General features: G+C 40.1%; 1 protein-coding gene across 2 annotated transcripts; it reads right to left on the bottom strand.

Annotated features, from left to right (window-relative positions):
* Positions 1-5,443: 5,443 nt before the first annotated feature.
* STOM (stomatin) lies at positions 5,444-38,076 on the bottom strand. 2 transcript variants are annotated; one of them, XM_023586114.3, is made up of 7 exons: positions 37,936-38,076; positions 21,052-21,158; positions 19,340-19,412; positions 18,170-18,252; positions 14,750-14,953; positions 13,610-13,744; positions 5,444-7,489 (listed from the first exon to the last, which is right to left on the bottom strand). In XM_023586114.3, exons 1-7 carry the CDS (start codon positions 37,994-37,996, stop codon positions 7,295-7,297), a joined length of 858 nt encoding a protein of 285 aa, XP_023441882.1. In that variant the 5' UTR covers positions 37,997-38,076; the 3' UTR covers positions 5,444-7,294. The 2 variants fall into 2 exon arrangements, with proteins under 2 accessions (XP_023441882.1, XP_004483629.1); XM_004483572.5 differs by having other exon boundaries at positions 21,052-21,155; positions 37,936-38,071.
* Between the last annotated feature and the right edge of the window lie 25,340 nt (positions 38,077-63,416).

The raw sequence follows: 63,416 nt of genomic DNA, 5'->3' as shown, positions 1-63,416 counted from the left end.
CTGTGTCCCACATGGTAACTTGGGCCCCGAATCTCTGCCCACTCTCAGGATGGCATGAAGTCCCTCAGACATTTCCATTAACTTCTTCCTAAACCTTTTCTCCATAGAGGGTCCAAATTTATATGAGGCACCTGCTGGCGGATAGACCCTGCTACCTCCCCTCCATCCTGGTTTTTCCTTGCCACGTGTTCCCTCCATCTTGTTCTGTGCCATCCACTCTGTACCACCTCCCCCTCAAATATAAGGGTGAATTGAAAGTGCCGAGGAATCTGTCTGTAGAAGAAGTACAGAAAGAAGGGTGTGTGTGTGTTTACATTGTTTCCAAAGCTGACTGATCACCTGAATTGCCCAGGGAGCTTTTTAAAAGTATAGAGTCCTTAAGGGCCCTACCTCGGGAGATTCTGACTCATTGCAGAAGTGACGGAGGATAGTGGGGAAGGAATTTTCCAGGTGAACGGAGGCAAAGAGTCATCTTAGGCAGAGGGCGCAGTGAGCAGAGAGGCAGGAAGTTAGGACTGAGAGTGTTGTGCTCTGGGAACAAATACTCTGTGCTGGAGTAGAAGTGTGTTGGGGTTTTTGAGGCCTCCACCCTGAGAGGCGCAGGGAGAGGCTGAGAGGAGGCCTAGGGTTTGGACTTGATCCTGTAAAGGCCTTGCCTACTCCAAAGCGTTGCCTTCATGGTCAAAGCAGTCAGTCTGACAAAAGCAATGTCCTGAAACAAAAGCAGTGTTTACCACCTGGAGCCTCTAGGGCTTTAGCCAGGAGGTCAAACTGCAGGTGGACCTGCCCTGAATTCTTCCTTTCACTTGCATTCAAGGTCGTGTCTGTGGCCTCAGAAAGACCCCTGAAATGAAAAAGGAAATTGCACAGAGCAACTGAAGTACTCTGGTTTCATATTTACCTCAAAAATGGCAAAACAGCTTATCAGGAACAGTATCGTTTCCACCACATTTTCTTTTCCTAACAATTTTTGCAAGACCTTGGACTTCATCGGCCCCTGGAACAAAGTCATTGTGAAATGCCAGGACAGGTGCCAAAGGAGCATCACTTGGAAAGAGACTGGCCTGGGGCATGTGCTCCCATGTTCCATCTTGGGCTATTCCATTCAGTTCAACAGATACTGTGGCAGGCAGTGTGCAAGGAAATTAGAGACATAACAGTTAAAAAATTCTCTCAGCTGAAGTTTCCCTACTTGCAAAACGGTAATGTATTTTTAAAAAAAGATTTATTTTATTTATCCCCCCCTCCAACCGTTGTTTGCTCTCTGTGTCTATTTGCTGTGGGTTCTTCAGTGTCCGCTTGTATTCTAGTCAGCGGCACTGGGAAACTGAGTCTCTTTTTTGTTTTGTCATCTTGCTGCGTCAGCTCTCCGTGTGTGTGCCACCACTCCTGGGCAGGCTGTACTTTTTTTGCACAGGGCAGCTATCCTTACAGGGCACACTCCTTGTGTGTGGGGCTCCCCTATGCGGGGGACACCCCTGCGTGGCAGGGCACTCCTTGCGCGCATCAGCACTGTGCATGGGCCAGCTCCACACGGGTCAGGAGGCCCGGGGTTTGAACCGCGGACCTCCCATGTGGTAGGCAGACGCCCTAGTAGGTAAGCCATATCTGCTTCCTGGTACTATTGTATTAATATAATACCTAGCAGAAGTTGGGCATAAGATAGTGGTTAAAAGCTGGACTTTAGAGTCAGGTCTGGGTTCAAATTCGATCTCCACCACTTATCAATTTCCTTAGTTGCAAAATGGGAATAAGAGCATTGTCTATCCACTTAGAATTCTCATGAGGCTTGAGGGAGATAATGTGTTTGTAAAATGCTTAGCGCAATGTTTGTTCCATAGTTAAGAGTTTAAAAACGGTAAAAAAAATTTTTTTTTGCCTATTTGAGAGCCTAGCAAACAGCAGGAGCTATTATCCCTCTGTGGAGATAAAGACCCACTGCACTGTGTATCAGATAAGAGTACTTTTGACTGTAAGCAATGGAAAACCAATGCAAATTAAATTAAACCACAAATACTTTTTATCTCATAAACGGTAGTACAGAGAATAGTGTGACTTCCTGGTTGGCTAAACCCAACGGCTTCGGGTTTCCTGATACTCTCTCCAGTCTGGTGGTAAGAGTAGGTGTTCTGGCTCTCACATCCATGCATGGCAATACCCAGAGGAAAAAAGAAAATATTGTTTCTAGAAGTTTCCAGAGAAGAGGTAGGAAGAGCAGTTCCCAAGCCCACAGATAGCCTCTCCTCGGGTCTCAAAAGCTCATATGAAATCCTTTGACCATTCCTGATATGAATCGTGGACTTGAGGGATAGAATTATCCATAGGCAAAAGGCTCATACTAGGAACTGGGCTTGAATTCCTCTTCACCTCAGGTGAGAGCCTAAGGGGCAGATACCTAACAAAGCCTAGGAAGGAAGAAGGGGGCGAATGAATGCTGGACTGGCAGCCATTTTGTTTGAGACTTTTGGGGCCAGATGCTGAAAATGATATTTAACAGTAATGGTTATTTCAGTCTTGTGGCATTTAATTATTTTCAGAGAGTTTAATTTCCAGATAATTCTCCCCAGAATCTTATAGGGAAGATTCCCAACCTTCATTATAGTTGGTACATTTTTAGATTTTTCTAAAACCTCTGTTTTGCCATTGGTTTCAATTTCCTTTTTCACCAAACTTCTGGCTACAGTGTGGATTGGAAAGGGCTGCTTTCTATGAGCAAGTGTATCTCCTTCAGGCAAATCCCATCTGACCTGATCTGACCACAGCTGCTGCAGTAGTCCTGATATCAGCATCACAGTAAGAGACCAGCATTAATTAGCCCCAAAGAATCCAGGGATTTTACCATGGCATGGTCAGAACAACCAAATAGGTTTATGCATGGAAGTGAGAGGTATGTAAAGTGCCATGCCGGTACTTGGCACTCAATAAATTGTGGTTCCCTTGGCCTTCCCCTTAGTTCCTACAAAGCAAAAACCCTCAGGTAACTGTATGGCTTTGAAGTTAAAAAGGATTTTAGAGACCAGTCCAACAGTTCTTAAGTCTTGGCTAGGCTTGGTGGTGGGGTCAGTTAACTGCCTAACATTGTATTAACTGCCTAACATTGTATACAAATTTGTGTGCATGCATCTGTGCAATTTTCAAAGACAAAGCTTTATAGCTTCCAACACATTCTCAAAAGATCTGAGACCCGAACAGGTGGAGTTCAGCTTTCTCATTTTACAGGTGAGGAAAATGAGGCTCAGAGAGGGGATATGACTTACTTAAGATCACATTACAAGCTTGATGGTATAGTAAGAAAAGCACTCATAACCAGTGATTTTCAAATTGTGATCTGCAGAATTCTGAGATGCTTCAGTAATTTTTATTTTAATTATTTTAATATTTATTTGTTATTTCTCTTCCCTTCCACTCTGCCCCCCCCCCCCAGTTGTCTGCTCTCTGTGTCCATTCGATGCATGTTCTTCTGTGTCTGCTTGCATTCTTGTTAGCGGCACCCGGAATCTGTCTCTTTTTTTGTCGCGTCATCTTGCTGTGTCAGTTCTCCATGTGTGCGGCGCCATTCCTGGGCAGGCTGCACTTTATTTTTTTGCACTGGGTGGCTCTCCTTATGGGGTGCACTCCTTGCGCTCGGGGCTCCCCTACGTGGGGGACACCCCTGTGTGGCACGGCACTCCTTGTGCACATCAGCACTGCGCGTGGTCCAGCTCATTACATGGGTCAGGAGGCCCAGGGTTTGAAACTTGGACCTCCCATGTGGTAGGCAGATCCGTTGGGCCAAATCAGTTTCCCTTCAGTAATTTTTAAAGCATTAATAAAATGCACAATTAGAAACAAAATGGGCCAATTAATTGAGTGCAAAATTTGGTTTAAGACTACAAAGTTATTTCACACATGATTAATATTTTTTCATAATACAGTCTCATTGTTCTCATTGATTAACTTTATATTAAGTAAATGTTAAACATTTGGACTTAAGAACTTATATTTGTAAAAGACATCTTTAATCTTTTACCAGTGTAGTTTCCTTTAAAAAAGAAAGCTGCTTTTTGGCCTGCTGCTAAAAAGCTTGAAAACACTGAAAATAGCAAGGGTATTGGGTTCACTATTTACCAGCTGAGTGACCTAGCAAAACCTGTTGTTAGGTTCGCAAGAGATTACATATATATATATATATATTTAGATTTAATTATTTCTCACCCCCCCACACACCCCTTGTTGTTTGCACTTGTGTCTGTTCATCTTCCTTGTTTCTTTTTAGGAGGCATGGGGAGCCAAACCCAGGACCTCCTATGTAGGCAGGAGGTGCCTAATTGCTTGAACCACCTTTGCTCCCTGCTTTGTTCTCTCATTGCTTTTCCTCCCCACATCTCGTTGTGTCATCTTGTCGCATCAGCTCGTTATGCCTGTCCATCATATCAGCTTGCTGTCTTCTTTTAGGAGGCACCAGAACCTCTGCTCCCCACTTTGTTGTCTCTCATTATGTTTCCTCTTCTTGTATGTCTTGTGTCAGCTTGCAGTGCCTGCCCACCATGCCAGCCTGCTGTCTTCTTTACGAGGCACCAGGATCTAAACCAGTGACCTCCTATTTGGTAGCCTGAGCCACATCTGCTTCCTGAGATATTTTAGAGAGCTATATAAGCTCAAAGAAATATGGAACACTGGTTTCCTCCTGCCCAGGCCAATATGTTATAATAGTTATGGTTATAAACAATGTATTCCCCTCATTTGTACTGAATTTTGGCCTAGATCTGATTGTTCAAAATTAAAGTTTAACTTTTAAGACTTGCTTGAGCATGAATACAGTTTCACTAATCAAATGAACTTTGACAATGTTTAAAAGTTGTGACCTACTTGAGAATTATGTGATGGTAGTGTGTACTGGGGCAGGTAGGACAGGCAGTGTACACACAAAAATTGTACATACAGACACCTTAGGAATCTTTGACATCAGATAGATTTGGGTTTGAGTCCCAGCTCTGCTCCTTACCAACCAGGTGACACTGGACAAGTTTTAACCTTTGAAACTTGGTGTTCTCCATCAGTAAAATGGGGTTAATGAAAGTATGTATTTCATCAAGCTGTTTTAAGGATAAAATGATAGCATGTATGTACAAATGTTTGAGCATAGGGCAGAGGGTATGACTGTGATCAGCTGAGTGACAGCAAAAAATGGGTTACTATCCGGTTTGGAGGAAGGCAGAAGGAAGTGAAAGCTCCAGGGGAGTGTGTGGATCTCAAACTCCCCAGGGAAAATGCGTAGAAGGTGCACTGGAGGAAGCCTGGACATGGAAGATGCAGTTGGGCTATTCCAGCCTCTCCCTTTCCTCTGGCCACATGAAGGTGCCAAGGCAGCCAGACCAGGACTGGGAGATTTCATGTGCTACTTCCAAAAAGTGAAACTCCAACATGTTAAATGCAGGCAGGAACAGACTCTCACCCAAAGAAAATCAGTAAAAGTACACTTTATTATGTATATTGTTGGAAAGGGAGGCCTCCTGGAAAAAACTCTTGCACTAACACTCATCCTAGAGCTCTTTCTGTATTTCCTTCCTTCCAAGCAATTTCTTCCCACTCTTTTGGGCTATGAATTCACAAGGCAAAAAAGCAAAGGTTCGTTGGAAGTTGGAGATAGAGAAACTCAAGGAACCAAAAATCATTGTTATTTTAAGTCTGAGAGGAGATTTTCAACCAGGATTTGAGGTTATTTCTTGATTCTCAGTGGTCAAAGTTGAAGCATCTCCCAAAACAAAAAAAGCCATCATTTTAAAATTCAAAATATCAATGCAACTTGAGTTCTAGGTCAAAATGCTCCATATGCTTCTAATAAACTCCACTAGGAACCTGGATACATGGAGAGTGTGGTTCAAGGTTTTCTAAAATAAGCTTGGGGGAGGGTTTTAGGAGAGGGGACAATTATAGGCTGGATTGGCAGAGAGTGATCCAGCTAAAGACAGTGTGAAGGGAGGCTCTGGGTAAGGAAGCCACTATGCTTACACTTCTCTAGGTAAACTCAGAGCCTCGAAGAGGAAGTATTTCAAATGTCACCAAACAGTCCCCAGACCAGTAGGAAAGAATGCCAGGTTGCTCAAATTCACAGGTATTTGCAAAATGGAAGGTGCTTGCTCATATTACAGACTTAAGAAACTAATCCAAAGGTTGACCACTTCCTCTTTCAGCATCATCATATATTATATGACTAGGCAAACAGGGATTTGAAAAAACCTATAATCTGTATAGATAGCCTAAGTCTGACAGCATCTGCCCAAGCTAATTGGACATTATATGTCCAATATATTGTGAATTTCTTATATTTAATGAGTCAGATTGACAGCCAAGGTTTTTCAGTGTTCAATAGTTACTAGCATGCAGACAGTAAAAGATAATAGTTTTCTGAAGATAAAAAAGCATATTAATCCTCAAGCTATTCAAAATGGGTATACAAACAGTTGTTTATAGAAATTAGAGAAAACTTTATTAAAAAATCAAAACTATTTAAAACCTAATATGTGAAAATAGGCAAAAGTGAGAAAAAGCACTTTTGGGACAAGTATTTAGTTGGTTTGAAAGAACACAGAAAAGAATCACTCATAAAGGAGGCTCAAAAAAGTTAAAAAAAAACCCCACACACGTTATATAAAAATGGACCTACATAACAGATTTAAAAGTCTTTGAAGGGATGGGGTAATCTTTTTCATTAGTTTTGACCACTTCCTCTAGCACTGATAGGCACAGGCAAAAAATGCCTGCTCTCAAGTGAGGAATTATTTTGAAACTCGGAAAGTAAAGAGGCTAAGAAAATTTCCTTTAGTTAAGGTTCTCTGGAAGTAAGGCACATATGGCCCAGAGAAGCTGGTTGTAGCACAAGGAGCTCACTTTCTGCAAAGCATTTATCCAGCCAGGGGTATCGGTGGTAGTTATAGGCAATGTTCCTGCCTTTGCCTGACTGCAGATACAGGGAACAGAATGGCTCAATGAAAGCCCATAGAAGAGGGATTTAGCCTACCACATCCATAAAAATATGAACTTTGAAATATTTTAAAGGGTAGGAGACTATTCTATATAAACCACCAGTCTATTGCTCTTAGTATTTACAAGCTAACAATTCTTTCATCTGTTTTTATGATCATCACTATACACTCTAAGAACATCAAACTCAACATAAGGAAAAGGAAAATGTAGAATAGTCACATAGTCACGTTTCCCTGTCCTACTCTCTCCTTATGAGTTAAAGGCTAATTTGGTCCCCCACTTCTTCTTGGAAGGGGAGAGCTCATTTCTCTGCCTTGGCCTATGTGGCTCAGCGTTTTGCCCCTATGATGCCCTGCAACATATCTATGGGCAGAGGGAAGACAATTGTTGAGTTTTTCTCAGCAGCAATGGTGGTCAGTGTCTGAAGGTACCGGAGCTGAAGGGCCGCAGGGGATTCAGTGATGACTATGGATGCTTCTTTCAGAGCCCTGGATGCATTCATTTCTCCTTCAGCTGCAATGACCTATGCAACATGGGAAAGGAGAGGTAAAATTGAAGAAAAGAGCATGGTATAGTACACCAATCTTCAAACTGGGTTCCCTCAAACTTTGTATACCTCAGGTGGTACACAACACTTTCAAGGAGTATGCCAAAGTAGTTTTTAAAAAAACTATTTTTTTTATCCCCCCCTCCCCCCCCCCACACACTGTCTACGCTTGCTGTCTGCTCTCTCTGTCCATTTGCTGTGTGTTCTTCTATGTCTGCTTGTCTTCTCTTCTCGTCTTCTCTTTAGGAGGCATTGGGAACTGATCCTGAGACCTCCGACATGGGAGAGAGGCACCCAATTGCCAGAGCCACCTTAGATCTCTGCTTTGATGTGTCTCTCATTGTCTTTCCTCTGTGTCTCTTTTTTTGTGTCATCTTGTTGCATCAGCTCGTTGCACAGGTTAGCTCTCTGTGTGGGTCAGCTCTCTGCGCTGGCCAGCTTTCCTTCACCAGGAGGTCCTGGGAACCAACCCTGGGACCCCCCATATGGTAGACGGGAGCCCAATCACTTGAGCCACATCTGCTTCCCCCCAGAGTAGTTTTTAAGAAACCCATTTCCAGGTGCTAATTTCTAAATGTACATTCTCCTAAAACTGATTTGCCTGAGGTCAAGACATCCTGCTTTACTCTTGCCCTTCCCCTACTTTCCAGGGTACCAAAGGGACAATTCAAAATAGTTGAGAAAGTGACTAACTCTAATGACTAGATACAAATCCTTTTGCAAGTCATGTTTAATTCTTTGATTTCAAAGAAAGGAAAAAGTATTTAGTCAAACTGAAAGCTAACAGATCGTTAAAAATATGTTTTAATAAAAGATGGAGGTATGATTTTTCAGCATATAAATTCAGTGTGCTAAGAACTAGATGGCATAACTTTAACCAAAACTTCCATTTCCATCTTCTTACTTATGTAAACAAAGTTTCTTAGTCTTTATGTCTATAAAAATGAAAAATATGAATAGGATTGGATGCTGAATTGTCTCATTCTAGCAATAAATAGTAGCCATCCAAAAATACATGAGTTATTGCCTCATTCAACTAAAGAAACATTTCTAGTAAAAATTTATTTCTTATTTAGAAGTAATTCTGAAACATTTAGACTTTGTAGTTACAGGAAGTAAAAAAAAATGAATTTATGTGCTAAATTCATTCCAGTTGATTAAACAAACAAAATAACTTATAACAAGATTTATGATATTATCTTAGGAAAATAGTCCATGGGAGGGGTGGAAAGGAAATATATGTTCAAGGAAAAAAAGAAACAATGAAAATTTTCTGACCATTAAAAAGAGCTTATTCACATGGTTTAAAATTGATGATTAAATCATTGTTATTTAGATTTCACTGGATATGTTTAAAAGAACATCAATAGTTTTATTTTAAAATGTTGATATTTGCAACATGCCAGGAATTACATACTTTGCAAGTACATAAATTGTCAATTTAAGATGTGTGATGAGATACGTTTTTTTTCCAAATTCTTTTAGGGGTTTCAATGGGCAAAAACTTTGAAGATCACTGGATGGTGGAGAGAGCAGGGGCTTTGGAGTTTTTGGTCTTGAGCTCAAATCCCAAATCTAACATTTACTAGCTGTGTGCTCAGAGAGGTTTTTTAAAAAAAATATCTCTGAGCTTCAGTGTCTTATTCTTAAAATGGGATAATACTTACCTAATTGGATCGTTGTGAGGAGGATAGAAAAGGTATATTAAATGTCATATGTGTAAGTGGAGGCTAATATAGAGGAATGGCAAATACAAGACAAGATCTGATACATGGACCCAGCAATGCCTTAATGGATAAAAGATACAGAAGCTACTTTGATTTTACAATCTTAGGAGAAGAAAAGGTATAAAGTTACCATAACCAGATTGCCCTCACATGGATCTCAAAATATTAATGGTTTCTAATACTCCTGCAAACATCAGAGTTAGAAGCAATGGTCTTATGACCAATGAAATTTCATTCACTTTGCAAACTTTGGGACCTTCTAGGTATTAAGTCTGTTGTAGGTGCTAGGACTAGAGAGTGGAATCCTTAGTCTGAAGGAGCCCCTAGTCAAGTAGGGGAGCCAAACATGGAAACAAATAATTTCATTCTGGTGTGATAACTAAATGTCAGAGATTTGTATACAGTACAATGCTAACACAAAGTAGAAAGCAATTTTTTCGCAGAGGGAATAGTGGGGAGATAATTTAAGTTCGATATTAAAGGATAAAAAGTTTGCTATTTGGACAAAAATGAGGAATATTTCAGACAGAACACATGAAAAGGTACTGAGGTATAAAAAGCTGGTGTATTCCAGAAAACTGTAGGGTTCAATACTGCATATGGAAGAGGAGAAAGGTGGAGGATGAACAGGGGCTAGGGTCTGAAGGGCTGCAAAGCCAGGGTGTTTGGTCTCCACTCTACAGGCAGGGAAGCCACTGGTAAGTCATCTCCTCAGACCTAGCTTGAGAAAACACTCTGATAAGATATCTGAGGATAGATTCCAAGAGAAGAGATTGAGAGCAGATAGCAGAAAGGGTTCAGGGCCATTGGTAAGAGTCACTGGTGGCAGAGATGGAGGAGGAAATGGATTTGGGAGATATTCTGGAGGAAGAATCAACAGAATTTGGAGGAGAGGGGAACAGAGGCTGAGTTCCAGGTTTCTAGGTTTGGGTCACGTGGGTAGTGAACTGAGATAAAGGATAAAGATATGGCACTTCCTGAGGGATTACAAACCTTAATTTATCAAGGAAAACCACCAAGGTCTGCAAGAAGGGGAAAGGGCCAGAGATGTGCAAAGACAACTATGGAACTGTACTCCAAGACAAGCTCGGCAGAGAATGCACTTAAAAACCCTGCCACAAGAACAGCAGGCTCTGATTTTCACCCCCATGTCATCTCAGATGTCCGATTAGGCACTATTTTTGTCTGGACATGGACCAATTGCAAAGATATCTCATTTCCCACTACTAATCAATACACGATCTCTCAGCTGGAAAGCTGCTTTGAATGAGCTGCCAAAGATGTGAAAACACCACCACTGGCTTTGTCTAATATAGGCCGAGTATGCCCTGTTGATAGGATATTAGAGAGCAGAGCAAGCTACTTATGGGCATATAGGGCTATTGCCAAGTCAATCAATACCATTTATATTTACAAACCACCATTTTAAAATCTGGCATTTTCATGTATGTGAGATTGGTACTGCTTCTCCTTTTTGGCAGATAATGTGGGCTGATTGCAAAAGGTGATCTTTGCATTTTCATGTCCCACCCTCTCAATTTAATAGAATACTGGACTTACACATATGAGTCTCAAAGCACGTGCCAGGCATTTTTCTGACAGTTATGAAAAAGAAATAAGGGAGAATGCGAGCACAAAAGACATTACATTTCAAGCCGCTAAGAGTTTTTTTGAGAGTTGTTTTAATAGATACTACCAGATAGTTTTCCCAAGTGGTTATATCAATTTATACCTCCACCAGGAGAATATGTGTTATAATTCTTCCCTTACTTATACCTGGTTATTCTGTTTGTTTTTGTTTGCTTGTTTAAATTTTAGCCATTCTGGTGGATGTAGAGTGTGGCATCCCTTTGTGATCTGAATTTGCATTTCCCTAATGGCTAATGAACTTGAGTTTTTCTCTGAAATCTTTTAATTTATAGATAGTCCCACCTTATCTTTATTTTCCTTTGCAATTTATCTGCTGAAAACACTATGACCCTGTATTTTCTTTGAGAACTTGAATATAAGCCTTATGTCATTGCAGGATTATGGTATTTTACAGAAGGGGCTGGGCTTCTTGTGAGTCTATGTGTTACTCTAATCCTAAAGACGATCTTGGGCCAGGTCAATGACACTGCTTCTATACTAATTCTACAGCCCTATCAAAGAGGGAGCATGATAATTCAGAATTTTAACAGGCTGCCTTTATCATTTCTTAACGTTATCAAAAAAAATAGGTATTCTCTTTTTAAACCTATTGAGAATGCTTGTGGAAGAGGCTCAGCCCATCCTGGGAAGTCCCAGAGAAGGCAGTGAAGAACAGAAGGGAGTTCTAATTTCCACTGCCACTAATCAACTCTGTGATCTTGAGGAAATCAATTAACTTTTCAGGGCTTCAATTTTTCATCTGAATAGTGGGACAGCAAATAAGTTTCATTTTTAGGGCCAACTCCAAGCAGTTGATGGTTGCTCCCTGGAATGCTGTAGAAGGGTTCTCAAGCCAACTCTACACTCAGTGGAAAACAGTGCTGTAGTTAATTATTGGCATGGGAATAGGAGGGTGGAGTGGCAGCATCTGGGCCAGGTATTTGGCACCTTAGAAAAGTAATCTCCAAGGACCCTTCTGGCTCTGATATTCTATGTAGTTTAAGTATGATAAATTCTATTATTCAGTTTGGTTTGGAATTGGGGCTTTTGGTTAATTACATATTCTAGGTAAAAAATTCCCAATTTTCAAAATAATTATAGTACAGAATATTTCATAACATTATCATAAATATGAATTAGCCCTCTAAATGTGATGGTTTTGAGAGAAGGCACTTGAGGGTTTTGCAGTATCACCAGGTCATCAGCACAAACATCAATTAACACATCAGGAAAACCTAAAAATTCTGATGGTAGTATGTCAAATGAGTTACTATTCTATTTGGTACTAAGAAATTATAGTGAGTAATCTCTGCCTTAAAGGGCATTCTAGCATAACCTAACATTCTGTGATTAGCCAATTATCACCAGTTACTGTCATTTTCTAAGAATGATAATAGCAGTAACAACAACAAATTGGTTTGCTCCTCATGTTGTGGTAGATCTGCAATCTCCATAGATCTTTCCTCCTATGAAAACTTGCCCTCTTTTCCCATCCATTCATAGGTGTGGTGGTTTGGAGCTGCAGGTACTCCAGAAAAAAACAGGTTCTTAAACTTAATCATTCCTCAGGGTGTGAACCTATTCTAAGTAGGACCTTTTGGTGAGGTTACTTCAGTTAAGGTATGGCCCACCTCAATCAGGATGGGTTTTAACCCTATTTCTGGAGTCCTTCGTAAGAGAATGAAATTCAGAAAGAGGGAGAGAAAGCCAGAGAGAGAGCAGCCAGAAGCTTAACATCAACAGAACCTGAAGAGAAGGGAGAGACCAGGAGACCACGGGCCTTGTCATGTGACAAGCTAAGGACCAAGGCTTGCCAGCAGCCAGCCCCAGAACACCAATCTTTGGGGAGAAAGCATTGCCTTGATGACATCTTGATTTGGACTTTCTTTTAGCCTCAAAACCATGAGCTAATAAACTCCCATTGTTTAAGCCAACCCACTGCATGGTATTTGCCAGAGCAGCCAAGGAAGCTAAAACAATAGGTATAGGGGCTGTGGGACCTTATTATTAACTGACTCTCCCCTTTGACCAAAGCTGGACCAAAGAGAAACTCCCCTCTATGAATTTGGAATTGGGCCAGTATGTTTCCTTTAGTGTTCAACTGAGAAGACATGTTAAGCCTGGGAGTGACATTTTCCACCATGAGCTATCTACAGGGAGCTGTGGCCCAGGAAGTGAAAGGACTAGCTCCCTTGAGTCTTGACTGCTCTCTGCTTCCTGGTTCCAGTCCTGGTGCTTGGGTTTGATAAGATAACGCTTGTCCTTATGCATTATCATCTCAATAGATTCTCTCAGCACCTACCACAGGAATCATATCACCAGTGTAGGGTTAAGGCATAAGCAGGGATGACGATGAAAAAGAGGGAAAAAGAGCAAGTGTCAAAGAAAGAGAAGTAAAAAGAGGAAAGGGGAAAGAAAGGAAGAGGAAGAGGGAAGAGGAAGAAAGAAGAGCCAGAGAAAAAAGAGAGGATGAAAGAGCAGATAAAAATAAGTAAGGAATGTATGGTAGCAAAATGATATTACCCATTTGCTCTTAAGTTGGAACAGTTCTAGATGTATATGCATCAAACTGTTAAGAAGAGTGGTGCCTCTGAGGGATAGGATCTGAGGTGATGGGGCTTCATATTTACTTTTACCTTTACTAAATACTTCCAAATTATTTCAATTTTTTACAACGAGCATGTTTTACTTTTTTTGTAAAAAAAGAAAACTCAGTAAGTAAAAGTAAAGAAATGATTACCTTGGCTCGGGCCTCTCGGGATGCTTCTGCTTCTGCAGCCATAGCCCTCTGAAGCTGTACAGGTAGTTTCACGTCCTTAATTTCCACACGCTCCACCTTTATTCCCCAGTCATCGGTAGCATCATCCAGAGTACTCTGGGAGAGAGAAGGTAGGCTAAAATTGCTCAGCCTGAGCCCAGATGCTACGACAGCTATGTTCATTGGGATTATGGAGCAGATAAGGGGTTGGGGTTGTTGCAGAGATATTACTTAGCCTATGGTGGAAGAAATGCTCAAGTATGGGCTGGGAGACTGGGCTGGTGATCCTTATTCTATTAGTAACAAGTTAAAGCAGTAGTTGGCAAAATTTTTCTAAAAGGACCAGGTGGTAATGGTATATTTGTGGTCTCTGTTGTAACTATTCAACTCTACTGTTGTAGACTTGTAGTTTGAAAGCAGCCACAGATATACATAAATGAATGGGTGTGGCTGTATTCTTTATTTACAAAAACAGATGGCTGGTGAATGGGTCATAGTTTGCCAACCTGTGATCTAATATGATGCTGTGTAAGCCATATTATGTCTTTCTGCTTCAACTTCCTCCCTTTAGAATAGCAAGAATGAAACCAAGCTATCTATTTCATAAGGCTATTGTGGGAATCAAATAAGATCATAGATTTTTACTCACAATGAAGACTAAACAAGAGTAGAAATACTTGAGTTCATATTTATTGCACTTTGTCTTTTTTGATCAAGCTAGATTTAACTCAACATCTGTTACTCAGGCAAGACTGGAAAGCTGAGAGTCACAAGGGAATTTATAGGTCTCATACACAAAATAAAGCTTCAATAATACCTGCACAACTTTATGTAACAGCCTCTGAACTATCACATTAAAGAAAAAAGTTAATACTAATGCTGGGAAAAAAATACACTCAGGAGGGAATTTTTAAAAAATAAATACATGTATCTGAAGGATATTAATCCATGAGCTGTTAAGAGTGAAAATGTCCCCTTCCATCAAGTTTTGGAAAACCTTTCTTCATAAAGAAAAGACCAGAGATTCCTCAACTTGAATTAATAAAAGGTTCTCAAACAGCCATTAACTCTTTGCTTCATTTTTCTACTTCTGGTGAGCAACAGTAGTGGTGTGCTCCTTACCTGCATGTTGTGTGCAATTTCTTCTCTGTCAGAGAGGATCTGAGAAAGGTTCTTGGTGCCCAGAACATTCCTCAGAGTAGTCTGAGCCAAAAGACGAGTTGCTGAGTCAGCATTGGTGATATTTGCCACAGCCAGGGTTGCATTCTGCACACGGTAATAGACTACGCCATCCACACTAATTGTCACTGAGTCCTTGGTGAGGATCTACAGGATGAAGGAAGCATCTGTCAACCAACTGTTTCTTTAAGATAACTATAAGGAATGTTATTTCATAGAGCATCTTAAAACACTGACTTTGTTTAATAAAGTATCAGAAAGTTAGTTATATCTTTAAAATTCTAATATATTCACTGATACATCAATTCATTCAGTCATTCAACAAATATTAGGTAAGGCCAGTTTGTAGCAGACACTGAACTAGGTCCCAGGGATAAAGTTATGAAAACATTTTGTTCCTACTTTTAAGGAGCTTGAAGAGTTACGGGAGGTTTTAAAGGACAGGGTGTGGATAGTTGTGGGTGGCAGAGGTGATACCTGAACAGAGGCATGAAGGAAATAAAAATTTTCTGAATGTAGAGCGTGGAGCAGAAGAATATTTCAGCAGAGAAAAGACTGCCAAAAGACAGAGAAATATGGAAGAGTCCAAGTTTGATGAACTGTAAGTATTACAGTAATAGTGGAATGAAAAGTGCATGGGGAATGTTTTTATAGGGTGAGATGAGGGTAAAAAAATATTTATAGCATGCTACATAAAAATGTTTAACATGACATAATTTTGTCTTGAATACAAAAGTTATCTTCTTAACCTCTCTGGGATTTAATTTCCTCATGTGTGAAATGGAGATTAATAGTAGTGTATAACTCACAAGACTGTTGTGAGAATTAATGAGTTAATATATTTAAGTGCTTATGATAAGTGCTGAGTAAGGGTTTATTATTTCTTCACCTTGAATAACGGTGTTAACTTTATCAAGCAAAAACACAGATTTTGTTAAGTGTAATAAGTTAATTCAGACAATAAAAAAGAAACTATTTTCCTTTATTTCCAATATATCTTCTAAACTTAGGCCACAGTGATCTTTTAGTACATCATTCCCAATTATAGTAATCTGTAGTTAAAATGTGTCATTAGCTTCTTACCATCTTCAGGTTTGGCACACAAGTTCTTTGACACCGGGCCCTGCAATATCTCTCTGGCCTCATTTCTCCCACTTCCTCATGAATGCACTGTACACCAGATCATTTGTAGGTCTGTGCATGTACCAGGCTTCATGACTCCAGGTCTTTTACATTAGAATCCTTTTGGCCTGGAAGTCCTCTCCTCTCTCTCTACCCAACATCAGACTTGCACATTCTCACTCATCATTCAAGACACAGCTCAAGTGTCTCTTTCTCTGTGCAACTTTCCTGACACACTTGGCAGAATTAAGCACTCTTCCCTTTGCATATCCACTGTGCCTTCCTGTAGTGACATTAATTAGTTACATACTGACTTCTCTACTAGACTATGAATTTTTTCAGGACAGGGACAGTGTCTGTTTTTATAACCGGCAGAGGGCTTGACACATAGGAGGTGGTCAAGAAACGAGAGAAGAATTGCACTGAAACATTATCCTAGGAATGAATATACTGGCAGGTGAAGAGCACTGGAATAGGAGTCTGGAGACCTAACTGTAGTTCCAGCCCTGCCTGTCCCTCTCCAACTTTTGTACTGTTTGATGTAGAGTTTCATCATTTGTGAGATAGGGCTAAAAAATACTTGCCCAGTTCTACCCAAATTTTTGTGAAGATCAAATAAGAAAATGTTTGTGAAAGTATAAAGAGCTATTTAAATGGAAAGCAATAAAAACAACTTTCCATTGTTCAGCCCTGCCAGGCCCCAAAGTAGCAATCCTTCTTTTTTTAAAAAAATAATCTAAAAATACTTCTAACTTGGGAGATAAGTGGGAGAATTGTAAGTAAGTGTATAGTACATGGCCATCTTGTGTGAAAATTAATCATTTCCCACGACTTGATGGGAAAATGTGTATGTCTTAAACACAAGCTTGCCACTGTGACTTTGCACAGCCAGAGCTTTCAAAAGCTCAGCCTCTCGGCCTACTGTTTATCACAGGCAGAAGTGTTTATCTCTCTTCACAGTAGGCTCACAAGGGATAGGAAAAAGGACAGTTTGCCAAATTCCAAACTGCTCGGCATTTAACAGCTTGCCAGGAGAGGCAAGAGCAGCTGGAAGGCTGAAGCTGAAAGCAACCCTAACAGATGCCTGCAATGTTTATAGAGGAAAGTGCTAGAAGACTTCCCAGCTAACCCAAGAGGGGCTCCTTCTGAGAGTTTGATCTTCCCTGAAAGTTGGGAAAACATGCAGAAAATAGAGCAATGTTCTTAGTCTTGTTCTTCTGCTGTGGATAAAAATAATTTCTGGTTTCACTAAGTATGTGTGGAATATAAACTCTGACCTCACCAATAACTTGGATCAGTACCAGGACCAGCAAAGAAGTTCCTGAGCTGGTTTCTGCATTTTGCGACAAGAGAAAGCAACATGATCAGGCTCCAAAACGCTGCTAAGGACCTTGGCCTCTGGCCAGGAAACACTGACATTACTCATTGGTCCCTCCCTTCATCATGTTTTTTAGGTTTTCTGTCTGCAATGGTTTTTTTGCCTCCTAAAATGTGGGAACGGGTGGTCATTACTTTGACAAAGTCATTATGGGAGCTAATCTAGAGTTTAGCATGAAGCTGTGGGAAAAGTAGTAAGAGATATCCTGAAAAGCTAGATTTTAGTCCTGGCTCTACATTGTAGTCTGGAAGAATTCCTTTTTCTCATTATAATAATATACTTTCCAGAGATTCTGTTATGAGTTTCAACAGTGATAATATCTGTTTTGAAGCAGTCTGAAAAAGCACAAAATAATTCCTCACAGAAAACATTAAGAGTATATGCTTTATCTAAAATACTGGGAGAACAGTTTTTTAATTCTTTGGTTTCTAACCATTTTATCTAGAATAAAATCAAGAACCTTAAGAAGAAAGAATATTATACCAAATAGGATTTTCTATCAGAAATGCAAAGGGGAGAAACGGGGTAGGAAAAATGATGATGTCGAAAAGTGATGATGCAAACATTACACTTTATGCTTTGTAATAATAATAGTAATAATTGCAAGCACTTACTATTTTTCAGGCACTATTCTAAACATTTTATAAATAATACCTCATTCAATCCTCAAAACAATCCTATTACTAGATGAGAAAACTGAGGCATAGAGAAGTTAGAGAACTTGCTCAAGGTTACACAGCTAGAAAACGGTGAAGGCGTCAGGCTCCAAAGCCTGTGTTCTAACAGCTCTGCTACGCTGCCTCTTAGAATAAAGCTCTTTCACACATGATATCTCAGTTACTCATAGCAAAAGACAACCTTACCTCCTGAGGAGGAATATCAAATGAAATAGTTCTCATGTCCACTTTGATGAAGTTGTCAGTGCATGGCAGAATAAAAAACAAACCTACAACATATGAAGATCACAGAGAGACACCAGCATCAAATCAGTCCACATCACCATTCAATTCTAATATAATCAACCAAATCATCCAAAAGTCATCAGTTCATCTCCTGAATGGCACTACCATGAGCAAGAAGCCAGAAATGTTATTCTTGACTCTTTTTGCTCATTTCCCACATCTAACTATTACGACACCAAGGCCTGTGGATTTTATTTCATTTCCTTATTAACTCTCCACTCTTACTGTAACTCATAAATTTTTACTTGGACCAATGGAATGACTTGCTAAGCCATCATTCTATTTCTTTTAGTTTCTCTCCTACAGTCCATTTTCTAAGCTGCAGACAAAACATTCTTCCCTAAAATACAAACCCCTGAACAAGTCACACAAGGTCCTAGATGATCTGCCCCAGCTTACCCCGTCAGCCACTTCCCCTCCTCTCAGACCCTGCACTGTATTTGGACTGAACTACTTGTAGTTCCTTAAACCTTTTCTACTTTACTTTGTACACGTTGCTCTTTCTGCCAGAAATCCTCCTCTCTTAACACCTTCTCATGCCTCAAAACTCAGCCAAGATGTCACCTCCAAGAAAGCTTTGTCTCATCCCACTAGTTGAGGTTAGTCTTTTGTTCCTGTAGCTCTCTGTGATTATTTAATAATACTATTATCACATGGGACTGTAACTTGGTCTCCCACCACTAAATGGTAACTTCCTTGAGAGCAGGGATTGTGTTTTAGTATCATGTGGATTTCCAGGGCCTGGAACACAGTAGGAGTTTAGTCAAAGTTTGTCAAATGAACGACTGAAAGCCTTTCTTCGGCAACGATTCTTCTGCTCAGATATTTATTGCTATAGCTATTCATGGCCTAAAATAATCTTATGTCCTCAAAAGGGAAAGGGAAGGGAAGGGAGTGGGAGGGAGTGGAGGAAAAGCAGACTAAAGACTGGCTAGCGTGCCTGCTATTGTTATATACCCTTCACTACACATACTCTTTCCCAAGTCAGCAGAGACCCTCAAAAGGGAAACGACATCAATAACAGGAAGAATTTTAGTCTCTAGACAAACAATCCAGAATTCTAGTACTGACCAGGTCCTTTGGCTCCTCCTTGTAAAATGCGACCCAATCTAAAGATGATGGCTCTTTCATATTCTTTGATGATCTAGAATTAAAAAAAAAAAAAAAAAGTTTAATATGTACAAATATTTACATGTCTAACTTCTTAAATACACATTTCTGTTCTAAACAGGATACATGTCTGTTTTTTACCCCAATAATCCAGATGCCTATAAATAACATGTCCAATGCCGAATTACTCCCTCTATAAGCATGATATTTATTTACTGTTTTTCTTTACTGATTTAATTAAATTAATTTAAGATTTATTTTATTTATTTTTCTCCCCTTCCCCCCTGTTGTCTGCTCTCTGTGCCCATTCGCTGTGTGTTCTTTTTGTGTCCGCTTACATTCTTATCACGCAGCACTGAGAAACTGTCACTTTTTTGTTGTTGTTGTGTCATCTTGCTGTGTCAGCTCTCCACGTGTGTGGCACCACTCCTAGGCGGGCTATGCTTTTTACGCAAGGGGCGGCTCTCCTTGCAGGGTGCACTCCTTGCACATGGGGCACACCCCTCTGTGATATGGCACTCCTTGTGTGCAGCAACACTGCGCGTGGGTCAGCTCACCACACGGGTCAGGAGGCTCTGGGTTTGAACCCTGGACCTCCCATATGGTAGGCGGATGTTCTATCAGTTGAGCCACAACCACTTCCTTCTTTACTGGTTTTATTTTTTTTTAAAGATTTATTTATTTCTCTCCCCTTCCCCGCCCCACCCACCCCCAATTATCTGCTCTCTGTGTCCATTCACTGTGTGTTCTTCTGTGAATACGTGTATTCCAGGCAGCGGCACCTGGAATCTGCATCTCGTTTCTGTTGCGTCATCTTGCTGCATCAGCTCTCCATGTGTGCAGCACCACTCCTGGGCAGGCTATGCTCTTCTTGCGCTGGGCAGCTCTCCTCATGGGGCACACTCCCCGCACGTGGGGCATCCCATGTGGGGGACACCCCTGCGTGGCACGGCACTCCTTGCACACATCAGCGCTGCGTGTGGGCCAGCTCACCACACAGGTCAGGAGGCCCTGGGTCTGAACTGTGGACCTCCCATGTGTCAGGTGGACGCCCCATTCATTTGGGCCAAATCCGCTTCCCTCTTTACTGATTTTAAATGCAACAGATATTTCATTGCATAAAACTGGAAAATATGGAAAAGTATACAGAAACAGGGCATAATCTCACTCCTTAGCTCTTAACATTATTATTCAATTACTAATGCATTGTAGAATTCAGAAAAAACAAAGTACTTGTAGTTTCTCTTGATTCCTTCAATTATAACAACAAATTTATTTGAAAATGCTTGAAGAATATTTATCTTTTTAGCAATATGTAAATGACAGCCATTTATCAAAGTATTAAAACTTCATAGAAAAAATAACCAGCATTGTGGGGCACTGACTATGTGCCAGGCATTGTGGTAAGTTAAACATATTCATTCACTTAATCTTCACAATAACCCTGTGAAGTAGAGACTGCTATTTCCTTCCATTTTACAGGTGAGAAAACATGTCAAGGATCACACAATAAATGGAGCCAGCAATCAAACTTTGACATTCTGATTCCAGAAAACTTGTTCTCAAAGGACCATCTCACAAAGATTCCTATCCTAGAATACTTTAGATGGTGATCCTTACTTTAACCCATGGAGAATGATCATGTAGGTAGATGTGAATGAAATGTTCTTTACCTTTATGCACATCCATATCGATATGGGGAAAGTTATAACCGTGAATAAGAATGAGACAGCCACCAAAATCCATCCACAAGGTCCAAGGCCTGTATTGGGGCTATCTACTGGAAAAAAAAAAAAAAATATATATATATATATATATATATATAGCTGTTATCATTGTCATTACCATATCAACATCTTCGTCCTTTCCATGAACACCTATGTGTTAGGCATTATGTTATTAGCTACTTTACACTCATTTTCACAACTAATCTTAATAATAATCCTGAAGTGTAGGAATACTATTTTGCCTAACCTACTTAATGTGGTAACACAAGTATTTTTCCATGTTACTCATTACTTTATCTAGCAAATATTTATAAAGCACCAAATATTCATATGCCTTGTACTTTGCACTGAAATGATAAAAATGAATAAAATCCAACCCCAGCTCCCAAGAAGGTTAAAGTTCAGTGGGAAAGATATACAAACAAATAATTATAATACTAAGTGGTAGGTGCAGACACAGAGTATCTGTTCAGAATATCTGAAGAACACAGAATAGGGGTAACTTGCATGGTTGGGATGGAAGTGAGATTGGAGTGGGGTGGGTGGGTGGTGATAGTGGTTGTCAGAGGGGCTTCTTGAAGGATGTAATGGTTAATTAAGTAAACATGAAAGAAAAGGAAGGGAAAGGAAGGAAAAGGACATTGTAAGCCAAGGGTACCGCATAAGCAAAGGTAAAAACATACTTTATGTATTCAGGTATGATACATAAGTATAAAATCTTTTAGAGGTACTTTTAAAAAAATGACATTTGTAAAATATTTCACTGGCTATATGTACCATAATTTATTATACATCTCCTGATTATGTTGTTTCTGATTTTTTTTACTATTATGAACAATGCTGTAATGAACATCTTAGTACAGTTCTCCTCCGGCATTTCTAAGTATATCCCTTTCCTATAATATGAAATAGCCTTCATATGATTACAAAGGTAATACATGCCCATGGCAAAAATTTCAGAAAAATATAAAAAGGAGGGAAATATTACTTTTCATCCACAGATAAGTATTTTGTTATATTCTTCTAAACTTTTCCCATGTAATTACATAGAACACATATTTTTAAAAGGTGGGGTTGTGGAGACAAAGCTCAGTGGTTGAGCGCCTGCTTCCCATGTACAATGAGTGGGGTTCAATCCCAGGTACCTCCTAAACAAAAACAAAACAAAACAAAAAAAAGCACCTCAGCAGAGTTGCAATACCTACTCTCCAGTTCAATGGGTTTACCCAGGTCAGTTACTAAGGAAGTGAGGATGGTCAACCATCATACCAAGGAATTGGGAAAGTTTACAACTGCAAGCAGGAGAATCCCATCCATTATGTGCGATCTAAGCCCCCTTTCAATTTGGAAGTGAAGTGGGCATCACTACCCCAGAATCCTCAGGATGGAGGAATAAAACATGGATTAGAGTGGACTTACTGGTATTCTACTATAGAATTACTATTAACTCTAGCAATGGAAGAAATTACATCATTGATGTGGAGACAGTGGCCATGGGAGTTGCTGAGAGCAGCGAGAGGGAAGAAGAGTGTGATATGGGGGCATTTTCGGGACTTGGAGTTGTCCTGAATGATATTGCAGCAACAGATGGAGGACATTATATATCCTACCATAACCCACTGAATGAAATGGATATGTAAATTATAATCCATGCAACGTAGCAGTGCTCTAAAAGGTATTCATCAAATGCAATGAATGTACCACACTAATGAAAGAAGTTGTTGATGAGGGAGGAATGGGGGGTGTGGGGAATGGGGTATATGGGAACCTCTTATATTTTTTTGTGTAACATTTTGTGTGATCTATGTATCTTTTTAAAAAAAGATAGTAAAAAAATTTTTTTTCACACACACAAAAAACAAAAAACCCAAAAGAGGAACTGAACTATGCATAAAATTTTGTGATCTGTTTTTCTCCCTTCTAGCTACTGCTCTTTCACGTCTTTTGGTCTTTGTTGCTATGCATTTGTGCTTTTTCATTTTAGTTTTACTTTTTTTAGTTGTACTTGCTGAAAGATTAGAGTCAAATAGTTTCACAAGATTCATTACAAAAAAATGAGGTCTGCTTACTTTTTCCAATTTCCCTCTCCTTAAAGGCAACTGCTCTTTTGGTTGATTTTGGTATTTACCTCCATGTTTCTAAATAATATGCTTGTTTTATTGTATCTTGATTTTTCAGTTTTGGGCATTATCTATTGGCTTTCCACTACAGAAAAAGATTTAGTTCTCTTTCCTCCCCCTACCCCACCATATGCATAAACCTATCATTTCTAATATAATTATATCATAATTTTTGTTAGATCAATATTAAGTTTTATATTATCATGAATAAATGCTATCCAAAGCTAAGCCGTGTAGTCAACTATCATTAGTTTTCTTTTCCTGTACAACTTTTTGTTTTCTTGAGTTAATATCTTTTCCCTTTGCTTAAATTTCAATGTACTTCACTGATTCAACTTCACACTCTTCATCAATTGTCTAAATGGCCTCTCAAAAGGATCAGGTGTTCTATCAATTTCATCTTGCTAAAGAAGTTTCTCTCAGAACCTTTTAATCTACTCCTATATGAACCTGATCTCTCTTCTGGCACATACAGCTATTATTCTGTGATTGCCTTTCACTATCATCCTGGGGAAATCACTTCACTTCCTGTGTTATATTTCCTATTTTCTGAATCCAGTTTCTTCCTCCTTTTTGGTTTATTTTTCCTTTCTCCAGAGGACAAAAGGACTGAGTAGAGACACTATCATTTTTCTTATCAAATATGGAAGACTTCTGCTGTATTTTCAGAAGCTGTTTTATTAACAGCACGGAGTCTGGCAAGAGGGGAAGAAGTATACCAGGCATGTGTTACTGCTCAGAAGAAAGGACAAAGATGGCAGTGAGAAAGGACTTTGAATATATAGAAGGCGAAGAAATAAAACATTCAGCAGGGAACCCAGGAGGAAATAGAGACACATGTTAGCATCCAGGTCCAGCAGTCTAAAAAACACAGGATGAAAAACCAGAAACACAGCGAGAACCTCGGTTATATTTGACTTCGTGTTTTATAGTATGAGATAAATGTCCCCATGCATACCTCAATAAAATCCTATCTAAATTAATCCTAGAGGTTTCTAAGTTGTAGGTTTTGCGGTACAGACATACTCACTGAAAGAGTATTCAAACCAGGGCCACAGTGGTACTTGGGGAGAAGGCTCTACAGGTCTTGCCACTATCACAACTGATAATAACAAGATGTTCTGGTGTGTGGATTACTTTCAAAAGATAGCACCTAAACTGGGAAAGCATGGTAAGAGTTCTGAGAAAGAAATATGATATTCTTATAGAAGAAGCCCTCTTAGTTCCAGCTGTACTTACTTACAGAAAAGACAGTCTCAAGGTTTCCTTCCAGGCTTAGGTCTAGGTTTCCAGAGTGAAGGGGATTCCAAAGAAGACAAAGATTGGCCACAAATACTTACCTGACAGCATTTGGTACTTGATGAAATATTTTCCAATCTCCCATATGCCAGGCAAAGTACACTACTCTGTGTTCTGAACATACTAAACTAAATGTGCTAAGATCAGGGATGTTCCTTATTCATTATCTAATACTTTTTTTGTTCATTTGTCTCCCTTATTAGACTGTAATTTCCTTGAGAATAGGACGTATCTGGGTTGAATTTCATTTCTTCTATTTCTTAGTTTTATGATCTTTGAACCATAGTTTCCTCATCTATAAAATAAAGATAATTAGACTGGCCTTGCAGGATTGAGATAGTGCTCAATAGATAATAGATGATAGTTTTCTGTAATCCTTTTATTTTATGCAACAGTAATCTCAAATGTTCAAATCTTCATGATAAAAAATGAGAAAATAGGTAGCATTTATACCTTTTGATAAAAGTCTTTTAAACTCCTTAATTTGCCCATCTTTTCATGTCTCCCTCCGGCTAGAGTAAGCCAAGACATTCAAAGGTCTTCAAAGAGTTCATTTATGAGATATACATGAGTCCAGCCTGATTATTAAAATTGTGACGATATATATAACATAAAATTTGCCATTTTAACCATTTTCAAGTGTATAATTCAGTGGTATGATTATTTACAATGTTGTCCTACCATCACTACCTTCCATTACTAAAACTTTATCACCCAAAACATACTCTTTACTAAGTGATAACCACCAATTCCCCATCCCTCCAGCTTCTGGCAACTTCTAATCTACTTTCTGTTTCTATTAATTTGCTTCTTATAGATATTTTGTATAAGCGGAATCATACAATATTTGTTCTTTTGTGTCTGGTTTATTTCCTTTAGCATACTGTTCTCAAGGTTCATCCGTGTTGCAGCATGTATCAAAACTTCATTCCTTTTATACTACATTTTGTTATCCATTCATCTGCTGATGGGCACTTGGGCGTTTCCACCCTTTGGCTATTGTGAATACTGCTGCTATGAGCAATGGTGTACAAGTAGTATCTGTTTAAGCCCCCAGGTCCAGTTTTTTTATGCTCACATCCCTTTGTCACATTGTTTTGGAAAACTCCAGATGAGTATATGGGATTAAAAATCAAGAGAAACAAGAAATTTAGTAGATTTTCTAAATTCTGGGGTTGGTCTTCCATATATCAAATTTTGGCTAGGAATAATCAGAGGGAAATGGCACACTGGGGAAACCGCACAACTTTTCAAGTTCTTGTAATACCTTTAAAAACAAACTATCCTATCCCAAACTTTTGAAATTCTTCCCTACCTGGGAAGCTCAAGAAATTGAATAAATCATATTCCTCAGACAGGTAAGGCTTAAGTTCTACTAGACTTGTCAGTGAACTCTTAGTCAACTACAGGCAAAAGAAGAAAAGAAATTCCCACTTACCCAAGGCTCCCTGCCTCTCAGTTTCATGACATTGTCTTCAAGTTTCCCAATCACTACTTAGAGCACCAAATCCTTCCTATCAGTTTTATGAGGTAATGACAAATACAGTAACAGGCAACTGGTATTCCTGAGAAACAACTGGTTAATATTTTGCTGGTTGGGAAAACTCCTCAAGATTAGGGATCCCATGATACCTAGTTGTAAATACAACTTTGTCATGGTTTAGAACATTTAAAAAATTTTCCTACCAAACTTTCCTGAAAATTGCTTACATTTTAAATTAACCAAAGCCAAGTTCTGAGAATGGATATAAACCTATACAATTAAATTTTTGTATTGGACATTTAAATTGGGTTTATCTTCAGGAAACTAACCTAAATTTTTTTTTTCTTGTTTTAAAAGCAAAACGTTGATATTATAAATATTTCAAAATATAGCTCAACAAAGAGAAAAAGAAAAATTACCTGTACTTTAATTGTCTCTGGCTGGTGATTATTTTTTGCCTTATTATATGTCCTTTAGACCTTTTCTATGCTATTTTTTTTCCAAAATGAAATAATCGTGTATATACAATGATTTAAAAGCTGCTTTTCTCCTACATTGTGAATGTCTTTTCATGTCAATAAATGTTCTTCTTCATCATTATTTATGGATGTATAACAGCCTCCTGTTCCATATAATGTACTTTTAGGCTATGTTCAATTTTCTCAATGATAAACTTTAGTGCAGTGAATATATTCTTAGCAAAGTCTCCACACATCTTTATTGATGAAATAAACTAAAATTTTGCTGGAAAATGAAATTATGTAATTTTTAAATTTACCTATTTTGGGAGGTATCTTTTATTACTATTATTAATAATAACCATTTATTGAATGCCTATTATGTCACTACAAGCTGGCTCCTCTTATACTTTATTTCTGGAGTCCCAAAGTAATAAAGCAAAGATCTGGAGGGAAAAAAATAACAAAACAAAATCAGGAAACAAATAAAAATGACGTTGAGCAGTAATTTTTGTTGAATCAAATTCCAAAAAGCCGTAAAATTTTATTTCCAGGATCAGACAGGTATAAAGTTCATTGCACTGTCAATATGTCATTACTGAGCCCTTACCAGTTCATTTACTTCAAGGTTATTGAACTTGGCAATCCTGGAAATCATGTGGAATAAAAATTCCACTGACACTGAGACATAATTATTCAAAAGAAACTGGATTTCCTCTTCAGAGAAAGGCCAGAAACATGTCTTATGCAATATATGAAAACCTGATTCAGAATCATATGCTTTACTGCACTCAAAAAGAAAAGGAAGGGCTAAAAATTTATTTAAATACCTAAGGACAATCTTTTCCTTCACCTTTCACAGAACACAGGTGAAACACTTCATCATGTTGTAAACTGCCAAGACCAGTATTGTTTGAATGCAGAAAAAGGACAGCTGGAAGTTTAGATTAAAAAGCATATGTTATTTAGTTCTAACAGCACTTTTTAGAGGTGATAGCAGGTCAGAACGAAAAGTGTTGGTAATTTTTGAATTTCCTTTCTAAAAGCATATAATTTCAGGATATGTGTTCTTTTTGGCTACTATTATTGCACATCAGAAAATCTATGTCAGCATTTGTCACACTTTTCCTATAAAGGCCAGAGAATAAATATTGTAGGGTTTGTAGGCCACACAGTCTGTTGCAACTACTCAATCTTCCACTGTAGTATGAAAGTAGCCATAGGTAATACATTCTTAAAAATGTGTGTCTTATATTCCAGCAAAACTTTATGTATAATGAAATCTGAATTTTATATCATTTTCATGTGATTTAAATGATTTAAAATTTCATGTGATTTTTAAAAAATCATTTAAAAATGTAAAAACTGTTTTTAGCTTGTGAGCCATACAAAACAAGGCAGTGGGCCAAATCTGGTCCACAGGCTTACAATTTTTGTTCATATTTTATATCATGCATCTATCTGAAGAGAACTTCCATAAACTAAACAATACTTTAGATCTTTCTTCCAGCTAATGTTAAAATAAGGATACATTTCCCAACCTCCTGATTCCTTTTTCCTTTGCTTGTTTTGTAACAAGGCCTTACAAAACTTCATAAAAATTTCAAGACAAAAACAGGGAAATGGGCAGATATAAAAATATGTGAATAAAAATACATCTTCAATTCTTCAAAATTTTACTATAACTGAATTTTTCAAATGACTGGTGTTTAGGAGAAAGACAAAGAAGTGAAGGACACAAAGAAGAAAAGGAAAGCAAAAAAGATGAGGGGGGAAAGAAGCAAAGTGGGAGAGAAACACAAATGGAAAAAAGCAGTAGTCTACAAGGAAAAGGAAGATTTAAAAGAGCTAGAGTATCTGATTATTTTGTTAGTTTAAGCAGTATGGATCACAGAAGGGTTACAACTGTGGCAGGGGAGGATCATTGGTGTGGGGTGTCAGGATGGGAGATGCATGGGAGGAGGTTCACCTGGGGCATCCTATACGGCATATGAATGTGTTCAAGTATCCATGGAGCATTGTCACAGTGGGTGGAGATCCATACAATAACCAAGAGAATACCGAATTCCCATCCTGGGGAACTCTGCCACATTCTCTAACTGGACAGGAAAAATCCCCTTAGTACAGGGACAGTGACTAATGAAGGAAGACGGACAACTGACAGGGCCATTAATAGATGACTGTACTTAGGAACCTTTATTTTTGAAATAGAAACTTAGCCCAGTATGAGAGGGTACCTAAGAGTTACCTCCTGAGAGCCTCCTTGTTGCTCAAAGGTGGCCTCTCTAAGCCGAACTCAGCATATAAATGCATTACCTTCCCCCCAGCACTGGAAATGACTCCTGGGGGTAAGCCTCCCTGACAACAAGGGATTACTACCAAGCACCAACTAGCAATGCAACTGGAAAAAGACCCTGACCAAAAGGGGGAAAGGGTAAAGACAAATGAGTTCATATGGCTAAGAGACTTCCAAGTGAGTTGGGAGGTCGTTCCAGAGGTTGTACTTATCCACATCTCGACAGGATCTCATTGCCTGCCAAAGTAAATATTGTCTCAAACAGCAGGGCTCCTGAGGCCTCTGGAGACATCCAGACACTATAGGTAGGGCTGATAGCTCAGGAGTTTGGCACCCGACCAGTGGGCCTTATCCTGGAATTTATGCTTCCCAGTGAAACAGAGTTGGACTCAGTTGTAGTTTCCCAACACATGGCTCTTCTGCCCCTTTTATTTGAACCTACAGTTAGTACTAGAGTTGACAGGTGTATATTCAAGAGACTTAAATCTTTGGCCTGTCCATGTACCTGTTAGGCCCTGAATCTCAACAGATTTGCAACAACTACTATTTAGTTCATGAGACTAACCCAGGACAACTAAGAAGTAGATGATGATGGACAGTGACCACCTTAAGGAACAGAGAGAGTCTGCAACTGCAACCAAGATAGTCCCATCCATCTGCCCCATGGGATCTAAGTCCCCTCTCAATTAGAGGTGGAGTGGGCATCACCATCCAAGAATCTTTAGGATTGGGGAATGAACGATGGACTAGAGAAGACTTACTGGTGGTATTCTACTATAGACTTATTGTGATTCTAGCAATGGAAGAACTTTTATCATTGACGTGGAGACAGTGGCCACTGGAAGTTCTGAAGGAAGGAAGAGAGAAAAATAGGCATAATTTGGGGGCATTTCGGGACTTGGGAATTGTCCTGAATGATATTGCAATGACAGATATAGGTCATTATATACCTTGTAATAACTTATAAAAATGTGCGGGAGAGAGTGTAAACCACAATGTAAACTATAATTCACACTAAGCAGCAATGCTTCAAAATATGTTCATCAATTATAACAAATGTACCACACTAATGAAGAATGTTGTTAATGTGTGAAAATATGAGAGGGCTAGGAAATGGGGCATTTGGGAATCCCCTTTATTTTTCATGTAACATTTATGTAATCTAAGTATTTTTTTTAAAGATTACAAAAAAAAAGAGCTAGAGAGTGGGAGAGTTTACTTCATATTGGATTATCAATAAACATAGTTGAAAAACTGATGGCATTTAGTTGGAGATCTTAACTTGCAGTTCATTTAGGCAGAAGCTTTCAAAGCAAACTATAAATCCTCTTTCAAATGATTATTTTAATTAGGCACGGTTTATCATCCTTGTTCTACAAATGTCCTTATCCTTAAACCTCTAGGGAAGAAATTATTCTTTGGGCTAGAGTGGCTACGGGCCAGATGGTATCAAGTTAAGAGCCATGACTGGAGACTGTAAATTTCCCTTCCTGTTATAAGCCAACTACAGCTGTGAATTACTAGCTCTAAAGAACAGATGCTGATAAGGTGAACCACAAAGCTTAAAATGTTTTTACTATCAGATATCAAGGAAAGAAAATAACTAATCATTTTAAGAACATTTTCAATAAAAGTTGAAATGAAGCTCTTTTGCTTTAGCTTAAAAATAAGGAAATTAAATAAGCACAAATATTTGATTTCCGAAGCATTTTGAAGATTTTCTACAGCTCTTCATTTGTCACCATTCAAATGTTTCTAGCCATAAAGGAGAGGAAAAAAAGGTGAAAATATCATCAGGAATTTTTGTACCCCTTGTCTTATGAAGGTCCCTCTCTCCAAAGCTCCTATAACACTTTGTCCTCTTTAAACAACATTTACCATTTATTTAATTATCTTATTCAATGTCTGCCTTATCCACGAGATTGTAAATTTTTTGAGGCAGTGACCAGGTTGGTCTTGTTAAAGCAGTAGGGGTTCAGAGTTGGCTCTGGCACAACTAGCTGTATGATCTTGAACAAGTACTGTAAACCTCTCTGTGTCTGTTCACCCTTCTAAAAATAAGAGTATATGAGTTAATATGGCTTATACCTAGCACATAACAAGTACTCAACAAATATTCGTTAAATAAGTAGTTGTTGAATGAGTTGGATGACTTTGCCAAAAGTGAAACTACATGCCAGTTGACATAATTCAAGTATACAGTTCAAAATCATCCTTTGCCCCCAAAGCAGTTGTCATATGCTTTACCTCAAATGTTTTTTTTTTTTTTAAAGATTTTACTTATTTATTTATCCCACCCCCCTCATTGTTTGTGGTCACCATGTGCTCTGTCTTTCTTCTCTTTAGGAGGCACTGGGAGCCAAACCCAGGACCTCCCATGTTGAAGAGAGGGTCTCAATCACCTGAGCCACCTCAGCAACCTGGTTTGTTGTGTCTTTTTTGTTGCATCACCTTGTTGCGCCAGCTCGCTGTGCCTGCCCACTACACCAAGCTCACCTTCTCCAGGAGGCACTGGAAATCAAACCTGGGACGTCCCATATGGTAGGCAGAAGTCCAATCACTTGAGCCACATCTGCTTCCCTTCTTTTTTAATTAGACCCTTTCCAACTATGAAGTTAGAGAATTCAGGAAGGCAGAGTATGGACTGAACATGGGCTCATGATTAGGGTCTGGAAAGATAAAAATTCCATGTTCAGAAAAATTGGGTGAAGGAAAAAACAATTTATAATGGGTATTAGGGAAATTAAATTTATACTAGCCCAGAAATATATTAAAACAGAATTCTCCCACTTTTTCAGTTTTTTTCCCTAGTTCTTTAACTTGGACGTTTTAAATATTATCTATAAAGAAGCTCTTCTCATAAATGTCTATGGTGGGTAACATCACTTTTATTTTAAAAATGGGGCATGGCAGCATAGGGAAACTAGATTATAAGGGTTTCAATTCTTTAACTTAGGCCAAATAGTTATGCGATGGTTAAAAGCTTGAGGTTTGATGTTGGATTCCAATTCTGCCACTAAACACTCTCATCTATAAAATAGGAGAAAAGGGCAGTATTTATAGAAGAGTAAATGAGATAAAATGCATAAAGTGCTTGACACTTAGGAAGTGCTCAATAAATAGTAACCGTTATTACTACAACTTTAAGATCACTATTGACATACTAAGTTTATAAGAATAAAGTTTTATTAAGTGAATTGCCTTCTGGGACCTATACACACCATGGAGAAAATATTAAGCCTAACAATCTGCTCAGGGACTCTGGAGGACAAAAAAGACACGTTTGAGGCAATCAGAATTCTAAACTTCCTTGAAACATTTTTCATACAACTTTTGCCCCTATATTTGAATGTACTGTATAATTACTAGACTTTCTGAATAGTACCCTCAAATATGGTCTTTTGGCTTAAAGGCCCTAATCATTGTTAACTTTGTTATTCTTCATTTTTCCATTAAATTTTAACTTAATTTACATTTTAAAGTTTCAAAAGTACATTCACATAAATTTTTCTCATTGATACTCACAAAACCCTGAGAGACAAGTAAGATTGTGTCCAATATATAAATGAGGAACTATTAAGAGTGAGACTTGCCCAAGGTCACTGTGGTGGTTTGAAGCTGTATATACCCCAGAAAAAACATGTTCTTAAATCTAATCCATTACAATGAACACTTTGTAAGTCGGAACCTCTTGCTGAAATTACTTCGGCAAGATGTGGCCCAGCCCAATAATGATGGCTCTTAATCCTATTACTGGAGTCCTTTATAAGAGAATGAAATTCAGAGAGAGAGAAAGCCACAGAAAATAAGAAGCTGAACATCAAGAGAACCTGGAAGAAAAGAGAGAGACCAGGCAATAGTCACATGTGCCTTGCCGTGTGACTAGCTAAGGCCCAACAACTACTGGCTGCCAGCTCCAGAATGCCAGTTTTCACAAAGAAAGCATTGCCTTGTTTTAGACATTTTCCCAGCTTCAAACCATGAGTAAATAAATTCCCAATCTTTATCCTGATCCATTTCATAGTATTTGCTTAAGCAGCCTAAGAAACTAAACAGTCACCCAGGTAGTAAGTGACGGTGCTGCGACTGGAACCCAGATCTTTTAACCTAAATTCCATTCTAATGTCACTACATAATAGAGAAGTGACATGCAGTTCTTCCTATTGACTGTGATGTCTAACTTTTCTCTTTCCAAGCTTTAAAAAATAAAGGTGGAGCCGAGGTAGCTCAGTGGTCAAGTGCCGGCTTCTCACATACAAGGTCCCAGATTGAATTCCCAGCCTGGTACTTCTAAAGAAAAAAAAAGGGGGTGTGTGTGGAATTTTTGTTATTAGGTACAATATACTGACTTTATAATTCCTTTAATGATAATACAAACTCAGACAAATAGTCTGTTTTAAGAACAAGTAATGAGGAACATGATCACACCCTGAAACCAACATTCTGAGTTATATAAACTGCAAACAGGAAAATGGTTCCATCAACATAAGCCAAACATTTAACAATGTGATTTTCCTCATAGGGATCTTTATCTTCCTCTTCTGCTTCCTCTTTCTTTCAACAAACATTTTATAAAACTTACTTGGTACATGACACTAAGCTATTACAGCAAGGAAGGACACAATCTCTGCTTTCGAAAGGTTCCATGGTCTAATAAAGGTGGGAACAAATAAGTCAATTGATAATTATAATACTGTGTAACAAACATTATGATGCAGGTATGTACTGGATGTTAGGCAGACACAAATTCAAATTTTTGTGATTACAACGGTATTCAGGAAAATGCTTTTCTATTCTGCTTTTAAAAACTGACTTTGAATTCCATCTTTATTACTTTATCAACATTTTTATAATTTTTCCTTCAAAGATGACTAGGCAATCAATGATTTTTACTCTTTTACAGAGTAAAAAGTAAAATGTATGACATCAAGAGGCTCTGTGAAACTATTAATCACACAGAAAAAAAATACACTAATGCCAGCTCATGTAGGCTTGGCATTCAGGTTTGAGTTCATTTATGACCATTGGAGGTTTAACTGAGATTAATTATTGAAGAAGTTACAAAGTTCTCCCTAATCTGATCAGCTGTAACAACTGAAATAAACAAATCAGTCCCATGAGTCTGCTTATTTTCAGAAATTCTCCCAAAGGGATTTATTCTGTTGACATGACTTTTAATTATAACGATACATTTCTTTGCAATCCACCTGCATTATTTCATTACAAAGTGAATGCACTGTCTTTAAGAAAAACTAGTCCTGCCCAAGTTCTGGCAATAATTACCTTCCTGGGAACTAACTTTCAGCAAAGGGGTAGAGTTTGGGTTTTTATATTCTAGTGCTTCCTTCAGAAGCAGAACTCCAGAGAGGGCTTATTCAAAAGATCTTGATTTAAACTGGGTTCCACTGGGGTTTCTTTGCTTACTGTCTTTTACCTTTGGTGAAATACTGATATTAGATAAGGTTCTACTTTTTGTGTGCATTTTGGAGGTAGCTCCAGAAAAGGGAAAATGGTTTAGAAAATCAAATAGCTCAGATTTGAAACCTGTCTCTGAGTCTTATGCACTACGCATGATTTTACCGCTCTGAGCTCCAGTATCCTTACTGTAAAATGGGTGGATAACGACAATTTCCTTTTGAACTGTTGGAGGATTACAATTAGATAATGTTTCTAAAACACTTAGGCTATCTTTGGTACACAGTAAGCACCCAATAAATTCTAGTGATAGCCTTCCCACCAGTGTCAGATCCTCATGATTTACCTCAAGATAAGGTGATATAGGGAAGTGGATGTGGCTCCAGTGCTAGAGCTTCCGCCTATCATATGGGAGGACCTGGATTAGATCCCTGGAGCCTCCTGGTGAAAAAGTAGAAGAGAAAGTGTGCCTGCGTGAAAAGCCAGTGCCCGTGCGAGTGCCCGCATGGTGAGCCAGTGCCCTGCACAAGTGAGTCATACAGCAAGATGATGATGCATCAAAAGAGAGACAAGGGGAGAGTCAAGGTGAAACATAGCAGAAATCAGGAACTGAGGTGGCGCAATTGGCAGGGAACCTCTCTCCCCATCAGAGGTCTCCAGGATCGAATCCTGGTGAATCCTAGAGGAGAGAAAATGAGAAGACTACACAGACAGCAAAAACAGCAGGGTGGGAGGAGGGGAAAATAAATAAATAAATAAATAAATCTCTTAAAAAAAAAAGAAAAGAAAAGGTGATACAGACCAAGGGAAATTTTGTTTGTATTGTGTATTTTTCTGAGAAGAAGGTGTATAATTTCCATTAGATTCTTAAGAGATTTTTTTCTAAAAAAAGCTAAGTATAGAATTAAGAAAAACAATTTAGAAGTGCAAACTGGTCTGTAGCCATAAATAATAACTAAACATTAAGTACAAAGATTGTTTATATCCAAAGCACTCTTGCTCCAAATTTTCTACTGCCCTCATAGAGGTTTCTACCAAACCTCTAAAATTGTCCTCATAGAACTTTAAGCCTATTGCCAAGAGGTCAGAGTACAAGGAAAGGAACCCACCATTCTCCTTCCATCCAGGAAAATACAACTATCAAAACTTACTGAATAAGTTCTGGAGCCATCAAAACCGTATTTAAAATGTGGCTCCATTACTTATAAGCTGTGTGACTTTACCTAACTCTTTGAATATCAGTTTTCTAAATTATAAAGTGGGGGGGAAACGATACCACATCATGTATTGTGAGGATTCAATAAAATAATGTACATAAATTATTTAACACAGAGCCTGGCCTATTTAGTGCTCAAAAAAAAAATTTTATGCTATTTTTCTAAATTCCTCACTGTTATATTCCTAATTTGGGAAGATAACTCTCCAAGGTACCTAGAAGGAAAAGTGAGGGACAAAGATTCCTATAATCGTTTGATGCCCCTGGGAAGACACCAATGACAAGGATCCCTGGGCAAAGGAAATGGGGCATGTACTGGATGGTGGACAAGTCTAGCCTTGTAAGTAATCAGAATAGATGACTTCAACATAGAGTTCTTTGTGGAGTGCTGGGAAAGTCCACCTAGCCCCCTAAGTCTCTTTCACTATGCCATCCTGTCTGAAATTTCAGCCTTTGAAATTATTCTTGTGGGGACTCAAAGTTATTGGCTCACCAAGAGCCCCTGGGAGGGAAGTAGTACTCCTGAGAGGTCTACCACCTCTCTTCTTTGGACTCTCTGTCCTCCAGGGAGTTGGCCACTGGAGGCTCAAGGTGACAGTCCTCTCTGGGGTTCTAGTTCCTTCACAGGAGGACAAGACTGAGCCAATCTGTCAAGATTAAGAAGGCCCTGGTAGGGAGGGGGGTGAAGGTAGAGGAACCAAGAGTTCCTGGGAGGGACAAAGGAGAGGACCCTAGAAGGAAGGAAATAAAGTGCAGGGGGGCAGAATGGGGAAAAATGTGGCACTGTAAAGACGCGGAAAGAGTGCTAAAGAGAAAATTTCTTCCTTCCTCTAACAAATATGTCTACAGTATGTCGGAAGCTAAAAAAAAAAAAACACCTCACAGGTCAACCCGGGCTTCTTATTTCTCTTTTTTTTTTAAGTAAACGTTCCTTCAACTTCAAAAACTAAAATAACAGGCAAAAGGCAGCTTGATAAATTATGGAAGCATTACTCTAAAAAACTCTTTCCAGACATATTTCTCTCATTTAATTCTAGAAACAAACTCAATTGTTTCTCCAGTGTTCAGAAAGATACAAAATGAGCATGGATTGATTAAATGACATGACCAAGGTCTCCCTGTTAATGAAGAAAATGAAGAGAAAAAATGCTTAATCATATTCATATTTCATAAAACTATACCCTATATTTTCTCCTTTAGCATTGATATAGTACCTTCTTTGCCTTTGAAACAAAAATGTTACAATATTACTAACTATAGTCTATAAGTTACAATAGTTGTATTTTCACATGAATCACAATATTCTTAACACCTTATAGTTGAACATTTTTGTATTTATATTATTAATCACAATCTTCATCTACCACCAAAATCACTATTACACAGTCCCTACATTATCCTCAAGCTGTTTTTCAATAAACATTAACCTCCCTAGACTACCCCTTACATGAGTATACTTAATGGAGCAGGGGTTCTTTACCTTTTTTGTTCCAAGGACCCCTTTGCCAGTCAGGTAAAAACGACGGACCCCTTACTAAGTCCACACTATACTGTATAGTTACAGCACACCTGCCCCGACAGGTCCCCACAAGAATAATGTTTTTCTGAATTTCAATTTCAATTCAAGCTCACGGACCCCTTGTTAAGGACCCCTGCCATAGAATAGGTTAGTAGGAGACAGAACGTGAGTTGAGAAAGGGGAGATGATACCGAATGTAAGGAGAATGTTTCATAAGGTCGATTGCAAACACGTGGCAATGCATAGAGTTATGGTAGCATGAGTAAAACAAACACTGCCGATTTATAAACCCCTGCTACCGAAGCCAGGGCGGGGTGAGGTGGGCAGGGTGGAGTGCGCGGGGTTGGGAACCAGGCTCACATACCGGGGGTGGGCGCAGGCCGGGTGGGAGAGTCGGCTCCGAAGGCGCGGGGCGGGGTGGGGGGAGAGCGGGTGGGGGGAGGGAGCGGGGTGGGGGGAGGGAGCGGGTTGGGGGGGAGCGGGGTGGGGGGGGAGCGGGGTGGGGGGGGAGCGGAGTCGGGCGAGGGGCGGTGAAGCAGCGGTCCAGTCTCTGGGGTGCAGGTTTGAGTCCCGGCTCCACCTCTCACTGGCTGGGAGTATTTATGCATTTCCTCATGTATGGATGGCAGGAGGTAATGGACCTAAGGCGCCGGCCCTGAGCCTGGCTCGCGGCATCCGCGGGCTATCTCGAGCCCCCGCCCGGCTCGAGCTCTGCAAACGCCTCCGGCCGCCGGCGCGTCCACCTCACGCTCGACACTGGGCTGTGCACGTCTAATTCTAACAACCCGCGGACGCACCCGGACTGATTATCCTCTTTTCCGAGTGAGGAAATCGGCATTTGAGGAGCGGTCGCAGCACTAGGAAGCCGCGGAGACGCGGCCTGAGCCCGGGTTTCTCAGACCTCGGAGCTCGCGGGCCAGGTCGGGGCCAGGTGCCCCAGGTTAAGGGGCAGCCGGGGACGCGCACCCCCGCCCCGGAGGGCGCCCGGACCACCCCCAGGCCTCGCCGGCGGCGCGGGGCTCACCCTTGAAGGAGTCGGGGAGCCGCCGGGCTTGGGTGTCCGCTCCCTGCCGCTTCTCAGCCATCCCGTCCTAGTCCAAGGCGCGCGTCCTGCTCTCGCCGTTGCCGCGGGAAAAGTGCGGAGACGCCGCGGTCCTCGAGACCCAGCTGCAGCCCCGCCCTCTCCCGAAGCCCCGCCCCGTCCCGCGATCCAGCCAATCGACGCTCAGGATCGAGGAGGACACGCCCCCACCCTCCGCCCGCGGGCAGTGTCTCGGCGGCCGCCCGCTGCCAGCCCCGAGGACTGAAGGGCGTGGCGAGAGCGGAGAGGCGCGTGCCCCGAGGGGGTTCGGGTGGGGCCTGGCCGCGGAAAGGATGGCTTGAGGATAAGGCATTCTTGTGGGCAGAGGCATGGGGCGAGGCGTCTCGGGGCAGACGAATTAGAGAAAAGAAAATGGCGCCCTCTCTGGGTGGGGTGGGTTCCGAATTGAGGGTAGAAAGCTGAGGGTCTTGAGGCCAGCCCGAGCTGGATGACTAATGATGTGAGAGGAGGGGGCCGACAGGACCAACCCCGAGCAGGAGGTGGAATTCGAGTGAGGTTCATGTATCCAAAATCCTCTTTGAGCACCTGCTATTGTGCGCACCGTTGGGGAGACAGAGCGCAAGGGGCAGACACGGTGCCATCCCTCATTAAAATTAGTCTAGTGGGGAGGCAGGCAAAAACAAGCTACCAAACAAAATATTTACCATGGTGAAGAGCGCTATGCAGGGTAGACACCAGGGGACAAGGGAAGGCCTCGAAAAGGAGGTGACATTTGAGTTGTGACCTGAAAGATGAGAAGGAGCCAGCCTTAGGAAGGGGACAGCAGATCCAGGAAATGGGAAAGGGAGTCCCAGGCAGAGGAAAAAGCATATGCAAGGGTATTCCCACCCTCAAGCTTTCTGCTGAGTCGTGGCTGAAAACCTCACATTTGAAAACCGTGCGTTTTAATCTACAAGACTTGACTTAATGCACATTATTCAAAGCGTAGCAATGTATACCAGAAGGAGCACTTTTAAAAATTCTTTATTTTGAAATAAGTACAGCTTGACAGGCAGTTGCAATGAGAGTAGGAAGAGGTCCCCTGTACTCTTTCACGCAGTTTCCTCCAGTGGTTACATCTTACTTAACTATATCAAAACCAGGAAATTGGTAGTGGTATAATGTGTAAGTATAGTTCTGTTACTGTTTCCGCTGCAATTAATATAGAAAACTATTTCATCACCAAAAAGATCCTTTCCTGAGGAGCACTTTGTTTTTTCTTTTTTTTTAACTGTGCTCAATATTTGCCTGTATAATACTCAACACCTGTGGTGCTTGTGCAATATAAAATGCTATGCTTTCTGGTTTTAGTTCTGGAAACTTGTGCCTGTGTCAGGAACATAGACTGGAGCACACACAATCACAACAGGTGTTAAAAATGTTAGTGATCATTGTGTGTCTTCAGTGTGTGATAAAACCCTGATGCAAAGCTCTCAAATTGACTTCCTGTCACATGCAGTCAGAGAACTGTTCACATTTCAGGAATGGGGGGTAAGGAGGGTGAAGTACATCTTGTGCAGTTACTTTGCTTATTAGCCTTCTAGAGAAGATAAACGGAGGAGTACAGTAATTTAATGATCCCTCCTCTCTAAATCATCCTTGAGAAAGTCCACAGCTTCGTTTTTTCCATTCTGCAATGAATAAACCCCAGAGGCATGAACTTCCTGTTTATGCTGCAGCTTCCAGGAAAGAAGAGCATGTGCACAAGAAGCTAATTAAACCCTTCAGCAGAAAAGGGCTTGATTACAAATTGCATATGGTGAAAAAATATTTAGATTTCAGTTTTGTTAGAAAGGAAAATAACATTTCAGAATGATTTTAATGTTTGCACCCTTCCCACCACCTTTGCTCAAGTCTCAAAGCAATAGAACAGCATATCTTCTGGAGAGTTAGAAAAGAAAGCCTCTCCCTGTGGGACAAAAACTTTTGTAAACACACTTATTGGCTCTGGTTTCAGATTGCATCAGTTTGTGAGCTAATTCCAGGCCCAAAACTGAGAACAAGTTTTGACTTGATTTTTAAATTACTTTCAGAATGGCTGAGAGTTTCCAGATTGTGATTTTAAAATGCTGAATTTCACTTTCTCATGAAACTGGTGTATTCTGGTGTGTATTATATATATATATATTCTGTATAAATAGATTTAGTAAATGTACTTTTTAATATATACTAATTCACTCTCTCCCTTTGGAGGGAATTTTTAATCCTAAAATTTCTCTCAGTGTTGATTAGCAGAATGGTTTTTGAGAACTTTATACTTAGAAATGGAAACATAAAATTACAAATAATTTGAAGAGAAAAATAATTATTTATAATGTTCTTTATAATAGTAGTTCCTTTAGGGGCAAATCCTAATGGAGCTACTATTATAATTTTGGTGAATTTTTCCCCTGGTTGCTTTTAATGGATATTAGTATGTTGTTAAAATCAGGGTATATAATCAAAATTTCTTTTATGTTGTATTTTGCTGTTATTTGTTTCGCATATTCACAGGACCAAATTAAGTATTGATTGATGGTGATAGTGATGCTATTAAGACATGGAGATCAGTTTGAAGCTAGGCATGCATCATGAATCCATAATTGAATAAGTCAGAAGGAAATTTAATTAGTCTTTTTTTCTGTATCCACACAAGAAGTACTTTAAAAAGAGCAGCAGAGAAGTCCTTTATTTATTTTTCCTTCACATTGCTAATTCAGGCTGTTTTCAATGCCTTTAGTGAAACCTGCTAACCAGATATGTTGAAGGAACAGCAATATCAGCTATTTATATCTTTGTCTCATTTCCCCGGAATGGGGTTAACAAGTTTGATCTGTTTCTCTATGTAGATTAATTCACATTGTTGCATTACAGTAACACTTTTGTTTTCTTAGCTCTTCTTCAGAAAATTACACCAAGATATGAATCATCACAAGAGTTTAACCAGAGGATGTTATATGTTTGGGCTATGTCAGCAGACCAATTGTACTACAGCACCTGGTAAGAGTACTTGGGGTCAGATCTATGAAAATAAAAAGCATTGCTGAAACATTGGTGGTATTTAATACAGTCATCTATGGGAAGGGGCTTATTAATACTGCTTTGTTAATTAGTTCATTCAGCAAATATTTTGTGAACACCTGCTCTGTGCCAGGCATTGTTCTAAGTGCTTGAGATACAACAATGAACAAAACAATAGAACTATCGCATTCCTTTCCACATATGACTATGGCATATCCAAATCTTTGCCTTGCATGTTTTCTCATACCCAATATCCCTGAGATATTCAAAGCCATTTATGTTTGCTAGCAAAATACGTCCAGGGAACCTGTAATTATGAGTGATTATTTTTCTAGTCAGGATTCAGTTTTATTCAATGCCAGAAAAAAAAAAAAAAAAAGAATTCTTTTGGAATGTTCCTCCAACATTCCTGTTCTCAGAACGTTGCTCCATCTAGTGTCCACCATCATATTCTTCTACTTTTGTCAACGTTATAAAAACCATAAAGGAGAAATACGTTGGAGATGGAAGAGGTGTTCTATTTTACAGTTAGGTTTTCCGTCACACAGCGGTGTATGTGGAAGGAAAGAGAAGCCTACATAGTGACACTATCTTTTAAAAATCCCAGTAATAAAATGTAAAATCTATTGAGTGATTACTATGATATGCTATATTAACACTGTACATGTCTTATTTGTTCCTTACAATAATATCATCATTATTTACCATCACCACCAATTAATTTTTATTATCCCATGAGGAAACTGAGACGGTGTTAAATATCTTGCCCACAATCTCACAGATTATAAGTAGTGGAGCCAGGGGCACCTGTGTCCTTTCTTCAGGCACCAGGGCCCCATTTTGTGGTCCCAGGCTTTGGGGGCCCTCACTTTACTACTCTGTACTCCTTTGTCCCTTTCCCAAAGAGTGAAGCCTACTCCTCTGTCCAGTCTGGGCTCTCCCATGCATTCAGACAGAGGTATTGGAGCTTCCCAGGAGCTGGGGCAGGAGGAAAATGGAGGAGCTGGGGAAATGGGATGCTGGGGTTTGTAATCATGTAATTGGGGGCTTTTGTGATTAAATTCTAAATTCACTAAGGAAGGAAATGGGAACACAAAGGGTGGGGACAGAGGGTGCGGTCACCCCTCGGGCTGAAGTGTGGTTTGCTGGCCTGGCGGGGGAGCAGCCGCGGCAGGCTAAGCCGCTGCCCCCATAATAGGGTGGCTGGTCGGACTCACCGCCACCCCTGAAGGGAGCTCGGCATGGGCGCAGAGTGCCCTCGGGTCTCCCCTTCTCGGCAGCCATGCTTCCGCGGCCGCCCCTCCTCCCGGGTGGCGCCACACGATGCCTGTGGGGCGGCACCCTTCTTCTTCTTTCTCCCTGCGCAGGCGCAGGACGGAAAATTCCAGTCTGCCCTTTTCCCCTCCCCCGACAGCAGCAACAGCCAGGCGTGGGCGGAAAAATCCAGTCTGCCCTTTTCCCTTCCCCCGACAGCAGCAACAGCCAGGCGTGGGCGGGAAACTCAAGTCTGCCCTCCACCCCAGCAACAGCAGCCACCAATCCCTAAACCCTGCCCCTTCCCCCAGCAACAGCGACAGCCAATCCCTAACCACCACCCCTCCCCCATCCAGTACCGCCCACTGACCTTTCGCCGGCAACCATTCGGAGCAGGGCGTGGCTTCGACCAATCAGCCTTCTCCAGCCCCTATAAAACTGTTGCCTCTCCCTCAATAAAGTTGGACTTGCGTGTTTACCTTGTCTCCGCGTTAGTTCTTCTGCCGTGCGCCCTCCAGTCCTGAGAGCCCCCGACAAGGGCCTGGCCTCCCTTGTCCCCAGTTCGTCGCCTGCTTCTTCAGGCGACTCCTTCGTTGCCGGCTTCGCCGGGCGACCCCGTCAGCCGAACCGTGCAACCCCTTGTGAGACCGATCCCTCGTCTGCTGCCGGACCGACCCCTCGTCCCAAGCGGGACTGACCCCTCGTCCAGAGCTGGACCGACCCCTCGTCCGCAGCCAGACCCCACCTCTACCGACCGAGCAAACCGTCGCAAGAGGGATTTTGGGGAAACCAGCTGGAGGGAAGGTGATGTTCAATGATGCTCTTGATTTCAATCCTCACACCACTCATCATTTTTTTCTGAAATAAAGAATCCTGGGACACAGTAGATTGAAAAAAAAAAAAGGTAGTGGAAATATTGTTTGCTCCAAGGCTGTACAGCTTCTAAGTTTTAACAATCATTCAGGATAATAAAAAACAAAAACAAAAAGACACAGACTTGTCATAATGCATTCGTCAAATATGAACACATCTAAGCATCTATATGTTGTGTCAAAGTGTTAAGTATTAGAGGACTTCTGGGAAGGTGGAATCAGAATAGGTAGGGCAAAAAGCAGGTCAAGGGACCTTCTTTGGGGTTCTGCAGACCAGGAGTGTTCTGTACACATCCCAGAGGAGGAGGGACAGGGGGATAAAGAAGCTGAAACAAAAACAATGAGTTGCTAACCCCTGTGGCCAGGAATAGCACCTATCCCCTACTCTCAAAGCAAACAGCCTGGATAAAACCCATTATCCAGGGATTATGGCCCAGCCAAAGGGAAAAAACCAAAATCCCGAAAAGATACATGATTTAAGACAACCAATCAGCAATAATTACATAAATCCCCTAAATCAATTCAAGGAGTCAAAGGAAAATATGACTAAAAGAGATAAAGGATAATAAGACAACACTGGAGGAACATAAAAAACAAAAACAAAAAAACTTTGGAAACCTTGCTTAGCAAAGTAACCAGCTTATGACAATGAAAGACACAAAAGATGAGGTTAAAAATACTTTAGAGGGATAAACAGCAGATTTGAATTGATGGAGGACAGAATTCACGAAACTGAGGACAGAACATCTGAACTTGATAAGACAGGAGAACAGAAAAAGGATGGAGAAAAGAAAAGGGAACAGGGTCTTAGGGAATTGAATGACAATGTGAAATGCACAAACATGCACATTATCAGTGTCCCAGAAAGGGAAAAGAATGAAAAAAGGGCAGAAAAAATATTAGAGGAAATGATGACCAAGAACTTTCGAACCCTTATGGAAGACATCAGTATCCAAGAAGGACAACACACCGCCAAAATAATAAATCTGAATAGACCTATTCTGAGACACTTACAATTCAAAATGACAAATACCAGAGATAGTGAAAGGATTCTGAAAGCAGCAAGAGAAAAGGAATGCATCATATACAAGGGAACCTCAGTAAAACTAAGTACCATTTCTGTGTGATGGAGCTGGATTCAGATGTGATCTCTTTTCACAAGCCTTTCCTGTTACTTTACCAGAATTGTAGTTGGTGCTGGGGTTTAATATATACCCAGGGGATCTGAATCTCTGGACTGACCATATGATAGCCAGGCCCTGAGCCTCAACAGACTTCAGCTCCTACACTCTGGTTTATTGGACTTACCCCACTCAGTTAACATGGAGTTGAAGAATGTCAACCACCACACCATGGAGCCAAGAGTGCCTACAACTGAAAGCAGGAGGATTGCATCCAGTATCCATGTGGAATCTAAGCCCCTCTTGACACCGATGTGGAATGGACACAACCAATCCAAGGTCCACAGGATGGAGGAATAGAATATGGATTAGAGTGGACTTACTGATATTCTATTCATGAACTATTGTGATTAGTAATTGAAGAAAATGTGGCATTGGTGTGGAGAAAGTGGCCATGGTGGCCACTGGGTATGGGGAATGGGAGGAAGAGATGAGATGTGGAGGCATTTTCGGGACTTGGAGTTGTCCTGGGTGGTGCTGCAGGGACAATTACCGAACATTGTAGGTCCTCCCATGGCCCACTGGATGGAACGTGGGAGAGTGTGGGCTATGATGTGGACCATTGACCATGAGGTGCAGCGATGCTCAGAGATGTATTCACCAAATGCAATGAATGTCTCATGATGATGGAGGAGAATGTTGCTATGGGGGAAGTAGTGGGGTGAGGGGGGTGGGGGGTATATGGGGACCTCATATTTTTTGAATGTAATATTAAAAAAATGAATAAAGACAAAAAACAAAAAAAACAGAAAAACAAAAAACTAAGTACTGATCTTTCATTAGAAACTGTGGAGGTGAGAAGAAAGTGGTATGATGCATTTAAGGTTCTGAAAAAGGAAAAACTGGCAGCCAAGAATTCTTTATCTGGCAAAACTGTCCTTCAAAAATGAAGCTGAGTTTAAAGTTTTCACAGACGAACAAAAACTGAGAGAATTTGTTATCAAAAGATCAGATTTATAAGAGATACTAAAGGGAGTTCTGTAGCCTGAAAGGAAAAACAAGGGTGAGATACTTGGAGAAGAGTATAGAAATGAAGATTATCAGTAAGGATAAATTAAGGGATAAAAAGACAGACAATAGAAAGATATGACAACAGAAAGCTAAAGGGTAAAATGGATGATGTAAGTAACACCTTTACAGTAATAACATTGAACATTAATGAATTCCCCAATCAAAAGACATAGACTGGCAGAATGGATAAAAAAAAAACAAAAACTATCTACATGCTGCCTATGAGAGACTCACCTCAGATGTAAGGACACAGCAGTGTTTAAAGTGAAAGGTTAGAAATAGTAAATAGTAACCAAAAAATATCTGGAGCAGTGGTACTAATATTGGACAAAATAGTTTTTAAGTGCAAAACTTATAGAAGATGAAGAAGGTCATTATATATTAATAAAAGGAACAAATATCCAAGAAGAATTTACTAGAATAAATAGACTAACCTGGGTGCCCCAAAATACATGAGGCACACACTGGCAAAATTGAAGGAAGAGGGAAGCAGATTTGGCTCAATGGATAGAGCATCCACCTACCACATGGGAGGTCTAAGGTTCAAAACCAGGGCCTGCTGACCCATGTGGTGAAGCTGGCCTGTGCTCAGTGCTGATGTGTGCAAGGAGTGCCATGCCATACAGAGGTGTCCCCCATGTAGGGGAGCCCCATGCACAAGGAGTGCACCCTGTAAGGAGAGCCGCCCTGCGTGAAAAAAATGCAGCCTGCCCAGAAGTGGGGCAGCACACACACAGAGCTGATGCAGCAAGATGACGCAACAAAAAGAGACACAGATTCCCAGTGCTGCTGACAAGAATACAAGCAGACACAGAAAGCAGACAACTGGGGGGTGGGGGGGAGTAGGGAAGGGGAGAGAAATAAATAAATAAAACTGAAGGAAGAAATAGATGTCTCTACAATAATAGTTGGGGAGTCAATACACTCTCAGGTTTGAATAGAACATTTGGGCAGAGGAAAAGTAAGGAAACAGAGAGCTTTGAATATATGATAAATAAACCATACCTAACAGACATTTATAGAGCATGACACCCCAAAACAGCAGTATATATATCTTCTCAAGCGCTCATGGATAGACCATACATTGGGTCACAAGACATGTCTCAATAAATGTAAAAATACTGAAATTATACAAAACACTTTCTCTGATCATAATGAAATGAAGCTGAAATGAATAACAGGCAGAAAAAGGTGGTAAAATGGAAAATTCACGAATATATGAAGATTAAACAACATACTCTTTCCTAGCTACAGAGATAAAAACAAAATGACACTGGCATAAAGATAGACAGATAAAACAATGGAACAAAATTGAAAATTCAGAAATAGACTATCACAAGTCTATCACAATAGATTTTTTTTAATTCCCCCTCCTTTGTGGCTTGCTTGCTGTGTGCTCTCTGTGTCCATTTGCTGCACACTCTTCTGTGTTTTTTTTACTTGTCTCCCTTTTTTGTTGTGTCACCTTGCTGAGTTGGCTCTCCGTGGCACTTGCAGGCTGGGTGGCACTCTGCAGCACTTGTGGGCTGGGCAGCACTCTGCACTCTTCTGTGCTTTTTTTTTTACTTGTGTCCCTTTTTTGTTGTGTCACCTTGCTGAGTCAGCTCTCTGAGGCGCTTGCGGGCCAGCAGCACTCTGTAGTGATTGTGCGCTGGGCAGCACTCCATGGTGCTTGTGGGCCAGTGGCTCTCTGCAGCATGTAGGCGAGCCTGCCTTCACATGGAGGCCCCACAATGTGAACCCAGGGCCTCCCATATGGTAGACCAGAGCCCACCTTATTGAGCCACAGCCACTTCCCTACAACTGATTTTTGACAGGGCTGTCAAGCCCCCCCCCAGCCAGGCCAGAACAGTCTATTCAACAAGTGGTGCTGGGAGAACTGGATATCCATATCTAAAAGAAAGAAAGAGGACTGCTTTCTCACACATTTTACAAAAATGGATCAAGGACCTAAGTATAAAAACAACAAATATAGAAGTCCTAGAAGAAAATATAGGAAAACATCTTCAAGACCCAAAGCATAAGCAATGAAAGAAAATATAGATTGGAAAATGGATGTGGCTCAAGTGATAGAGCTTCTGCCTACCATATGGGAGGACCCGGGTTTGATCCCTGGGGCCTCCTGGTGAAAAAGAAGAAGAGAAAAGCATGTCCGTGCAATGAGCCAGTGACCACACAAGTGAGTCATGTAGGAAGATGATGACACATCAAAAGAGAGAAAAGGGGAGAGTCTAGGTGAAGTGCAGCAGAAGGCAGGAACTGAGGTGGTGCAATTGGCAGGGAACCTCTCTCCCCATCAGAGGTCTCCAGGATCAAATCCTGGTGAATCCTAGAGGAGAGAAAATGAGAAGAGAAGACAATACAGACAGCAAAAACAACAGGATGGGAGGAGGGGAAGGGGGGAAAATAAATAAAATAAATTGGAAAAAAAAATTAAAAAACAGATAATTGAGCCTCCTCAAAATTAACTATTTTTGTGCTTCAAATGACTTTAAGAAGGTGAAAAGGCAACCTACTCATTGGGAGATATTTTTCAGAAACCACATATCTGATTAGGGGTTGATATGCATGTTATCTAAAGAGATCATACAACTCAACCATAAAAAGACAAGCAACCCAGTTTAAAAATGGGTAAAAGACTTCAACAGACATTTTTTCCAAAGAAGCAATATAAATGGCTCAAAAGACACATGAAAAGATGCACACATCACTAGCTTTTAGGGAAATGCAGATCAAAACTACAATGAAATATACTTTCATGCCTTAAAGAATGGCCATTATTTAAAAAGATGGAAAGCTACAAGTGCTGGAAAGGATGTAGAGAAATGGAACACTCCTTCACTGTTAGTGGGAATATAAAATGGTGTACCTTTGTGGAGGACATCTTGGCGATTCCTCAGGAAGCTAAATATAGACCTGTCATATGATCTGGCAATCCCACTAATAAGAATATATTCAGAAGAACTGAAAGCAAAGACTTGGACACTTGCACACCAGTGTTAATAGTAGCATTAGTCACAATTGCTAAAAGATGGAAACAACCCATATGTCCATCAAATAATGAATGGATAAAGAAAATGTGATATATGCATATGATGGAATACTATTCAGGTGTAAAAAGAAATGAATTTGGGATGCATATGACAACATGGATAAACCTTGAGTACATTATTGAGTGGAATAAACCAGACACAAAAGGACACATATTATTTGGTCTCATTAATTGGGAATAAATATGACAAACTCATGGAGTTAAACTATAGAGTATAGGTTACTAGGAGATAGAATGTGGGTTGCGAATGGGGAGTTGATGCTGAACGTATGTAGAATGTTTGATAAGGGAGATTGTAAGTGTGGGGAAATGGTTAGAATTGACAGTAACACATTAAAGTGAGCATAATCAACACTGCTGATTTATAAATGAGTGGCTGTTAAGTGGTAGAGAGGTTAATGTCAATTGAAAGAAAGCTAGAGGATAATCTGAGGACTATGTAACAGTGATTTTGGTTTCGGATATTGGTTGTGGTTACTAGTACAAATACAAGAATGTTCCTCTATTATAAGGTGTTAAGAATATGGAGATACTTGGGAAAATGTAAGTAAAGTATAGACTATAGTTAACAGTAATATTGTAATATTATTACAGCAATGGCAAAGAAGGCACTATAACAATGCTAAGGGTAATATGGGAGGGTAAAAGGGGATATCTGATTTTTCCTTTTAGAGTAATGAAAACTTCTGTTCTGAAATGGGCTGAGCTGATGATAACACAAGTCTGTGATGAAACTGAGAGCCACTGACTGTACACTTTGGACACACAGCAAACCCTGTGATGACTGATGGACTGTGGTTAACAGTACAAGTATGAGAATGTTCTGACATGAACTATAATGAATATATAATACTAATACATGATGTTAATAATAGAATGGTTTGTGGGAAAATTACACCAAATATAAGCTATGGACTATAGATGGTAGTAATAATTATGATTATGTTCTTTCATCCTTTATAACAAATGTGTCACAACAATGTAAATTGTTGGTGGTAGGGTGATATATGGGAATCCTATATGGTATGCATGATTGTTTTGTCAACTCACAACTTCTCAAAAAATAAAACTAATCCCAGGATTCAGCCTGTTTCATTCTTGTATGAATTCACCTCAGGCAACCTTTTCACATAATTTTAGATTGGTTGAAAATCCCCCAACAGATCTATAATTTAACACTGCTGGTCCTGACAAACAAAAAAGTGTTTTGTAAACATATGTGCCATAAGGAAGTAAAGAAATGAAGAAGTTAAACAAACAAATGAAAGACCCAAAACAAATCATCTCAAATTTAATATTGTATTATGTTGTTTGTCAATTAATATAAAATATATTTATTGAAATGAATCAGTCCCAGTATATCTTATCTTCTCAAAATCCTAGAAATCTCTTTTCTTAGAACTTTATATGTAATGCCTTTAGAATTAATGGAGCTACTGGATGCAATTACTATGTAATTGGGTGTTTTATGAGTGTTGTTTGTACACTGTATATTTTTATACAGCTGTTTTATTTTTTAATTTTTAATTTTTTAAAAGATTTATTTATTTATTTCTCTTCCCTTCACCCTCCCCCACCCCAGTTGTCTGTTCTCTGTGTCTATTTGCTGCATCTTCTTTGTCTACTTCTGTTGTTGTCAGCGGCACAGAAATCTGTGTTTCTTTTTTTTTTGTTGCGTCATCTTGTTGTGTCAGTTCTCCATGTGTGTGGCACCATTCCTGGGCAGGCTGCACTTCCTTTCACACTGGGCGGCTCTCCTTACAGGGCTCACTCCTTGTGCGTGGGGCTCCCCTACGAGGGGGACACCCCTGCGTGGCAGGGTTAGTCCTTGCGCGCATCAGCACTGCGCATGGGCCAGCTCCACACGGGTCAAGGAGGCCCGGGGTTTGAACCTTGAACCTCCCATGTGGTAGACGGACGCCCTAACCACTGGGTCAAGTCCACCGCTCACCTATAAAACTGTTTTAAGAAGTCATTGGGAAATGGACTTGGCCCAGTGGTTAGGGCGTCCGTCTACCACATGGGAGGTCCAAGGTTCAAACCCCGGGCCTCCTTGACCCGTGTGGACCTGGCCCATGCGCAGTGCTGATGCGCGCAAGGAGTGCCCTTCCACACAGGGGCGTCCCCCGCGTAGGGGAGCCCCACGTGCAAGGAGTGCACCCGTAAGGAGAGCCGCCCAGCGCTAAAGAAAGTGCAGCCTGCCCAGGAATGGCGCTGCCCACACTTCCGTGCTGCTGACGACAACAGAAGCGGACAAAGAAACAAGACGCAGCAAATAGACAAAGAGAACAGACAACCAGGTGAGGGGGGAAATTAAATAAATAAATAAATCTTAAAAAAAAAAAAAAAGAAGTCATTGATGGCACTCTGCTGGGGGACAAGGGAGATGTTGTGGGTACTGAGGAGCAGGTGAGGGTAGAGTTCCTTGGTCTTCCTGTCCCAGGGATCATCATGGTTGGAGGGTCTCTGGTCTTGCACCCTGAACTCAGTTTCTTCCTAGCTTTGGGATGGCCCGGCACATCAATGTGCCATCTCAGGAAGAGATGACAGCAGATGAGACTATCCTAGGGGAGCACAGCATCCTTGTGTCTGAGTTGGACATGGAGTCAACTGCTTTCCAGGCCTTGTACTCCTCTGAGAAAGAAAGCTGTAAGATGAGAATATCATTTTCTTCTCTCAACTGTGCAAATGGGGAGTTGGCCCAAGCTTTGGATGCTCAGGGCCTTGCAACTGTGTTGGGGCCTATAGAGAATTGTTTGAGAAAGAGGATTAGTTAGAAGGTGGTTTACTGATTGCCACTCACCCCCTCACCCCAACCTTGACTCCTCTCAGATGATACTCCCTGTCCACCTTAACTAGGAGTGATGAAGATGCTGACTTACTCAGTTGGACCACTCCTTACATTGCTGTGCATGCTAAAGCATCAAATAAAGAACATTAAAAAAAATGTCAGTAATGGTCATTTCAATATTGCATTAAGTAATGCAAGTATAGTAATATATGATTTGATCATTTTTTTAACTTATCTTTTTACAGTACTGAATTCCCATAGACTATGACAAGTATTCATTCATATTACCTTCCCCCCCCATGTTGACTAATCTTTTATAGAAGAGGCAAATAAATGTCATATTAGCTACTATAATACAATAGCTGCCATGTCTTAAATGCCTATTATATAGCAGGAATCATATTAATCACTTTACATAATTGTCTCATTTAATCCTCCTAAAATCCTGCAAAGTAGCTCTCATCCACATTGTAAATTGAGGAAACTGAGGTTCAAAGAGGTCAAGTAATTTGCTCAAAATCACACAGAGAGGCAGTAAAGAGTAATGATTAAGAGCCTGTATTAGAATCCTTGTTCTACCATTTCCTTCTGACTTTGGGCAAGTTATTTAACTTCTTTAAACTTTATTTTTCTCATTTGTAAAATGGAGAGGTAAAAGAAATAATTCATGTAAAGTGTTTAGCATGGGAAGTGGACTTGGCCCAGTGGATAGGGCATCCGTCTACCATATTCCCATGGTTCAAACCCCGGGCCTCCTTGACCTGTGTGGAGCTGGCCCATGCGCAGTACTGATGCGCACAGGGAGTGCCGTGCCACGCAGGGGTGTCCCCCATGTAGGGGAGCCCCGTGCGCAAGGAGTGCGCCCTGTAAGGGGAGCCACCCAGTGTGAAAGAAGTGCAGCCTGCCCAGGAATGGCGCCACACACACGGAGAGCTGACACAGTAAGATGACGCAACAAAAAGAGACACAGATTCCCATGCCACTGACAACAACAGAAGCGGACAAAGAAGAACACGCAGCAAATAGACATAGAGAACAGACAACTGGGGTGGGGGGATGGGGGGAAGGGGAGAGAAATAAATAAATAAATAGAAATTAGAAAAAGGAAAATTATTTAAAAAAAGTGTTTAAAACAATGCCTGGTACAAGCAAGTACTTCATAAATATTAGGGTATACTAAAAGTAATTGAATATTGCATATTATACAGCTGTTGGGTTTTATTTTTATTATTACATCAAATAAATAATACCACGGATTTAAACTTTAGTCTCTCTGACCCCAAGTCCTCCTCCTTTCCTTCCATTTTCAATTTCTCTGTAAATTTGTAGTCATTGATGAAGATAGAACCAATTCTCCTTAAACTGCTTTTACTCTGAAAAAACCAGACTTTCTGATTTATCAGTCAGAATAGGCTAGGTTATGCAGCATTAATGGGCAACTCCACTCCCATATTTCAGTGGTTTTCCACAAAAACTAACCTTTCATGTTCTATATGACTTTATAGGTAGACTTCATTCATCGGGGATCTAGGCTGATGGAGGCTCCATCCTGAAACAGGCCTTCACAATTACCAAGACAGGAAAAAAGATAGGTGGTTTGTTTACTGGCTTTTAAAGACTTCTGCTTGGAAGTAATACATGCCACTGTCACTTATATTTCATTGACTGAAGCAAGTCACATGGCCAGATCAAAAGGGTAGGAAAGAGAATTACACATCAGTGAGCAGCATTAATAATTACTATGCCAATAATTTGTGCTTTTTTAGTTTCAAAAAAACTATCTTTTTTATTTCTGAAGCTTACCCTTCCCTTTTTATATGTACAGATTCTTCTGATAAAAACCTAAAAAATAGTTTCATAGAAACATTCCTCTTTTATCAGAATTAGCTGGAGACTTGAAAAAAAAAATCATGTGTCTAGGTTCTACCCAAGACCCAATGAATCAAAATATATGAAGGTCAGGCTCTGTGTATATGTGTGTTGAAAAACTCCATAGGTGATTCTGGCTTGCACCCCATTATTACTAAGCAATTGTAAAGTCATTTATTTTCAAGGATCACTCTTAAGATAGGTGGGAAAAAGCAGAGCTGAGCAGATCAGAAAGGGGGAAGAAATTATGACTCACCTGTAGTAGGATTCTCAGCCAATGCTTAAGCTGTATTCACTTTAGAAGTCAAGTATATCTGGATATGCCTGGATGACAGATGGATCAGGCACTAGGGTTTCATTTAAATAAGAGAATATGAATTCTTCTGGGAAAGACCTCATCTTAAATTAAGATAGACTTCCCCTCCCAACTTTTTATTGAAACATTTTTAATCATATAGAAGGTTGAAATAATTTACCTACCACTTAGATTCAGTAAATGCATTTTTCTGTGTGTGCTTTATTTGCTAATTGTTTTGACATTTATTGATTATAATCCTTGACTGAATCAATTATTGCATGGTGATGGAGATAGAGTTGCCGGATGGTGATTTTCTGACTCTGTAATTTTTTTCTACATCTATTATCTAGCATTTTTCTATAAAGAAGAGGTTTCCTTTATCAACTGGAGAAGAAGTAAGTTGTTGTTTTTTTTTTTCCTAAAAAATAAGAATAAGTGCTTAATTCTTTCAGTTAGGGAAGAGTTTTTAGGAGCCCATGTTTGATTTAAGGACCAGCGGTTGGCAGCATTGTAGCAGATAGATGATCTGAGTATAGCAAAAATTTATTTATGAATATTGTTCTGCAGCCTGGTCCTCAGATTCAGAATGATAGATCAAGGTGACTACAATGAAAATATGTAAATATTATAATGGCTGGGTCACTGAGAACAGAAAGTATCTTCTGCACTTGTGGCAAAGCTTTGGAAGTATCAAAGGACAAGACATGTGGCATAGACATTGGCAATTTCTGTCAGTATCGGTGTCTTTTGGTGGGTCCCAATAGATGTAGGTCCACCCGTGGGCATGGCAGCATAGCTGCTGTTTTGTTCATTAGCAGTCCCAGGGGAAATAACCAGCAGAGGAGCAAATAGTGCCGACCAAGTAGGTAACCAAGAGGATTATTCTGTAGGGCATACACGAGACAGCCCTTGGGGCACCCAGGGCTTTTCAGTAGGGAATCTGGAGTTTTTGAAGTGTTGGTACAGATTCTCATGCAGAATCTGAGTTAGAGACTAATTTGTGAGATTTATTGTGATCTTATTTTACCCTTGAGTTGGTGTAATCTGGAGAAAAGGTGCTACCAAGAGCAGGTAATAGTAAAGAAAGGGTTCTTTTTAAGCAAAGGAAACGCAAGGAATAAAGAGACGTATACAGTTTAAAAGATAAGAGAGATGATGTTAGTTGACTCAGATTGAAAGAGAAGTTCCACAGGTACCAGTTGACTAATTGAGGGAACCATGAGATCCCTGAATAGTTCATCACAGTCTTAAAGAGGCTAACCTCTGGCAGAATTTGGCATTGCACAGATGGATGAGGGGCCAGTTTTTTAATCTACAATTAAGATATATCTCTCCATTTATTCAAGTGTTCTTTTATGACCCTCATTATGATTTTTTAAAATGGTAAACAAGATTCAACAAAGGTAAATTAAAAGTATATTCCTGATAGAATCAACATCCACTGAAAAGATGTTCTGAACATAAGGATTCTTTTCATCTGTACTGAATGTAAGGGTTTAAAGAAATTATTCCTTTCCCCTTCACTTTTAGATTTTTTGAAATATTAAAACAAAGTGACTTCCTTGTTACTTCACATTACCTCTGAACACTGGTTTCTTCTAGAGAAATGGAAATTGTTTCCCTATTGGAAGAAAAAAAGTTGAGAACTATTGCTATTTGGTTCTATTATTATTATTATTTATTAACTAAATATTATTAAGTAAAATAAAATGGCCATCTACATTGGGCATTCCTGGGAGGGACCCCTTTCCAAGAAAGGATTTTCTGGAAGACAAAAACAATGGGCCTTTAGGGGCTTCTGAGAAAATGGAATGATGGAATGTACCTTACAGAACAGAACTGCAGATGAGCCACACCTGGTGATAAACCAGTTTTGCTCCAGGAGAGACAGTTCATCAGAGTGCGCATACCTTGCTAACTAATGTATATCTGTTCCCCATTCTGTAAGACTCCCACTATGTAAAATGGACCTGATTGTCGGCTAACCAGAACCTTTTCCTTGCTTGCTTCTGCATTTGCCCTGTATACTCAGCTCCCCCTTTTCACCCCTTTGGCTGAGCTACCTTCTACTTTTTGAATAGGATTTGCTCATAATGCTGTGAGATCCTACACTGCATGAAAAGTTTTTCTTTTAACAATATACATAGACTGAAAAGTAAATAAGGAAACGAACTATGCACTGCACTGAATTATGAAAAATAGTCTCTGTTATAATGTGCATTTTATATAAAATGCAGTGTTTATTTTATAAGTTTACTCAATAAGTAATAAAATTAAGTTATGTTTTATATTCAACAAAGTGATTACAATTCAATATAGTGGAACTATCATTTTTTATATAATGAAAAAGATACCACATTTTATGGAGTAGTAATATAATAATAAAAGTGTTTTGGTTGTGATTTTTTTCTCCCTTGAGTGAAGCTAGTGAATTTGTTATATGCTTGTTATACAGTGATTGGATCATTCTAGCTCTATGTTAGACAATTTGTTCATGTGATGAAATCATCACAAGAATTTTCTGAGGCTCCCAGACCTTCTAAAGGGGCAGAAAGTTAATTTTTGCCTCATAACACCAGTAGGCACATTGACTGTCCAAAGTCTTGTGACTATAAGGAAAATGAGCCAAGCAGTGGTGATGTTAAGAATTCATCTTGATGAGAAGGCTACTTTCAGACTCATTTTTGTAATCTTTAATTTATAAACAGGTTTAACTTTAAAAGTTTATTTGTGATGGAGTTGTTTGAAAGTTGAAATCAATTTTTCACAAATAGAAATTCTATAAATTTCTACAAATAAAGTTTATTTTGCCAATGCTGGCTCACAATCCATTGTGAACCATAGTATTAGAGCAAGGGGTAAAGTGCAGAAACAAAATCAAAATGTAACTTTTCTAAGTCTTAAAGTGGTCCTAGGCAGTTGTTTGTTTGTTTTAGGCAAATGAGTAAAAAGTTTATTAAGAAACAAGAAAAGAGATAGTACACACCCAAGACATGGGTATGGGCATCTACAGGATGAGATGCACATCATGGGACCCAGGGTAGGTCTTTCCAAGGCCGTTCCTTCTCCCCACTGCCATAATTAAGGAGGGATCTCAGCTGTTTGCCGTCCTGATTGGTTGCCTTTCTACCTTCACCTGTTAGCTTTCAAGGAACCAATAGGGAGGCCTTTCTGTTTGGAGTTATCTGGAGCTTCTTTGTAGCCCAGGAGTTTCAAAGATGAGACCTTGAGACCAGGATCTTTACGGACTTTTTGGTTACAATGATTACAGCTTTGTTCTCAAACAGCTGCCTTCCTTCAGGGGCTTTCCTGGCAGGGTCTCAAGGCCATGTTCTTTGCTGGGTTTCAGCAGTGATGATTCTGGCTTTGTTAAGACTGCCTTCCCTTGTTTCCTATACTAACCTGCCTCAACTCCCTCCTCAGAGTTTACACCCTTATTCTTAAGGGCGTTGATCAGTCTTCTGGAGCTGCTTCGCGCTGGTTAAGGGCAGAGGTCCCCACCTGACAGGATGTGAAACTCTCTGGCTATTCTTTTGAGTTTGAAGGCAGGCAGGTCCAGCACTGTGGTTGGAACTGAATGAAATCCCTATGACTAATACCTTGTTCTGAAAGGCATTGATTCTGGAAGAAATAAACTTAGGCAGAATTTTGAAAATACATGGTCCTGCTAAAAGGATAAAGAAGATGGTGGTAAGGGGCCCCTTTTGGATATGCTATGACATACTGGACCATGGGAGCAAGAAAGCCCAGGTCCCTCCAGAGGTTACATCCTCCCGAAGTGGATGGGCTTTATCTTGTAGGTTTCAAATGCTGTCTAGGACTGTGCCAGAGTGATTTACATAGAAACAGCATTCCTCCTTAACGAACAGGCAGGTTTCTCCCTGTGCTGCTGTTAGTACGTTTAAGGCTCTGTGATTTTGCAGCACCATGGCGGCAAGGGAGTCTATTTGCTGTCTAAAGGCTTCTAAGGTGGGGCTAATTTCTTCTATGCTTTTTGTTAACTCTAAGGAGAAACTGTAGTAGACCTCCTGGGTTTGGTATAAACTGCCTAGGCAGTTTTTAAATTGGTGCAGTTTATCCTTGGCTTCCTTTCACTTCTCTGCTTCTCTTGTACTTTATAGCACTTGATGCTAATTACCCTAATTACCATATGTAGCAATCCATCTTAGCAACCAAAGCACTCTTTCCACCAAAATTACCTATATTCCTCTCCTGGTCTGTTATTAGAAGAAAGGTAATCTCATTGAATGATTTGCCATAATGAGTGCATGACTAACAGCCGATCCCTTAACATTTCTAGAGATAACTGTTATTTTTAAAAAGAAGAATGCCTATTCAAATTAATTACAATTTGAAAGAATTTCTTTTATTATAAGAAAGTAAAAAGAAATTCAGACACTTTTAAGGTAATGCTTTTTTTGCAGGGGGTGAAGGGAGTTTGGCTATTTATTGGAAGATCAATTCTGTTTGTACTCAGCAACCTAAACTGTTCCAGCTTTTTCACAGTTTTATTTTTTTACAAATAAAGTTCTTTAGGATGAGCCTGTAAGTAGTCAGTTTTTTCACAGTGTCTTCTTTGATAATGGTAGTACCAATGTTGGTTTTGTTGTAGAAGTTATTTGAAAGACACTTTAAAGATTTATTTATTTATCACCCCCCGCACCTCCCCAGTTGTCGGCTCTCTGTGTCCATTCGCTGTGTGTTCTTCTGTGACCACTTCTGTCCTTATCATCAGAACCGGGAATCTGTGTTTTCTTTTTGTTGCGTTATCTTGTTGTGTCAGCTCTCCGTGTGTGTGGCACTGTTCTTGGGCAGGCTGCACTTTCGTGCTGGGCGGCTCTCCTTACGGGGCTCACTCCTTGTGCGTGGGGGTCCCCTATGCGGGGGACACCCTGCGTGGCAGGGCACTCTTTGTGCGCATCAGCACTGCACATGGGCCAGCTCCACACGGGTCAAGGAGGCTCTGGGTTTGAACCGCAGACCTCCCATGTGGTAGGTGGATGCCCTATCCATTGGGCCAAGTTGGCTTCCCTACTAGGTATTTTTGTTATTATGTTTCTGTTCTTGAGTGATTCAATCAAGGAGGAAAAACAGATGAAGAAAAATGTGTTAAGCACTATAATAGAAAAATTTTTTTGCAAAGTTGACGTTTGCCTTTATGAGTTCATTAAGCAAATATTAACTCTTTACTATGTGCCAGGTATTGCCTATGTGCCTGAGGTGCAGTGATTAACAAAACAGATATAATCCATGCTCTGATGGAGTTTACGGTTTAGAGGTTCTGGAGAAAGTACTGCAGGCAACAAATCCTCATGGAAAGGTTACTATGCAGAGATCAGGGAAAGGTCAGAAAGACTTTCTTTTATATTCCATGATGAGAAAGTGGCAGTCCATACTATGAAATGGTAAAATAACTAATCAAATTATCTCATATGCTTGCTTATATGAGATTAGCACTTACTGAGGAGAAAGCTGTGGAGGACCTTATATCTATTGCCATAGGCCAATTTAAATAGGAATAGGAGTAATCGAACCATGAGAGTGCTCTTAATGGCATGGGATAATTTAAAGCAAGCAGATGATGCATTGAAATCACAAAATTGTTGCCTTACTGAAATAGACACATACTCTGGATATGGGTTTGCCTTCCCTGCCTGCAATGCTTCTGCCAGAACTACCATCCATGTTTCACAAAATGCCTTATTCACCGTCATGGTATTCCACACAGCATTGCTTCTGATTAAGAACCCGCTTCATAGCAAATGAAGTGCAGGAATGGGCACATACTCATGGAATTGACTCTTCTTACCATATTCCCCTTCATCCTGAAGCAGCTGGATTGATAGAACAGAGGAATGGCAGCCTTTTGAAGACAATTATGGCAATATCTTACAGGGCTGGGGCAATGTTCTTCAGGAAGCTGTGTATGCTCTCAATCAGCATCCACTCTATGGTGCTATTTTCCCCACAGCCAGGATTCGTGGGTCCAGGAATCAAGGCGTAGAAATGGGAGTGGCACCACTAGAAAAATGTTTGCTCCCTGTCCCTGCAGCCTTAAGCTTCGCTAGTCTATAGGTCTTAGTTCCAAAATGAGGAGTGCTTTCACCAGGAGACATAGCAATGATTCCATTGAACTAAAAGTTAAGACTGCCACCTGGACACTTTGGACTCCTCATGCCTCTGAATTAACAGGCAAAGAAGAGAATTACTTTACTGGCTGGGGGAAATGATCCTATCAAGGGGAAATAGGACAGTAACTACACAAGTGCAGGTAAAGAAGAGTTTTCCCTGAGTATAGGAGATCCGCTAGGGTGTCTTTTAGGACTATCATGCCTTCTCATTAAAATCAATCCAGGCAGGACTACCAATGGCCCAGAAACTTTAGGAATGTAGGTTTGGATCACCCCACAAGGCAAAGAACTATGGCCAGCTGAGTTGCTTGCTGAGGGTAAAGGGAACATGGAATGGGTAGTAGAAGGTAGTGATAAATACAAACTATGACCATGTGACCAGTTATAGAAACAAGAACTATAGTGGTTATGAATATTTCTCCCTTGTTTTGTTATGAGTATGTTTGTATATGTACATAAAGCAAATATATTTGTTTTCTCCCCATCAATCACCTTATCATATGACATAAGTTGTTTTAGTTTCATGTCATAGTATTTAAGTTATAAGATATCAAGTTTAAGAGTGAATATTATCCAAAGATTTGCAGCCTATTCTGGAGAGATTTAGTGCATTTACAGTTGTGTAGAGAACAGTTGAGTACTGTTAAGCAAAAATATGACTATTACTGTTTTTTGTTTAGAGATTAAATATGATTTAATGTGATGTGCATGACTGCCAAGTTGACAAGAGGTGGACTGTGATGGATAGATTCATATGTCAGCTTGGCCGGTGACAGAGTCCCTTCATTTAGTTAAGCAAGCACTGGCCTGATTGTTACTGTGAGGACATATCATGGACTTAAATTATCAGTAAATTGATTTAATCTACATTCAACTGAGGAGATTGCCTTCAACATCTTATCCAATCAGTTGAAGGCTTTAAAAGTAGAAGTAATGTGAGAGGGATGGGGTGGGGGGCGGTATATGGGGACCTCATATTTTTTGAATGTAACATTTAAAAGAAAATAAAGACAAAAAAAAAAAAGTTGAAGTGATGATTTCAACAGTTAGGAGAGAATTTCCATCTCTACTTCAGCCAGCCAGCTTCTCTTGGGGAATTCATTGAAAACTGTCATGGGAGTTCCCAGCTTTCAGCCTACCCTACAGATTTTGGACTTGTGCATCCCCACAGTCATGTAAGTCAATTTTTATAAAATCTCATAATATTTACAGATATCTTCTGTCAGTTCTGTTTTCCTAAAGAACCTTGACTAATACCCCTGAGATTTGATTATGACATTCACTCTGCTGTCTATTTGATGACCATGTCCACTACTTGTTCATTTCTGTCATCATGAGAACTGAGATAAGGAGCCTCATTTCATATGTAGCCTTTCCAATCAGCATTCTCCACTTAGAAAGGAAAGCCAGTAAAAACAGTTTTTAAAGATTCTGATACCTCCTTCATTAATCCATTCCTTGTGGCAAAAGTAAACAGAGTCTTCTGGACCACAGTGGAGAACACATGAGGGCTATGTGCAAAGATAGATCTAATTTTACATTCCATGTTTTAGTTTACCAAAGGGCTGCTGATGTTTTAAAGTACCAGAAATCTGTTGGTTTTTATAATGGGGATTTATTTGAAGTAAGAGCTTATAGTTCCAAAGCCATGAAAAGTCCAAACCGAGGCACTATCAGAAGTGCCTTCTCACCAAAGTCAGCTACTGTTGATCCTGGCATTTGCTACTTGGTGGAGCAAGATGGCCATTAATCTCTGCCCATGTTTCAGCCTTCCCCTCTGGGCTTACCCTTCCTCTTGAGCTGCTCTGTGGACCCAGCCTCTTGAGGCCTTGTGTTTAAGTGAGCCTATAGTCCTCTCTATCTCTCCTGGCATAGGGCTTGTTTGCTCAGTTTCAGCTATTCTGCTTTTTTCCCAAGTTCAGTTGTAAGCTATCAGGCAAATGGCTCATCTCTACCCACGTTCTCAGTTATTTGAGCCTCTCCTTTCTGTCAAATGGCAGGATCAAAAATGGCAGAGCTCTCTCTTCCTGTGCCTGTCTGTCCATGTGAGCCCATTTATATCAGACCCAGCAAGGGGGCAGGGACTCAACCTGAGTCATACCTTACTGACATAGTTGAATCAAAAACTCTAAAGCAACCTTATCAAGTAATTTAATCAAAGGTTCCTCAACTGAATTTAATGCAATCAAAGCGTATCACACCCAGAGAAGTAGATTCGTTTATACACATAATCTTTCTCTTTTTGAAATTCATTAAATGATTTCAAACTGCCACGCACTCCTATACCCTATAACTTTTTATTCCTGCCTCTACATTAGGCTAAATTCCTTCTTTCAATGCCTTCGACATTAGCCAGCTCAGTACACTATTTAGAATCACATACTGACTGCCAAATCACTGGCAAGTATTGATAAATACAGCGTAATCTAAAATTACACTTCCATCTTCTTGGGTTGAGTACCCTTAAATTCATTTCTACAAATGTTTCCCACATTTTATTATATAAAGTAGCAAATTCATACAAGTTTTGTTATGTAACACTTAACCTTATTTACTTTGATCCTACATTTTGCCAAACTACATGTTAAGTTTGGATTCTAGTAACCAGAAAAGCAATAATAAGAGAAGAGGCATGAGACTTTAGTTTTCTCTCTTAAGAAGCCATGGTTTCCTCAAGTAAGGATTGCACAATTGGAAGTGGTTCTCAAACCAAAGGTGATTTCCTCCTTTATCCAATTTGGTTCATGTGGGGACATTTGGAAATAATGGAGACATTTTGATTGTCACAATGATTGGGGAAGGGGGCATCCTACTGGCATCTAGTGGAGGCCAGGGATGCTGCTAAACATCTTACAACGCACAGGGCAGCCCCTCTTCCACAAAAAATGTATCCAGTCCAAAATGTTAATAGTACCATAGTTGAGGACCCTGTTGTAGATGAATCTGGGAGTTTGGGGTTCCAAGCCCTCCGATTTCTCTAATATGTCCTTATTCCATTTGTCAAGATCCCACTCTTTCCTAATGTAGCTCAACCTAATATTCATATAAAATACCTAGCAAAGTTTGTGAACTCATATATTAGTATAATTCACCAAACCACACGATCAATCACTGAATTTGATTTTCAGTTACCTCAGCTTTATAACTACAAGTTACAAGAGATTTTCCACCAGCATTATCCCACAAAGGCTTTGAGCTTCATTTCACTGCTGCTCTTCCATGATGCCACCAGGTAGTGGGCTGACCATCTCAGGGAATGGTGCCATATCAGGGACTGAGTGTTGGTCTTTGCTGCTGGCATATTGGAACTCAGTCGTGGCTGTAGCCAGGTCATTCTTGGTGAGTGGAAGTCCGTGTTGCTAAGCCCATGCATAATCTTCATCCCTACCACCCTGGTCACTTTGTTCATGAGCTCATTGGACAGTGACAAGAGTGGCTGGGGAAAAGGGCAACTGGTATCTACTTATTAAAATCTTCCTCTGCTGAAATCATCCTCTGAGGAGCATTCATGTGAGACACAAATATCTTCATGTATTTTGCCCACTCAGAAAAGTCTATCCACATACCTCTTCCCCAGACCTGTTTCTCACCAATTTTCCAATCATGTACCTTCCAAGTCCCTGATCATCTAGTCAAACCATTGGTGACAGCCTATGAATCAGTATACAAGCACACCTCTGGCCATTTCTCCTTCCAAGCAAAATGAACAGCCAGGTACACTGTTTGATGATGCTCCCACTGGAAGAATATTCCCTTACCTCTGTCCTTCAGGGAAGTCCCAGAAAGGAGCTGTAATGCTATCGCTGTCCACTTTCAAGTGGTACCTGTATATCACGCAGAGCCATTTGTAAACCAGACCTGAGTTTTCTTTCTCAATCAGCTGATTGTAAGGAATTTTCCAAGACTAGGAAAGAGGGGGCAATGTGGCAGGTTTAGGGGGTATGGGCATTTGGGCCTCTTCCTCA

This window comes from Dasypus novemcinctus, chromosome 8 (genome assembly GCF_030445035.2).
Source record: "Dasypus novemcinctus isolate mDasNov1 chromosome 8, mDasNov1.1.hap2, whole genome shotgun sequence".
In the NCBI taxonomy this organism is placed as follows: domain Eukaryota; kingdom Metazoa; phylum Chordata; class Mammalia; order Cingulata; family Dasypodidae; genus Dasypus; species Dasypus novemcinctus.
The sequence above is the reverse complement of the archived record's forward strand: the minus strand, read 5'-3'. Positions and strand labels throughout refer to the sequence as shown.

Coding starts and splice junctions, on each gene's coding strand:
- STOM (XM_023586114.3), bottom strand. CDS start 37,996: ATGGCTGAGAAGCGGCAGGGAGCGGACACCCAAGCCCGGCGGCTCCCC. Junction 13,745..14,749: donor AAATTGCACACAACATGCAG/GTAAGGAGCACA, acceptor TCTCTCTCCCAG/AGTACTCTGGATGATGCTAC. Junction 7,490..13,609: donor CCCGAGAGGCCCGAGCCAAG/GTAATCATTTCT, acceptor CATGTTGCATAG/GTCATTGCAGCTGAAGGAGA.